This window comes from Colletotrichum spaethianum (genome assembly GCF_022836535.1).
Source record: "Colletotrichum spaethianum MAFF 239500 DNA, contig72, whole genome shotgun sequence".
NCBI classification, from domain to species: domain Eukaryota; kingdom Fungi; phylum Ascomycota; class Sordariomycetes; order Glomerellales; family Glomerellaceae; genus Colletotrichum; species Colletotrichum spaethianum.
Genome location: NW_026054842.1, coordinates 1 through 66,140, shown reverse-complemented (window position 1 = coordinate 66,140; position 66,140 = coordinate 1). Strand labels below are relative to the sequence as shown.

The window sequence follows — 66,140 nt, the reverse complement described above, 5'->3', positions numbered from 1 at the left end:
AGGTCGTTGGTTCTGGTCGTGGACGAGACAGCGTCTCTTGGTTCGAACTTTTTCATTGGCACGCGCCCGGCCGAGGAATGCATGGCCGAACGGTTCGCAGTATTGTCAATGGCCGTGTGCTTGTCTTCACCCAAAGACGCGTTGACCTGGATAGGAACGTGACCATGGCCTCCAGTACGACTATTCAAAGAGCGACTTTCGACCTTGGCCGGCTTTGCGCTGTTGGATCCCATATTGCTCTCCCTCCTAGAAAACCGCCCAATGAGACTGGGAGCGCTCGCCTTTCTCTTCGGCACGTTCTGCGGAACGGGGGCCGGCTCGGGGGGCGGTGTATAGTTCTTCAAGAAATCCGCCAGGCTCTCCTCCTTCTTGGGAGCAGGTCGAACCGCTTGCGCATACTCCTCCTCGTCTTCATCACTCAAGTCGATGGCGTACGGGTCGCGCACGCGACGTCTGGTGCGCTTAGGCATAATGTCGTCCTCATCAATGGCATTGCTGTTGGAGCGATTCTGCAGGAGGGCACTCTGCGAGTTGATCGATGACTGAACAGAAGGCTGAGTGATGTCTGTAACGTTGGTCGACGCTTGGCTGTATCGAATATCAGGCAAACTGGCATCAACGGCCTTGCCGCCAACAGCAGTTGACATCTGATCAGAATCCATGGTGGTTCGGAAAGGGGCGACTGTACGAGGAATCCGAGGATTGCTCGCGTTTGGCGGCCCTCGCCGTATGAAGTCGATTAGGTCAGAATTGTCCTCGCGATTGTCAACGGCAGCATCCCGCGCCTGAAGACGGGGCCGATTCGAGGACGATACACGTTTCGAATCCAAATTGCTCCTCGCCGGAGGCATGGAGCCGCTCACGTTGCGTAGCGGTGCGGGGCCGTTGTCAGCTGTCGGTCCAGTCGACCTAATGAAATCGGCAAAATCGTTTAGAGCAGTGTCACGAGGTACACGGGCGTCTCGCGCCTGTGGACCACCAATTTTTGATCGGGTTAAAGTGGTGCTGGGAGGTGCTCTCGGGACGAAACCCTTGGGCTTGGCCTCAGGCGGATGCGAGCTCAATCCTGTTGCGCGACTGACAGACACGGTCCTTCTAATGTCCATGCTGGAGACAGGTCTATTTCGGTCACCATTCATGACGGTGCGAGCATCCTCACTCTTTCTCGATTTATGTGCTGCAGGACTCGCGCTCTGCGCTCGGTTTCCCTGGATGTTTGTTAGCGGTGAATGGGCAGAACGATGTTGGCCATGGCTTACATCAAGGTCACGCATGTTCTCGGGAGTGAGCGTGTACTGGATGGTCTGATCACTCTGGATGAGTTCCTCAAAGTTCCGAGGAAGGTTGTCGGCGCGACCGGAGGCCTTGCTATCCTCTGAATTTCTAACGGCCCTGATTTTGCCAGTGCTCGAAGAGCCAGAGGAGCCAGATGTCCGAAGATGTCGAGTGCGGTCGGGGGAATCTTGACCTGCGGCAGGCCGCTCGACTGTCACCACCCCAATGCTTGCGGCCGGCGAATGGGTCCCGTGTGCTTGCCGACCTGTGTTGCGTTCAGGCACGCTCGGGGTGACCTGAGGCCGGTTGCGTGGCGAGGACAGACGGTCTTCGACAGTGTGACCGTTGGGATGAGTGTCGCTCAGGATGGTTACCTTGGTCACTGATGAAGTGTGATCATGGCGAGGGGACCCTAACTGCCGGGCAGAGCTGGATGGCGCCTGAGAAAATCTGCTATTGGGAGTTGGGGATGACGCAGCCGCCGCCGTCCTCGCCTTGTCCTGGCGAGTAGGCCGTACCTCAGCATCTTCGTCGACTTCCGAGATTGACTCGTTTGTGTTTTGTCTACGAGACGATTTCTCAACCGGTGACCGGGTACGAGGAGTGGAAGAGGATGAGCGAATGATGATGTCAATCTCAGCTGGCTTCGGTTTCTGCGTCTCTTCAATAATCGGGGGTGTTGTGCGGGAAACGCTGCTCGCGCGAGAGAGGTTGACTGGCTGGGAACGATCGGACGCATCCACCGACGATGTCCTTGATCCAGTCACAGGACTCTTAGGCCCATGGACGTCAACAACGCGGGCCGAGTGGACACTGGGCGTTCGCTGGAGTAGCTTGGGGGCAACCACGACAGCCTTTCCGGATTCCGAAAAGCTCGGCGAGCTGCGACCAGCAATCGAGACCCTGGAGGAAGTGCAAATCTCGGGTTCCTCAGTGAAGTCATCAATGTCGCCGCTCTCTTCCTCGACTGGCTTGGGCTTAGATCCCAATGCTACTGTCGCAACGGATGCAATACCAGCCACAGCTGCCGCACCCACCGCCGCAGCAGAGATACCGATCTGCGAGAGCCGATTTGGATTGCGAGGCTTGGGTTCCGGAGCCCTCTCAGTCTCTGCCCAAGATTCCACCTCGACTGACTCCTGCACGGGCTCGAGTACGCCAGGCGAGGATTGCGGCTTGTCGGACGATTGCGGCTCCGTAGGGATTGCCTCCGTCGCAATTTCTTTCTCGTCAGAACCAGCCTGTTGATCGGGCAGCTTCGTCTGGATCGCGTCAATCTTGGCGCGTTTGAGAATTGGCGAAGTGTAGGGCGAAGGCGAAGGAGTGGGCAAGGAATTGGAGCGCTTGCGGCCGCAGGTAGCGGTTGGAGTATGAGGTTGAGACATTGTGGGTGTAGGTATGTCATCGCCAGGCTGGGAGGTGAAGATCATCAGACTCTTCGGCCGTTGTGCTACCGGCTCCTCTTCCTCACGATCCGACTCCCCTCGTCGCTGTATGAGGCAAGACCCGGCACTTCAATCTCGTCAATATCGCGATCCCCAATCGGTAGCGGGATGGCCGATGCTTCGATGGGGTTCCCGACTTGGTCAACCTCGGGCTCCTCCCGCGGTGCTTCTTGGATGCCAAGGCCCTGCGCAGGGAGCGGGCTCTCGTGGCTCTCGCGGCTCTCGGGAGTGTTGCTCTGTTTGTGGCGAATGGACGAGGTGCGCGAAAAGGGGCGCGCGTCCAGGTTGGGAGAACGAAGCCTCTTCTTCCACGCCCGCCAGAGTCTGCCCAGAGTCCTGTCAAGAGCGACCCGTTCCATGTCCAGCTCCTCGACCACGATTCTGTCGGCGATGTCGGCAACGCTCCTCGCGCCGTCCTTGGGCTCCTTTTCGAACTTCGCGCGTAGACGGTGATATGCGGCTTGGCCTGCGACGACCAAAGCCTGTTCGCCCATGTATTCGAGAATCGATGTCAAGAAGATGGCGACTGCGGGGGAGATGACCTCGGGGCCGCGCTCGTCAATGCCAGGCTTGAGGTTCTCTTGATCCATGTGGTAGTCTTCGTCCTCCTCTTCCATGTCACCCAGCGAAGAGTACACCATACACCTCAACCGTGTCCGCTTCCAGACGAGTTCGAGGTCCCAGTCCTTGGACTCTGTGCCTTGGGGTTGAACGAAATCGTCTTCGTCGGCTCCACCAAGGTACTCTCGCAGCTCCTCGTCTGCCTGGTTGATGGCATCTTTGGCGAGTTTCGGCTTCAGGACTTCGGTCACGGCAGGCCTCAGTGCGGCGAGGGTCGTTGCGCGCGACGCGGACAGGAAGTTGAAGAGGAGCTGGTCGAGGAAGCTGTTTACCAATTGCAAGGCGGCTGCCGAGACCATGGCCGTCTCGCCAGCAGGTTCGATTCCATGCTGGTCATACCAAGTGTCGGCGTGGCTGTCGTGGTCGTTGGTGACAATCTGCGAAGCGGCCGAGGCGGCAATGAAGGCGGCCTCCGGTGTGACGGAGAGGGGAGGAGACATGAGGCCGAAACTCATGATGGTGGAAGGGCGATCGCTCGACATGCTCTGGGTGCGCGACCTCGTCTGGAACTGGGGTGTAGAGATACCAGAGGTCGGCTGCGACACGGCGGCCGAGCCAGCACTTGTGTTGGCCATGTTTGCTGTACGTTCGTGTCTACAAGTCGAGGAAACCAGCACGGCAGGTCCCCTGGGCCCCCGTGAGACCACAGGAGATTGGATTGAGGCGACACAAGTCTTGGCGATGGGCGCTGTCTCGCAAGCGGAACGAGTGGAAGGTCCTATCAGTGACTGGGCTAAGGCGGCGCTGGCGGAAGGTGATTGCGAATATCACAGAGTTGCTTATGCGGGAGGGAGGGATCGGGGGTATGACGGATGGCTGCGTGATGGGGAATTGTTAGCGGAATTGTATTTTATTAATCGAACAGGCGGCGGTGATTGACGAGGTGAAACACCTGGTCCAGGGCCGCATGGCAGTGAAGGACCTGTGTGTGATCCACTTGGGGGTAGAGGCAGAGAGATTCATGCGCAGTAACCACGTCTTGCAGCAGAGAATGGAACGTGTGGTACTGCGGGGAGCCTAGGCCTGGACTGGAGAGCGGACGAAGTAGCTGGAGGACGAAAAACGGACGATCAAGCTGTATAAGAAAGCTGGGTGATGGACTGCGGTTGCGGTCCGAAAGACAGATACGAAGAGGCGGTCTCTGACGGGGGTCTCAACGAACGGCTAAACTGAGTTTCGGCACAGATGGGCGAACATGGGGGGTGTTGAGTTTGGGGAGGCAGTACAGTATCCGCCGATCGCAACTCTCACATTCTCTTTCTCTTGCGCCGACCAGGAGATGGTGGCGAGTCGCGCGCGCGCGGCCGGGCGGATGGGCCGAGAGTACGGACGGAAAGGATTCGTAACAACAACAAACGTACCTGCAAATGATAATGTGGGTGATGTCGATGGGCGGCTGGTATGCGGACGAGCGATGGCAATGCAAGTCGTGGCAGGAGAAGGTCGAATGGCTTGGGGCGACGGTGATACGGAGCTGAGAGGTAACAAAAGTTGGAATAGCAGTAGTGGTAGTGGTGATAGCAGTAGTCGGCCAGCGGAGGGAAGAGAAATTGTGTGAAGAGAAGAAGTCCGGCGGACGAGTAAGCTGGGAAATGGCGATGAGGAGAGAAGAAGGAGAACAAGGTATGATGAATGGGGTCGGTAGGATGGCGGAGGAGGAGAAAGAGAGCTCAGAGAGCGAGCGCCAGAACAAAAGAGTAAGAGTAGGTAAGTTGAAGAAGAAGTCGATGCGCAGGAGCCACCATGAGGAAAAGAGACCAGTCGAGCCCAGGAGGAAACGAACGAGTCGACGACAGGAAGACCGGCAGCGGCCAGGACGAAAGAGGAAGTCTCGGGGGGTGCTTAGTGCAAAGGGTATTTTTTTTGTGTTGCGCGCCGCCTTTGAAATGGTGGTGTTAGTGCAGGTGGGTGAGGAGCATTGGAGGTGACATAGCCAGACAAGGTTACGATTTGGTGCTAGGCGGCATTTGGATGTGCTTTCTCCCTCTCTCTCGTCCTCCTCGGGGCCCGGGCCAAGGTGGTAGTGTAGGTAGGTACCTAGTCGCGGTGCGCCAATGTGGTGGGTGGTGGGTGGGTGTGTGTGCGTTCCTGGAGGGAACCCGAGGTGGTGGGAAAAGAAGGGCAAAAGGTCGTGGTCGCTGGTGTGCAGTACGCGCGTGGGGAGCGAGCTCGTTGAATGGGATAAGTCTTGGATGTGGTTCCGGTCCCTGGAGATGTGGATGATGGTGGTGCATCGAAAGCTCTTGGATATCCACCATTCAGGTACCAAGCATGGGAGTGGAGGGAGGGGAGTGCTAAGGGAGGTAGTGCAGTACCATGGTACATGCATGCACGCGGCGGAGCTCACGGGGCATGCAAAATCGTAGGGACAAGAACGTGTTGTCTTTTGCTTTTTTTTTTTTTTTTTGCTTTTTTGGCTTGCATCCGGACGACGTTTGGGATGCGTGGCGGGACAGCAGCAAAGCTCTCTGAGAGAAGAATTCACTCGTGGCCTGCTTTCGGATATTATACCGTGGTTTATACCCAGCTAGCGACCCCGACCGCAATATGAAATGGAATGCAGAGAGTCTGAGGGACAGTCCCATCCTCACTGTGCTCGGGAGGTGCTGTAGAGAACGCGAAGGAGCTACCTATGCAAATTACACTACGTACGGAAAGACTTCTGTGGGTGTTGGGAGCTGGGGCCATCCTCTCTCTCTCTCTCTCTCTCTCTCTACTATGTATGCCACACCTCAGCTCTGGGGAGGTGGTGGGTGTGGAGGCGAGAGAAAGAGAAAGAGAGAGAGAGAGAGAATCTGGCACCAAGGACGGCTAGCGCCGCCGCGTGTGTTCCGAAGAGTCTCGTCGTGGCCATTCAAGTCTCCCAATTGCGTACAGGTACAAGACAACTTCTCCAGCACGGTGGGTTGGTTTCGGCGACCACATATCTGCCCATTGCCCACTGTACTATCGACCCCCCTTGCAGTGTGGAGGAAGCAGTGGAAGCCATGGTTGACAGGAGCAAGAGAGTGAGTCGCGACGAAAAAGAGGACTCTTACAGAGTAGACGAGACCGGGGAGCCACGGAGTCAGTGGGAGAGGCAAAACGACGGGAAGTCTAGAAGAGCCTCTCTCTTGCTTCGGCACCAGCGAGTGAGTGACTGACCAACTGTGCTGCAATGGCAGTCGGCCTGCTGCCCTGCCCTGCCCTGCACTACACTGCACAGCATTCGTTTGTGCCTCGCCACTCTGCTTCGGGTCGACGTTATGGCCATGTTGAGCCTGGCCTAACGAAACTCGATAGATTCACCGATCCTAGGTAGAGCCCTGCTCAAGGAACCAAAGCGTCTGGCCCCCTTTTTTTGACGTACCTGGTAGATGAGATGGGGGTCAATGACCCGTCGGCGACGAAACAACGGCTTCCAGACGGCTATCCGGTATTCCTGTCTCGAGATGCTACAGTACGCAATGCCCTGTGCCTTGATTCGATACAAGCCTCGCAGTTGCTGGGTTCACCCGTCCACGGTGGCCGCGATCGTCGTGCCATCGGGGAAAGGAGCGAGTAGCAGAGGGGTGAGCCCACGTTGCCCTGAACGACCTGGAGGCAGACTGCAGAGAAGGAAAGGGGATTAAAAGTCTCCGATCCTGAAGAGCCGGACGAATCGGCAGAAAGTGAGCTCACTTCGTCTGGTTCGTGGCCTCCAGGATGTAGTGCACCCTGCCGTACATATGTAGACCACCGTCCATACACTACTACAGTATGGTACAGAGTGACAGTACCTAGATGCGGAGTCGCAAACGGGGTGGACTCATGGTTAATTAAACCGAAGGGAACCCTGACCCTGACCCTGGCTCCTTGGTCCTTCATCCCCACCCGCCGCCTGCCGCCTGCCACCCTCGTCTTCCGTCCACCTAGCGCGTAGGCCGCCAGGGTCCTCCTTTGCCTGTGGGCGGCGCGGATTGACGGGGTATGTATGGGATATGGGATACGGGAGATTCTCGGTCGGGAGAGTGACCGGTCTAGTGAAAAAGCATTGTTCTAATTACTCCAACACTGTACTCTGTACTAGTTAGTAGTCTCCTCCCAGCCTGGTCTCGTCTGGCCCGTGATCCAGCTCGACGTTGCACAGTAGACGGGGTTTCAAACAAACCCAACGTTGGCAGGTAGCATCACGAGCAGAGATTCCCCATCTCGGACGAGAAAGGGGGAAACCGCAAAACAACGCAGGAAAATCAAACCCACTTCTTGCCTTCCCACACACGCGACGCTTCCTGGCGCAACACAGTGCCACGTGCACAACTGTATCTCCTCATTAGCACTGTATACTTGACGGAAAGTCTCTCGTCCATCGCACCTTCCCCGCCATGTCGAACAAAGAAAGGGAAGGGACGAAGCCATCGCCAGAAACCTAAACATAGGGTGCCTACGTAGTAGTAGCCTACCCGTCCATCGGGTGCTGTTTCCGCCGACTGCCTAAACTTAGCAAAGAAGGCAGACGGCCCCGTCCCTTTCCAGTCCCCGGCGCGGCTAGGTGTGTCCAGCCCGTCGTTCAAGGCTCTCTTGCCTACCCTCTCAGCAGATGTTCCTTTCAACGTCCCAAGACACCCAGCTTCATATCTACCAACACGAACAATGGTGCAGACAGAGTATACAATGACGTGTGCCAGCTCAACTTGCTGCGGCTCCCTCCTGGCTTTCTTCGCGCCCTCCGGCCTCAGTCATGCCACCGGATGGGCCCGTTTCTTTCTTCTTCTTCCTTTCTTGACACTGCAAAAGCAAAAACGCATTGTTGCGCTTTGCTCCCACGGCCGGCCGGCCCGCCGTGGGAGCCTTGCCGTTATGAAGGAATAGAAAAAGAAACAACGAATCTAAACCTCAGATGCGCTACCGCACGCAATCATCCTTGGTTTCCACCAGGCCGGTCTCACTTGGGCTGGCGCTGGAGCGGGAACGCAGACTCGGTCAGCCCAAGCCCAGATCTCGGGTCGCTCATGTACACAACGTTTGACACATACAGTGCAACCGTCACATCGTCTCGCAGCCCGCGACGTCCCATCGTCCTTCTGCTGGGTGGTCGTGTAGCGTTGGATGAACCTCCTCGCCATATTCTCCAGTTGCTCACTTCGGCCCTTTCTCCGTCCACTTCTGGACTTCCCAACCGGGAATCCTCGCTTCGAGCCTGTCACGATCGCTCGCATCGTCACCAGCCCCGCCAGCCTGCAGTCGACCAGATTAACTTGCCGGAGCAACGAAACGAAACGAGCGGCCAGGGCCAGTGTTTTGCGCGTTCCAAACGGGGTCACAGTCCTCAGACCTCTCAAATTAAGATCGGGTGGAGGCCAAGGATGACAACTTCCCGCAACTGTCGCATCCGAGACGACGAGGGGACCGTTTCTCTGAGCGTATCCCCACTTTCCGCTGTCGTTGGCTGCTTGCAAGCCGCGTGCACCAACGTTTGTTTTACCTTCACACGATGCTAGATGATGATGGGACGGACAGCCTGGCGCCCAAGGACCTTCGATGTCATCGCGTCCGAGCTGCGTTACCGGCCTCGGGGTTCGATCGTCAAAACCCCAACTCAATCTTTGGCGCACCGACAAGCTAGCTTTCACTCTGCTGCTGCCAATCACCACTCTGGCGGATGCACCATCGTTGGCTCGCACAGACAAGTGGCTCCAACACAAAACGGGAAGAGACGCCAACACAGCTCGTTAATCTGGGTTGTCAACGGTTACGCCGATGGAGTGAACTGTTGGCCATCGTTGAGCTGCAACTCGACGGGAAACAACACTTCAATTCCCCACGGCGCGCGAGCTTCCAAAACAGCGCACGTACACACAAATGGCTACATGTTCCATTCTTCTCAACCAGTTACAGCACTCCCCACCAACTGGAGCTGAAGCAATCAATTTGCTGTCCTAGTCTAAACCCCCAAATCTCCACCAGTTGCGTCTGATCCAATGGTCTGGCGGGGCAGAAGGCGCAGCTGGCTGGACCCCCGGACTCTCCAGAAAATCGATGTCATTAAACTTGGGGTTTGTCACCACCAAACACCCCGTCGATGAGATGATGATATGCCACCGTCGTACCAACTGTGCTCCCCTGAGTGAACACTATGAGTCTAGTCTAGATATGGCTTGCTGGCTTGCTAGCTTCCATCCGAGGGATCACCTACTACAAAGCAGCCCGGTCTCGACCGGCATGCTAGATCGCGCCAGGGCCACAAAGAGGCGCACAGTCCGCATTGCTATTCGGCGATCAATCTCCAATGTTCGTCCTTGCCAGAGACGGTGCCTGGCTATTTGTGACGGAGGCTCAGAGATGTGCGGTCCAAGTGCCAGCACCCGAAAGCCGATTGCGCGCTACGCACTAGTATTCCTGCTGCTGCCAAAGAGATAACGATTGCCTCTTCTCCATTTCTCCATCTTGCCTCCAGGCGGTACATGGTGGAAGGATCAGGGCAGCCTCAGGTGTTCCAAACAGAGACCGCTGTCTTGTCCGTAAGCCGCCTGCTTCATGTTCAAGTCTCAACGCTGAGGCTGACACAATCTAGGACGCAGTCGACGTTTTGCAAAGTTGGTCGTTCATCTGTATGCCTTCCTATTGATGATCTTGCATCTCGAGCTCCATATAAGCAGCTGTAGAATGTCTTGCTGGCAGCTCCAGCAGCAAAAAGGATCGCGTCCGACGGCAAGGCATTACACTGTGGGTGCTTCTATCTGCCCACCCTACCGCGAATCGCGGACCTTAACCCCTCGGGATGCGATAGGGCTGTCTGTGTGACCTAAGACCTCAAACCCGGGCGCTTTCATCTAGCCAGCTAGCTTGCAGAAAGCTCACTGTTTGTTTGCGACAAACTTCCTTAGTGGCTTCGGGCCAAGCGCCGTGCGGAAGGCTGACAGAAGATCGGCTCGATGCTAGGTAGATGGATGGATGGGGAATGTCTCATGCTAGCCAGTATCTATGGGCTCTGGTCACGGTAGTGTTTTCCTTCCGCTCCAGGGTGGCCTGCAGTGGGACAGAGCCACTTGAGTGTCGCCGAGATCATAGTCTCACAAAGCCACGGGCCAAATACTGGCGTTTATTCCCAGGAATCCGCGGTTGGTGAGCTCGAGAGGCCTGAGAAGAGTTGTTTGCTGCGGCGCATCCGGGCACCAGCAGAGGCAAACATGCCTACATCCACCTGACCAGGACTTCAGCCTGACCCATGTCTCGTCTCGGCGTTGAACCCGGCTAGACGCGCAAGTGATTCTTCAATGCCACAGTTGTGAGAGCGTAGCTTTTGTCACGGAATGTCTTGCGGGCAACCGGCGATCACTCCGTATCCATTTCCTCGCCTGCCAACGGTGTGATCTCCGCAAACGGCGGTAAATCCACCGGATTCTCGGCTGGTTCGGCTGCAAACATCCTCTGTCTGGACTCAGAGGTATTGAGATCTTGATGCTTATCAAGAGCCACGTTGCCATGCATGTCGGTGAGAGACAAGTATATCACGCCGTCAATGTTTCTCGTCTAGACGTTCGACGTCTATCTAAGTCTACGACCCAAAGATCCGAACAAAGTAGGATAGTCGGATACGAGAGAGAACCTAAGTTTGGCAACCGTGCCGTAGGTGGCAAAGACAGTCATCGCTGAGGGCGTCGTTGCCATCTCTCCATCGCAGCCAGAGCTTCGTCTGCGGGGTTATATGTACAGCATCATAAAAGACTGTTCCTCCCAAGGCATTGTCTTCGCAATGATTGCATTCATTTTCGGACTGGGTATGTTTTACGCACCCAATCGCACGAGGTTACCACCAACCGTTGAAACGCCGCCAAACTTCAAGTCAATAGCTCTGCTAATAGTGAGCACTGCGTTCAACAACGTTCCAAACCACGTTGATGAGCCAACAAACAAGAAGGCCGTTGTGTTTTGTCGAGCTTTGAAGAACAGCACGAGCAAACCCTGTGACTCATGCCTACACCAGAGACATCATATTCCACATCCATTTCGCGACTTCACGTAATCAGGTAAATTACACTGGCCATAAGTTGGGCAGTCCCGCCTCGTTCATCCGACGTGAGTTGCGGAATGATTCTGTACTTGGCATATCTCACAAAAAAAAACACATGCCGCCAACTGCCCAATGTTATAGAAACAAACTCGAGGGCACATACAAACCTCTAACCGAAGGGTCCCCAACCGTACGCAGCCAAAGACGTTGAACTTGCAAGACTGGAGAATATGCTCCGACAGGTTGCTAACACTGAGCTCTCGAGCACGTCTGTGTAAAGCCCCTGCCGCACCGCGCTTCCCCGAGTTTACGTCCCCCGGATATGTCTACTGCCTATTGCCCCAGACGATGTGTGCGGCATTGGAAGCTGGTAGGTGCCGGACCCTCTAATTTGCACATTTAGAGAAACTAGTAGCGAGCTGCATCGTCGGCTTGTGCTTCACTGTTGGTGGCGGCCAAATGAGTCTGCCAAGTAAGAGCCGTAGGTAAACATGCGCTCCTTTTGGCATCCTGCATCAATAATTGCAGGTCTTGGCTTCTGCTTCTCTCGGTCAACCTTGTCCCCGGCGGTGTCACCAACCCTTTCAGAAGCAAAAGCCTCGGAAGCCTCCTCCCCTGTGCATACATACTGTCCAGCCGACATCGCCCGAAAGAATGAGCAGCGACCCGTCTTGTGTTCTGACTTGGCCCTTGTAGCCACTGCTCGGAGGAGAGACGAGAGACGACGGTATGTGGACAGGAGTCGCTGCGTTTGCATTACGCAATGCGATGCTGCCAGCGGCTGGCTGCAAGGTTGCGGCGTGTCGTTGGTTTTGGCTCCTGAAAAAGTGAGTTTCGTAAAACACAGGAGCTTTTGGGAACGGCTGCTACTCTGTCGGTGGTGGTGGGAAAGCACTGTTGACCTGAGGAGGACGACTTACGTCCATCCGATGCAGGTGGGCGGGCGTCCCGGCTTCGGATAGACATGCCGATTATTGCCACAAAGTCCTTCATCGCTTTGTTCTTTGACGCTCTCTTTGCGTTCCGTTTGCATCCCGGGAGGGACGCCTCTCCCGCAAGGGTTTCCTTCATTGCTGATGCTGCTTCGGGGAAAGGCACTGCGCTCCTTTGTTCACTTACCAGTCACTTGGCTTGGGTGTTGCGCGTGACATGCCTCACAGTTTCGGTGGCTCCGACCGCGCGTCTTCTCGTGGAGGGCTGCGTCCTCATTGTCACAATGTTCGAGGCCCCCGGCTCGAGGTTGGCAAAGGCTCCGGCCGAGGGCCCACCTCTCCGGTCTCGGTACTGCCTCGCCGGTGCTGCGTGTCCCGGGGGCTTCTCCGTGGTGGCATGTGTCGTTCTCGGATGCGCAGGCGTCACATCGCCGACAGCACGCGGCGCCATCGTTCCGTTCGGCGCCCTGCGAGGAAACCAACTCACGGTCAGCTCTTCTCCTCGTGTGTCCATTTCCGAGTACGACTATGGTCTGGCTAGACTGCGAGTCATCACCCGGTCCGCCCAGGGCCTGCCGTAGCGCCTCATACAGAAGCCTTACCTTGACATCGTGGCCCTCGTCATCGCCAACAAGGACCTGACGCTGCTGCCGCTGTTGGGTATGGCGCCGTTCGCAGGCGAGGCAGCGACCCCATTTGCGAAATACGCCGGCGCACTCGACGTCTGGGCAGGCGCCGCCTCGTGGCCCGCCGCGAGGGCATACCCAGCGGATGTGCTGACCCTCCCAGCAGCCGCAGTTGATGTAGTAGATGTTCTCTGCGAGGCACATTGGGACCGGGGGGGCTTACCTTGGTGCTCCGGTGTTCGCGGAAACAAGGGGTGAATGGGTGATGGGTAGGTTCTGCGATGGTGGATGGCAGCGTCGAGGGATTTGCTGCTTGGGCTCGATGGTTGGCGTCTTTGGAGGGCTGGGGTTACTTTTGTTTGTCGCCATCTTCTAGAACTTAGGGAACAGCTGTTGATATAAACTAGACACAATGACAAGACGTTGTTGAGCAGAGAAGCTGTGGGAATGTCCATTGTCAAGTAGTGGCCCCTTGTTCGGGACGCAATATCGTTGTGTTGGCCATTGGTAAAGGAGTATCGCTATTGTCCCGAGACAAGGGGCGACAAGGCTCTTTGGTGGAATAAGATGAATGAAAGGCTGTTGTTGGGCGGAGCATGTATGAGAAGTTTGGGGCTGTAACTATGTCCTAGATGAAAATCCTTACGAGGCGTTGCTCATGATTGAGAGCCCTTCCTTGGTAATCGTGATGGGCGACTCCGGACGGCCCGGCCTCTCACGAGTGGTCAGGGGCTTTGTTCGGAAACAGACGAGTTGTCCTGTGTTGACGGTGTTTGATAATGTTGAGGGGTGTTGGTTATCACACTCGGCGATTCGATAACTACGTTGAACGATGCTGGGATTCTTCCATGGTTGCTTTCAGTTACTCACTCTTTTCTCGGAATTTCTCCAGGACGTCTGCAAGACCGTATATATTTCATCACTCATAGCTTAGCAAAAAAGTGTCTAGAAAACATCTATGTATCCTCTCCTTCGCACGCTTGATTCCGTATATGCCGCGCCTCCCCTAACCGCAGTCCCCTCAAGTCCCCGGTCCGACCTCGCAACCCGGCAGACAACCCATCGCCTGCACCTCCTCTAGTCGACCAACCGCGCGAGGTGGACGCCGTCATACAGCGGCATTAGCCACGAATCCAGCCGCGGCTCGTCGTGCACGGCGTCGTTGAACTCGCGCAGCTTGTCGACGTCCTCGGAGCGCCAGTAGGCCGCGCGCTGGGCCTTCTCCTTGACGACCCACGGGTTCTCGTCCGAGTCGTCGGCGACGATGCCGCGGCGCAGGACGTTGTCTGCGACGATAAGGCCGCCGGGGCGCAGGAGGCGGTTCTTGGAGGCCGGGGAAGAGGCGGAGAGGATGGTGGAGAGGTAGGCTGGGTAGCCCGACTTCTGAGCGTCGATGAAGATTAGGTCGTAAGGCTCAGAGGGGGTGAGAGTGGGTAGGCTAGAGTTATGTTAGTGTTTTTTTTCTGGGATTGGTTTTGTCTCATCCGGCCTGAGTAGCAATGAACGAGGGAAACGGGAGAGAGACGTACGTCTCGAGGGCGTCGCCGACGATGACGGACGCGTTCTTGATGCCGTTGGCAGCCCACGCGGCCTCGGCCTGCTTCGCGTAGTCGGCGTTGAACTCGAGGCCGGTGACTGTGCCGTCGGACCCGACGGCATGGGACCAAATCATGCCGGAGTAGCCGACGTAGACGCCGATTTCGAGGACTGTCGGATTGTGTTAGTGGAGTTGATCTTTTTGTATGATAAGGGATTCCTAGGTTGCTCGGATATGCGCAGCTTAGCTCAATGTGACCTCCCTGGTGTGATCTTATAGGAGATCATGACCCGTGAAGCAAAGGCGAGCAAGTGAAGGAAATGCAGATGCAGTCCGAGTCCTCTGGGCCCTTGAAGAGGACTCGCAACCGAACAACAAGGTACAACCGGTCAGATAAGTACAGTCAACTCACCTCTCTTAGCTCCGATGAGCTTGGCCAGCCAAATATGGTTCTGGGCCTGGAAGTTGCTGATCATGAGCATCGACGTCTCGGGCTGCGTCGTGTCGATATGCTCATGGTAGGCGACGATGTGCGCCGGGAGGTCCGTCGAGTGAGACTCGGAGTAGGTCGTCACGTTGCGTGAGACAGACTCGTTGGGGTAGAGGACCGAGACGGAGGACTTCATTTTGTGTGGTTGTGTGTGTTTGTTGTGAGTAAAGGTTGTGAGACTGGGGGATGTAGAGAGTTCTGGTTGTAAGAAATGTAAAGGTGAGGGTGAAAGTGTGAGGAAGCGAGTTGACGGGATCGAGTTACGGTGTTTAGACTCGGGTCTCTGTCTCGGCAGTTATTAGACTCAGAGAAGTTTAGTCCTCATGGAAAGTCGTGAATGGGTTCGCAAGTCGAGTCTCTTGCAACAATACGAGAGAGGACGAGTGTATGTATGCCAAGTATCAAAGGACCCGGAAATGCTGTGTCGTGAGTCGTGGTTTATAAGTCTTGCAACTCTGCTGGCACAATGACAAGTATCGTGTTACAAACTCAACCGGAACATGGATCGACGTTTACCAGTTCCGAAAGCTGGAAGAAGTAACCCCTCCATCGCCGCCCATCCCCCCCACGTCTCCCCGCTCGGAGCAAGATGCCGGCTCCTCTCTCCTTCGCCCCCCGCCATCGACTGGTTGCGCCATCGCACACGCTACCCGCAAAGCACACGATCAAGGAACCCCGCCAAAGCTCCAATGGAAACGTCCAATTCGTGCCCATCTCCATGTTGCTGATAAACCATTGACGAGTAGGATCTTCGGCCGAAGGGCCAATACCCAGCTCGGCTCGGCGTTTAGCCACGATACCACCATGGGGCATGGATCTATCTTTACCCACGGCGTGAACTGAGGCCAATCCAGCAACCGCCATTCTTATCCTGAACCTCCGGTCAGATACACGCCAATTTTTCTTTTGGCCTCATTGACTTTATGAGAACGCGCGCTTCGGCGGCGCACGCATGTACGCGGAAAGTCAATCTTGCAGCGCCGCCCGAGGCATTCGACTTCGGATACCGAAGTTGGGACGGGACGCATGTTTGGTGCCGCCGCCGCGGACCATCATTTCATGGACGTTTGTCTGTTTCAGGAAAGAGGGGCGGTTCCGAGAGAGCTTGCGTCCGGCGTTGCTGTACAGAAGACGCAACGGGTAAAGATCAACTAAAGCTTCGATAAGCGACCACGGCCCGATTCTACAGCACCTCGAGATTGGGAGCACAACACATCTTGCTCAAAGGAAACAAATCAAAATGATTCTTTATTAAAGCGGATGTTAAGTCTAGTGACTACAATCATTACAACAACCAGGAATAGACTGGCGATGAGACGACCGAACGAGAGAGGCGAGGGTTGTCGAGAGAATTGGATCGCTTGACACAATTAGTCTCCCCTCTCTATCCAATAATAGCCTCATTTCGAGCTATTCGTACATGGCAGTCCCCAATACATTTTTCTTCAAAACTTCCTTTGAGCGTCTTTATGGTAAAGGTGCTTAGAGGAAGGCGATGGCAACGAGTAGGGCACCGGCGAGGGTCAAAGGGGCCTTGGCGCTGTTGCCGGCTGCGGTGGGAACGGTGTTAGGCTTCCTCGAAGTGGTCGGCGGGGGCTGGACGGGAGGCTGCGCAGGAGGCTGCGAGGGAGGTTGGACAGGAGGCTGCGCAGGGGATTGAGCATTGGGCTGAGCAGGTGGCTGAGCATTGGCTTGAGCAGGAGGCTGAACCGGGGTAGCCTTTGGACGGGCAGCAGTCACCGTGGCATTGGAATACCGAGTGACCGTAGGGCATGGGGAACCTATAGGGACGGCACGCCGAGTAGAGACGGTGACGGGCTTTGAGGCGGTGGAGGTTCTGCGAACGAAAGTGGTGGTGGTGTTTGTACGACGAGTCGAAACAACGATCTTGCGGGAGGAGGTCAACTTCTTGGGAGTGACGCAGGGGGTTGTGGTGGGTTTCTTTGTAGAAGAAGTCTTGCAAGGCGTTGTGGTAGGTTTCTTGGTAGAAGTCTTGCAAGGAGTGGTGGTGGGCTTCTTGGTAGAAGAGGACTTGCACGGGGTCGTTGTAGGCTTCTTAGTGGAAGAAGTCTTGCAGGGGGTCGTTGTAGGCCTCTTGGTAGAAGAAGAAGACTTGCAAGGGGTTGTGGTAGGTTTCTTGGTAGAAGTCTTGCAAGGAGTGGTGGTGGGCTTCTTGGTAGAAGAGGACTTGCACGGGGTAGTCGTAGGCTTCTTGGTAGAAGAAGTCTTGCAAGGAGTGGTCGTGGGCTTCTTAGAAGTAGAGCAAGGGGTAGTGGTGATCTTTTTTGAGGTAGAGCAAGGAGTAGTGATCGCCTTTTTGGAAGTCGTGCTAATCTTCTTGGACGTGGTGCTAATCTTCTTCGAAGTCGGGCCCGCCTTCTTGGATGTGGTAGGCGTGGTGGTGGTCTTCTTCAAAGTAGAAGACGCCGCCGTGGCCTTCTTGGTCGAAGTCGCGCTAGGCTTTGTCACGGTGACGAGCTTGGTCGACCTGGTCCCCGTCGGACTGGGCAGCGGGACGGATACCTGAGACACCTGGGTCCGGACGGAGGTCGTCGGGACCGCGACTGCGTCCCTAGGCGGCGCGGGGAAGTCGTATTTGGGCGGCGCCCAGCCGTCCGGGCGAGCGGTAGCGGCCGGGGCTTGGCCCGCGGCGTCATCAACGGCAATCCGAGGGCTAGCCTTGACGAGTCCGGCGAGGACCGCCATGGCGACGATAGTGACCTTCATATCGTAGGTAGTGGTGAGTGGCAAACGATTGGAAAGGGGCAGATTATCAAACGATTGACTGAGGAGCGAAAGGTTCCCGCCTTCCCTACACTGTGAGCGAGCGACTGATGAATGGGATAGTCGGGAGAGAAGACATTTGGACTTTGCTTTCTGGTCCGTTATACTTATAATCATCTTACTGGGGAAGATCTGACGGATATGTGCCCTTGATGGCCTGGCTAACCATCTCCTGAATGGTTTCCATCCCGGATGGCTTGTTGAGCCTCGTGTCCCTTACGGCTTGGGGGGAAAGTCCAAGATTGGACAGCATTTGGATACAATCCGGGTCCAGATCGAGCAAAACAGAAACCACAGGGTTGTGGAAGCAGCAAAGCTTATGCAGAAAGCTCCTGATTCTTCAGCCACCTGGGAGACGGGCTCCCCCAAAATCGATGGCTGCAGGTCAAGGTTTGCAAGCCAGCAGGAACTTCCGAGAAAAGTCACGTCGGGTTGTATAAGCTCGGGACAGCCGGGTCCTGATACTTTGTTGGCTGTAGTCTGAGATATATGGTGTTCTCGACCGAACCTGAACTTGGGTTGGCGTACGTAATGCCAAAGCTTTTCATGCAGCGGTCGTTGATATCCACGTTCACTGCACGGATGAGCAAACAAATACTTGAATCTGTGCTTGGGAATTGATGAAAACGCTTGGGTACATATCGTGGCGGGACCTCTATCCGACCTCTTCCACTGTCGGCTGCCCGCCACTCGCTTTTTGGATTCGATGAAATGACTCTGCAGCGCCAATATACCGTTGGTCAAGATTTTCGACACCAAAAGTTTTTCTCGGCTCCGGCGAGCCGCGTCCCGCTATCTGGACTCGAAGACGGAAGAATGGCGGTTTGGACACCTTGACGGATCTCTCGACACAGTCGAAATGTCTTGTGCCCGTTGCTTCCAAGCTCCTCTCGCATCCTCGTAACCTGCAACGCTTAATCTTGTGTGTTCCGAGTCGGACCATGCTCGCTATGTATGCCTTCTTTCGACTCCATTCTTTTTGTTCTCGACAAATCCGCAACCTAGCCCCTAACGCCTTCTTGTCATGCAGCTCAATAGTCAGTATCGGAGAAAAGGCCGAATCGCATCCGGTGGCTCTGCGTCTGATGTCAGCTCTCGAACACCTGGGCGTGTCAGTAGGGGGAACGTACAAAAGGCAGCTTGGGGATGACAACTGCTAGCACGGCCAGGAAGTTGATGATGAAGTAGGCCAGGTCGTAGTGCGTGTAATGTGTGCTGAGGAGAAACAGAACGATTGGCACGCTGAGCAAGAACTTCTTGGCCGGCGTGTATTGGGCCCCATCGTCAATCTGCTCCCACATGTTCAGGTTATCAAATGCGCCGCCATTGAACTCGAACGGCACGCCGCGGACGTAATGGAACATGATGTAGGATCCAAACATGTACGAGATGTTGGTCAGAGTCCAGGATGTCTCCTGCGACACGCCCGGCATGACATCGTAGAATATCTTTAGGCAAAGGATGAGGACGAAATGGATTGTCCAGGCGCCTGGTGATGGTGGCGGTCAGCTCCGGGTGTTTCTTCCGCCCATTGGATGCAACGGACTGTCACGCGACTCGAAAAGGGGAAGCTTTGCGCGGGGCTCACCTTTGGCATTGACCCAGTTCGCATTGAGGTTGGGCACGACGGCCTGGTCACTTATCTGCTCGAGAGTCTCTTGGGGCTCGTAGTGGACCTGAAGGATGCTGCTAGATCTCCTTCTGCGGGCACCGGGTTCCGCCATGGCTCTGTACGATCCGCTGCCACTTCGCGGAGGATTGGTGGCCGCGTCGTACGAGACGGTGCGAGAGAGGAGGATTGGGGAAGACAGTTTGGCGGTGTTGAAGGGGGCGTTGGGGGGATGCGAGTTTTGTGTGTGGAATGGAGGAGGGGGAGGGTTCTGCAGGCTCTCGGGATCGTCGTCGGTGCCCTCGTGATGCTGGGGTTCGGCGGAGCGATTGATCTGTTGTGTGCTGGCGGCCCCCTGATGATGTCACGAGGGGAGCGAGCAGTTCGCGTCGATGTGGGCGTTGGACTAGCTGATGTTTGGCACAGAAATGCTGGCGAATTGATGGGAGCGAGAGTAGAGAAACTGAGTGTCGTCGAGACGGTCGAAGAGAAGCGAGAGCGAGGTTTTCTGGATGTGAATGTTGGGGATGCGGTTGTCGTAATAGTCTAGTTGACAATGGGATGAAGGAGAAGACTGGACATTTCCTATTAGATATTCATTGCACGAGACACTGAGGTGGACTGGAGCCCCGAGCAGAACCAGCAATCGGGGCAGGAAACAGCGGACGGGGGGGTCGCAGGTGGGAGGGGACAGAAACACTGGGGCCCACGTCCTGCGGACAATGGAATGGAAGGCTACCCGGCACAGGGTCACAGGTGCAGGTGCCAGGTCACTCACTGCAGGCACAGTGAACACTCCACTCTCCCTCACAATGTTCTCACCTCTCCCCCTCCCCCCCCCCCAGCCAAGACACGACACGACAAGATTGGGATCCGAGCCGACAGCTGGGGACGGCACCCGTTTCCTCCACCTTTGCAGCATTGACAGCCAGTGCCAGGCCAGTGCCAGTGCCAGCCGACACGAGGGGACACATTGATGCGGACGTGGAGCCCCCCGTCAGGGTCGTTCAGGTTCAGGGGACCACCCCAATTCGACGAGAGGACCGAAAGGAAGGATACAGTACAAGCACTGGCAGGACCCGAGAGCACACCTCAGACCTTGGGCCTCAAAGGAGACCAGCAGAGCCAGCCAAAGAGACTGGACGGACGGGAGTCGGGAGGGGAGCCCGGGACGAAACACCTGGAACAAGAGACAAGTACACAAATCCAGAACAGCGAAGACAAGGGAGCGGGAAGCAGGGCCAGGGCGGGTGATGAGCAAGCATGTCTCGAGGGAAGGTACCTGCGGCAGGCGGGAGGTTCTCTCGTACCTTGTCTTTTCCTGGCCTGTCTACCTTATCTTCCTTTTCGCCCTGGAAACTTTCCACACTTGCGACGCCCAGCCGGTGCACACACACCCGATAAGACGTCTTCGATGTGACAAGCTCTCCACTATCGAAGAAGAAAAGATGGCACTTTCATCGTTGCATACAGATTCTCCAGCTCCAGCATCGTTCGCATATACAACGCGCACCCCGTCCGGCAACACACACGGCACGCAGATCGACCAGCCTCTGCCACGCCAGCACGGGCGAGGACCGCGTCCTGCGGGAAGGGCACTGATGGCCGACAAGAGCACAGCCAGCCAGCCAGATGGACAGACCTGATAGATATGCCACCGTCCCGCCGCACAGATATCCGTACTGTAAGCTACCCTGCGTCTCTTTCCCAACCAATCGTGCTGTAGGACGGAGGCCGGAGCAGCTTGCGGCGTAGGTTCACAGTCGCGCCGCTAGCGAGCTGGGGAGAGGAAGGGCTCCCCTGGCAGACCTTTACTGGGAAGATGCCCCTATTTTTGACGTTCAGTGACGAGAAAGTGATGGCGGTTTCGGGGTGAGGAAAAAAGCTGACTGGCTGACTGGCCAGAACTGGACGCACAGTCACACATTTCCGGCTACAACCGTCGGATCGGTCCTATCACGAACGCCATTCAATACGCGGCATGAACATACAATCAGCTACCAAATAAGCTGAGACCAAGCTGCCTTGAGCCAAGCTGGGAGCAACTTTGAAGCAGAACAACATGATCAGATACCTCTCCGTCTTCCTCGTCGCCCTGCATCACGTCATGAATCACATCACATCGGAGCTCCTGGCCTCTAGCCATGCCGCCTGGACACGACGGCGAACAGTACGTTATTGGGAGGAATGACACGCCAAATTGCGAGGCGTCTTTCCACCCCCAAAAGTACTTACTACCATCAGGGCATCGTACTCCGTACACCTATTTCCCAAGACATACGGTGTTGCCCGTTCTTCACACCTTTCCGCACCTTAAATTGACGAAAGTACATACACAGTAGGTTCTACAATCTGAGCTAAATTCGTCACCCTTGTTCTCCACTAGGAGGGCTGTGCGATGACTTATTGATTAGAGTGGTTCGTTGCGTTGTGCGGGATGGACGGATGGACAAGTGATGGGGACCTGGAATTCCAGGATATCCGGGATATCTCACCGAAAGATAGACTGCATCGCTGGCGAACTGTCAAGGTTGCTGTCCACATTCGTCTCAAGCCCCATCGCGGTCGGCAGTTGTCCAGCATTCGTGACTTGGCGATTCCAATCAGCGACTGCACAACATGAGAGAAGAGACCAACCGCAGCTGCAACGCCTGGGAGAGAACATGGCATGTCACGTACACAAAGATCGCGAGATCCGACATGCAATGCTGTGGTCACACGCTAGAAGCAGCAGTCTGTGAGACCATGCTGTGCCTGTCAAAGCCGCCGCATAACTTTTCCCGGCTCCCCTGCCCTCAACCTCCAGACCTGAATTACTGTTCTGTTACTCGCCTGCTGCTGGACGCTTGGTCCAGGTAGCAGGTGAGAAAAAATCTAGCCTCATCTCCGGGATGCCAGGGTGCAGATTCGACTCTGTGGATTGCACAATGGTGGTCTGTAATTAGATCTCTCTCGATAGACCCGAAAATGCCCTTTCCAGAAGCACTTTCACTCTCGCTTCCGCTCGCAAGTCGCTACGGCATCGACACCGCCTCAGGTGGGCTCTGGCCTGTAATTAGTGAAAGGTTCCAGGGCAATGGGCCCCCCCCGGCTAACCGAAATGCACCTATTGGCACTGTGACAAGTGGAGGCCCGCACCTCTGAAAAATCGAACCCAGCACTGAACCTAAGCAAGCAGACATGGACAAGCCGCTATTGACAGCCGGGGCCAGGTGGTAGCCGGCACTGACGAACCGACGGTCGTGTCACGAAACACAACGGCTAATCTTCGGCCACCAACGGGCTGATTTGTGACGTCTACCTCAAGCGGATACCCTGCATACAATTTTTTGAGGGAGAAACGAAGCATTTGGATGAAGCCCGACGACCTTGGGCCCGCGATATTGACGGTCTCAGTATTCCTTGCGCAAGTCTTTGCCGATTTTGGTCGACGAGTCTCTTCCGCAGGAAATTCTGCATTAGGTCAGGCCTTTCGACGCGCTCGAGCATCAATCTCATCCATTGACGCTAGGTCTGTTTTCTTCACGTTCACTCTCACAAGAAATCTGGTTGGGATATCAGATATCCGACCCGGATAGCAACCAAAGCGAGAAAATAATCTCCTATCCTTCAGCAGGCTTTCAGGTCCTTTGATTGTCTCACAGGAATCTCACAAGGTCATTGGAACTGTCAGCACTGGGTCTTTCATCCTTTACCGCGCATCGTTCACCCCACAACTCACCACAGTCGCCAAGTTCTCAGTGCACACCTTTTGCGTTATGGAGGCATCAGAACAGACAGAGGCTGCACCGTCGTTATCTGGCGCAGGGAAGGACACGCAGCAGGCATCAAAGAAGCGTACATTGGAGGACACTGAGCAAGTAGACACACAACCCAACGGATCGCCACAATCTCATCGGGCCGTATCATCCGAGCCCGAAGCCAAGAGAGCAAAGACAGAAGCCGTCGACCAACAGCCCAAGGAAACCGAGACAAAAGCTTCGGAGAGCGCTGAAGAGGGGGAGCTAGAGGAGGACGGAGAGGTTCAGTCATCCGAATCCGAATCCGAGGAGATGGCGGGCGCGCAAAGTGACGGAAGTCGCGCTTCACGAACCCGCTCGAAAGCCTCAGCTGCGAGTGGAGAGTCGGATGCTGGCATCAAGCGGACGACACGGTCCATGTCGGCGGCCGCCAGTGGCCCTGCCCACGTTGGATGGAATCAAGGCATAACGTCCCAGATCCGAACATCGTTGGGCGGGTCGAAGACCAAGGCGGTACCGGCGCCAGCCAAAGCAGCGGCCACAACGGAGGAAGCGACTCCTGCATCTGCACCTGCTGCCGCTCCCGAGTCTGAGCCGGCCCCTTCTGAAGGTGCCCAGCCAGCGCAACCGGCGCAGAAGGAGGGTAAGCTCACACGGAAAGAGCAACAGCAACAACGGGCCGAAGCTGCTACCTTGGAAAAGCAGAAGGCCCAAGAACAGCAGAAAAACCCCTTCGTCTATGCGCCTGGCCTCACATTTCATCAACCCAACAAGAAGACGATCCTGCAGCCCAAGGGTAACAATTTAGGCAAAGCCGTCTGGAAGTCCAAGTTCAAGAGCTGGTGCCAGTCGTTTGTCAGTCGCAACACCGAGCAAATCAGCCTCCTTACACCCGACATTGTCGTGGCTGCTCTGCAGGACTACATTACGACGCGGGCGCATTGGTCCAAGAAGAAGTACTCCACAGCCGCGACCGCCGAGGCTCGCAAGCCGGAGACAAAGCACGACATTGCAGTCAACCTGGCGACCATTCTGAAGGACGACAGCTTTTTGCCGGGCTCCGAAGAGTCACCCATGGTCATCGACGATAACGACGACGAGGCCGACAACGGTGTTCAGGAGATTCCACGCCCTACTGGCGAGAACGCATCTGCTGCGCCAGAAGCACAAGGCGAGCAGAACCCGGCCGCTGAAGATCCAGACCAGTCTCAGAACGACGTCAAGGGCGACGCGACGGAACACGAGCAGACTGAGCCAGGACCGCCCGTCATGACGGAGGAGGAGGATCTGGCGCAGCAGCGCAAGTACTTCCCAGGTCTGCCGGATTCTGTCCAGATTTGCGTCTACTGCGCTTCCGTTGGCCACAACTCGACTGCTTGCCCCAAGACGGCCTGCAAGTTCTGCCCAAACCCCGACCACTTCTCCTGGAACTGTCCGACGCGCGAGAGGTGCACCAAATGTCGCCAACTGGGCCACGCCAAGGCGCAATGCACCGAGAAGCTCGTCCATTTGGACGAAGAGGGCATGGAGTGTGCCATGTGTGGCTCCCAGGATCATCTTGAAGACGACTGCGAGACACTCTGGCGGTCCTACAAACCCCAAAAGGAGTGGATCAAGAAGGTCAAGGTCTTCCCTGCCTTCTGCGCCTCTTGCGGCTCCGAGGGCCACTACTCTTCTGACTGCGCCCTTCGTGGCGACAGGCCTCGCAACCAGACGTGGTCACTCAAGAACCGGGACCTCTACGTCGACAAGAACGCGACCGACGAGCCGATCAGTGACTTCGCTAGTCAGCCCCAGAACCCCAAGTTCCCCCTCCAAATCAAGGGTTCTGCAGCCAAGCGCAACCACATCTTCTACCCCGATAGCGACGGGTCGGAAGAGGGCGAGTTCATCGGTCAGAAGGTGAAGCCGCGAGCACCACTCGGCAATATTCAGTTGTCGACCAATCTTCAGATCAACGCGGGCAACTTTGGACCGCCACCGCAGACGCAGCAGAACGGGCGTGGCCAGCAGCGTGGTGGGTGGTCAGCGCAGCCTCCCCTACCTCCTGGACCTCCACCTTCTGGCCCGCCACCCGGCTCGTACTCGCGTATGTCGAGGAGCTTCAACAACCAGTCGCGCCCGCCCCCTCAGAGCAACGGTGCTGGTCGTGGCGGGTTACCTCCAAAGCCCCCAGCGCCGCAGTCGCAGCAGCACGGCTACCACAACTCGGGCCCACCATCTAACGGACGGGGACCGAATCCGCCGAAGAAGCAGAGGACGAGGAACCAGTCCGGTAGCTCACATGCGGGATCCTCGCAGCAGCAGCAGCAGCAGAACGGTGGAGGCTCGGGATCGCGCCGCAGGGGTAAGGCCAGACGCGGTGGGAAGCAAGGATGAGCATGGCGAACGATTGGCTAGCGCGCAACGACGACTACGCCGGCGCGCATCGTACGCTGCGCGAGCGACGGGGCGGGATAGCTGCTGGGAAGTCACGGGAGGAAATGCGAAGTCTGAAGGCGAGGTCAGCATGTGTGACGACTGTACGAGATTGAGACAGATTGCGTGCGAGATCGGAAAGCAAGACGGGGCGCGACGACGCGCGACGACAGCCTTGCCTCTTCGGTTGGGTGAACGACATGGACGAACTGCGCGCGAGAGGCTAGCTGTACATTTTGCATTGGAGGTGGTTTGCGTCGGCCAATCGCCGTGCATGCGCAAGGCGACGTGGACCACGCGCACACAAACCACCTCAGTGGATCAGATCATGACCGGAGCAGACGGGCGGAAGAGGAACGAGACAAGTCTGGGCTCTAGTGGTAGTTTTGATACCCCGGCATTTCCGCACAGAATACAATGGGCACACTTATTTCTACATTTTGCGAAAAAAAAAAAAGGACACCTCTAACAAATGATGCAATGTCTTGGTTTCAGCGACAAGGGCTCCTCGGTCGCGTTGCGAGAACAGACAAGGACCATGTTCATAGTTTGACTCATTGCCACGACATCAAAATGCCCGGGCCGGTGATTGTCGTCAAGAAGCTGAATCATTGACGGTGAAGGCCCAACGGTGAAGACGATCCTGGCAATTTTAATCTACCATCGGAGGAGTTTTACCAAGTTGGAGGATGAAGTCAACGGGGTTAGTTCGTCAAGGTTCCCTGGGTCCAGGAGGGGGGGGTTAAGGAAAATATAGACATCACGGGCGTGTAAGAGGACCGACTCTTTGATATTCAACGGCGCTTAGGCTGGGTGCGTGTTAGTCACAAACCCGACGATCTAGCCCGGGGGGGGATGTTCAACGGCCACGTTGGAACTTTTTTGTATGTGCTTTGCCCTGCTTTTTTTGCAGGCTAGGATCGCAAAAATGGGTATTTGTGTGGACGCGACGAGGGTTGGGTTGATTTGACGATATGTCGGTGTGTGTGCGGTAGGTATGGCGGTGTTGAGCTTTGGGTCATTTTGCGATCCCACGCCCCGGGGAACCAGCCGGGCGGGCTGGTGGTTCACGATCCTTGAATGAGGCAGCGGTTTGGTGGAGTCTTTTTTTCTTGGGCGCGAGCTTTGGAAAGTTGGGAAGCTGGAGCGGCCGGGGGGGGGGGAGGGGGCCTTTGGGAAAACGTGGGTTGTGGGTTTTTGTTTGGCGGTTCACCTTGTTTTTGGGTCTCTGAGACCAGGGTTGACGATCATGGGAAAGGGTTTGTGGGATGCGTGTCTGGCTGATGGGCGACCGCCTAGGTAGGCCGTCTGATGTGATGGCGAGGCAGGGGGATAGACCGACGACGTGGCCCCCATGGGTCCGTCTCTCTTTACCGCTTCGGCAACCCCCCGGTTCGACGATGTTTGCTGAGGGATACGAGGGGGCTCGAAGTTTTGCGAGGGCAGAGGAGCTGGTTGTCGGTAGGACACGACCTTCCGGGCGCCTTGGAGGTTGACGACATGGACGGTGACGGTGACGGGGGCCCTGGGGCTTTAGGACTTTGCAGCTGCGGTTGTGGACACGGCGGCGATCAACCGGGGAGGGGGCAGGGCGTGTGTCGTGATTGTCGGTCTGTCGTCTTTTGCTTGTCGAGCCCATGGACGTCTGTGTGGTTGCGGGATGTCGTGGGGACGGAGGGCGTGGACGACGGTGTGTGGTAATGCGATGTGGTGCGGTGCGGTGCGATGCATGGGAGTTGCGAAGCGGAAGGAACAGACGGTCGTAGTCTCTCCAAGTATCGTAACTTGGTAGAGTTTGGTCCCTAGGGCTTAGAGTCGCTGCGTACGGGTTGGACTTGGACTCGAGTTGACGGGAAGAGATCATGGGATGATTATATGCAGGACGTCAACTGCTTGGTTGCTTTCTGAGGCGGGAATGTCTGAGAGGTGCAGACGGGGACTGGACCCTTGTTGCTCAGACCCCTTTTGACGCGGGTTTGGGATGATGAGGTAGTTGGTTCCGAAGACTGGGAAAGTCTTTTGAGGTTTGGTCGTAAGTAGGTAGGTAGTTGTGGGCGGTCATGTAAGTTACTGTACTGTCAGCCCCGTTTTGTCCGGTGGTGGATTTCGCAGTCTGGGCCATGTGGTTGTGTGTGTGTGTGTGTCGGTGTCGGTGTCTCTTGGTCTGAGTTGGTGGGGACTGGGACCGCACTGGACTGGAATTGTGGGCTGCGCAGCGTTGCGCTACCCTCTCAACCTGGACGACGTGCATTGGATGGGAATAGAGATGCGCCGGTTGATGTTATGGATAACCCATACGCAAATGCGCAAGGAAAAAAAGAAGGTGTGGGGGGTTCGCATGATTCGTTCGGTTGATGTTCCCAGACCTTTTCCCCCAAAAGTCCCAGGCTGGACGTGGTAGGTTGGCGACTTGGACTCGCGGACGATTCGCGCGGGTTCGTCGAGTCCACGACGGGTTGCGCGACTGACCTTACTGGTCAATGGAGGCAGACACCAACGATGCGCAATGCAGGATGGAGAATGCAACCCGTTGTGGATCTTGCCCGAGGACGAAAAAAGAGTCATCATCGCACCGGCTGGTGGACGACATGGGGAGGGGGGACAAGACACTACTGCAATGGACCATGCGCGGCAAGTCAACACCCTTGGCCTGCGCTTCCTCTGCCTCCTCTGCTTTTTGCCTTGCTGACCTTTTTTTTTTTTTACCGGACCCCGTCCACGCACCCGCTGTGCTCCGTACGTTCGCCAAAGTGAGGTGTACGTCTACGCGAGGGGGATTCCTGGCCACACAGCCCTAGCCTCGCACATTGTAGCCCTTGTTTCTGCGAAAATGGATGGATGAAGGGGATGCGTTGCGGGTTCCAGGTTGAATGGGGGGGTGCTGTCCGACTGCGTCGTGACCAGACGGAGAGGCGAGAAGTGACGGTGAGAGGGGATTGGCGCAAACGCCCAGCTCCATCATAAACAGCCTTCACAGGCCGGACGGCGGCGTTTCTGTCTGCGAGTGTCACTGTCAATGCCGAGCAGCTTGGGTGTCCCCAAAGAGAACGAGGGATTTCCAAAAAAGCCAAGTCCAGGACAACCAACGAACCATATCGGTGGATCCCCTTGGCCGAGTTGCTTGAACTTCATGCTACCTAGTGGGTTCCCTCCGGCTCAACAAAGCACGACTAGGCTCTGGCGAGAAATCCACGCGGCATGTAAAAAAAAGAAAAAAGAAAATAAAAAAAAAGACACCAGCGAGACTGGAGCCGAGCTCGTCTTCCACCTAAGCCATGATCATCAACCCTGTTCAGCAGGCGGATCGGTCGTCCCTCGTCCCCCCATCATGGCAGCGCTTAGACTTGGGAAACGCTGGACCACGAAACGACTGGTCGTCGACGATAGACGCGCTCCCGTCGGCACCCGGAGCCCATGTCGCGTAGATTTCGCGTCGCGGGCGAATCAGGTGCGCCGCCGGCGTCCAAGGCGACCAGCCTTTGGGATTTTGGCCCAATGAGGGCCCGTGTTTACTGACGTTTGACGTTTTGACGGGGGGTCTCTCTCTTCGACGACGTGCAAGGCCCCGCGCGCGCGCGCCGGTGGAGATCTTTGTGGGGAAACCGATACCTAGATGCTGGACCGGCTGGGTATGCTTATCGATAGCGCTTCTCCCGCACAAGCTTACTCTTAGGCTTTTTTTTCCCTTGCAGATCCCAGGAAGAGAGAGAGAGAGAAAAAAAGCCACAGCCCACCCACCCCTCGTCTTTTCGATGCCGGGGATGGCTCAGACGATGGGGCCGGGACTCGTGGGCGGACAGAAGGACAGGGCAGACTGCCACTTCTTCCTGCACAGTCCCGCAGCAGACAGAACAAAACGGTCTCACCCACGGGAGGCCCTCGACCACTGGGACGACTTGAAACAAAGCTCTTGGCGGCCGGGGAGAGGGGTGGTGGTGAAGGGCATGGCATGGCCTTCTGCGGAGCTACTGCATCTCCCACGACCTTGGTCTCTTCCTCGTTGAGTCTCCATCTCGAGTCCCTCTCTCTCTAGTCTCGTCGCCCGTCGCGCGCGTTGGACCAACCACAGCCCCCGACACGTCGCCAGCTCGCCCGTTCCGTACACGCCATGAACGCATCGGGGGTGTGGTATGGCGGCTCGACGTGTATGGGCGTGCGAGGCTCGCGTGGTCAACAACACTCTCCGTCCAGTCTTCTTGCTCGGTTGCCCGTCCTGGGACGTGTTCCCAGCAAAAAAAAAAAAGGAGCCAGAATGGCATCCCGCGCTCGCGCAAGGGTGTCATTCCCCCCCCCCCCCTTCCCTTGCCTTTTTTGTAAACCACAGAGTCCGTCCCCATAGAACCCGTGGACTTACACTTCCACACTAGTCTTGCATATGCAGGTCTCGACAGAGGTGACTCACCCGCCAGTCGTTCCCACGGAGGGGCGACGGGACGATGCGGGTAAGGGGGGGCTGGTCGCTCAACTCTCGGTCGCTCTCACTCTCTCACCTCCAGTCTTGAGTCTGTCTGTATCCGTTTCGCGCAAAAGCAGGAAGAGGAGGAGAGAAAAAAAGAGTTTGAGCCTTGTCCGTAGTCCCATGCCGAATCAGTCCCCCATCCAAGGCTCTAAGAGGGAGGGATATATATCAGCCACCTCTCCTCTGCCCTCCCTTTTCAGTTGGCCTGATTTTCAAGACCTGCTTACTTATATTCCCATCTTCAACTGTATCTATTTTACAAGGAGGCAACTTCACCCCCTTGTTGTATCAAGGCTCTTTTCGACTGGTATCTCATCCCAGTCTTACATTGTGATCGAATCTGGTTGAGAGCTGTGAACACTCTCGCACGCTCAGTTGACGGAGGAACCTGTCACATAAGAAAGAAAGAAAGAAAGAAAGCAAGAAAGAAAACATCTGCATAGTGTTCCTCTATCCCGGGGACTCCATCATTCTTCGTCTCTGAACTCGAGCCTTCAAGCTCTCTCTGATACCACTTACAACACCTGAACTATACACCAAGTCCTGCAGCCGTCCGACTTGAAGACAACATACCCCCCCAACCCCGACGACAACCACCAAAGCCTGCGTCCCGCAACGACATGAGAAAGCTATGGCAGCGCTCCCAACCCCGTTCTACTGCCTCTGGCAGAAGGAACACTCGTCCCTAGGCGCCAAGGTCCTCGACCTCCTCCCGAAGCGCGACCTCGCGTCCCTCCGCCTCGCCAGCTCCGCCTGCTGCAACATCGCCACCAAGCCCCTCTTCAAGCGCATCCGCGTCACCTTCTCGGCAAACACCTTCACCAAGCAGTCCCGCATCCAGGCCCTCGCCCGCGTCGGCCACCACGTCGAGCACCTGCACTTCCACTTTGCCCACTCCGACGCCACCTTCCTGCCGCCCCTCGTCCACCCGACCACCGGCCGCGAGATCTGCTTCCTGTACACGCCGCACACGAGCATGGCCTCGGTGCTCGCCCGCCCAAAGTACGCAAACACGGAGCTCGGCGAGATCCTGACGCAGCAGTACCCGCCCCTCTTCCACGCCGCCACCAACGTCCCCAGCTTCATCAACGCCATGCGCTACCTCGTCAACATCCGCCACCTGACCATCCGCTGCCCGGGCCAGGACCCGCAGGAGCGCTACCGCCGCGACACCGTCGACTACGCCATCATGAGCCTGCGCATCGCCGTCGAGCGCGCGCCCCTCGAGCGCCTCGAGAAGCTCTCCCTGTCCGGCATGCACCCCTCGTCCTTCAACTACCTCCGCCACGTCCCCGGCTTCGGCGCCGTGCCCTCGGCGGGGCGCCGGTGGAAGCAGATCCGCAAGCTCAACATCTCGGTCGAGGCCTGGGACTTTTACGGGCCCTCGCCGGGGCTCGACCACCTCAAGATCCTCGACGACTACATCCGCCAGTTCTCCGGCACGCTCGAGAAGTTCCACTTCACCTGGCTCGGGCCCAAGGGGCCCTGCCCCATCGCCCTCTCGGCGGACCCGCTGTTCGCGCCGCCGAGGCACAGCAGGAAGCTCTTCAACGAGGTGACGTCGCCCATGTCGCCGCTGCCGCCGGCGCCGGGCCGCAAGCCGATGCACTTCCCGCGCCTGCGGTACATGCAGGTGCGCAACGCCACCATGACGGCCGGCCAGCTCTCGGACCTGGTCAACGCGCACCAGAAGACGGTCAAGGAGTACGACTTTGACAACGTCGTGCTCATCAACGGCGGCGACTGGGACGAGGCCCTCGCCCCGCTCATGGAGTCCGCCAGCAGCAGCGACATCTGGTCCCAGCACTCGCGGAGCAACTCCGAGGCAGACAGCCTCCACTCGGCCGAGGCGTCCCACGACGACGACCTGCCCTCGCCGTCCGCCGCGGCGGCCGCTGCCACTCGAGAACTACTCGACTTCGACCTCGGCAGCGAACTATACGTTGACGATGAATACGACCCATACGACGGCCTGGACGAGGATCTGGCTTCAGACCTCGCGGCCGCCAAGGAGGCCAGCACGTCCTTCAGCACGATACTAAAGAAGAAGCGCGTCCACCGGCGCAGGAAGCACCGCAAGGACGACGGCGGTAGCAGCGGCAACGGCAACGGCCACGGGAAGGAGAGCTCCTCGTCGAGGCATCACAGGAGCAGGAGTCACAGCCGCCACCGCAAGCACAGGCACCACAGGGAACAGCCCCCCGTACCTGAGGAGGACGACGTTTTCCGCCCGTCGACCCCTGTACCCATCATCACGGCACCCATCCAGGACACATCCCCACATCCCGTCCTGCTACAACCGGCCGTGTACGACCCCAACGCGAACCGGCACTCTGGCCCCGAGGACGGGATATCCTCGGTGCAACGGAACATCGAGCAGGAGGAGGCACACCGCATGCTGGCCGAGGATGCGGCCATGCGGGTCAGCGCGCTGCGCAAGGCCAAGGCGGCGGTGTTGATGAAGCTCTCCAAGGAATTCACACGCAAGGGCACCCCGGCGCCCGTGGCGGGCAGGGACAACTGCGGGCTGCAGATGCGGCTGAGGGAGGGGCTCTTTGGAAAGAGCTTTGTGAGCGTATTACCGGACGACAGGACCATGTCGAGTCAGTCGGCACTGGTTCCACTGATGGTGATGCGGTAGACGACGACGACGACGACTGTGATGCTCTAACGACTCTGTATATCTGGTTTGTAAGTCGGAAACATGACGGCGCTGTGGATCCTCTGTACGGGACCTGGCAGGTCGGAAAGGAAAGGCAAAGGCAAAGGCAGGAAACAGACCGGGAAAGGTCTGCCGGGAACGGCCTTGGTATTAGGGCCGGCGGCAAGGAACCGGAGGGCATTATGACTTTGTAATGACTTGACGATATGATACTTTCCTTTTTCAATGTGAAAATTTTCTTGGAGTGTTTTGAAGAGGCCGGGCCCCCGTGAGTGATCCGAGTGCCAGGGGAAATAACCGTTTCTTCCCGATGGCCTTCGCCGAGAAAATTTTCTTTGATGCCGTGAAACGCAAATGAGGCGTGTGGGAGAAGTGCCGAGGACGGGGACCGAGTTGCGGAGGTGTCCAACGAGGAGCGCTCCGTGGCGCGGCGAGACTGGCTAGTGGTTCGGCGGTTCGGTGAGGTTTGCGCGGGCGGGGTGACCGGGAAAGCCTGGGTAGAAAGCGTGCAGCGTTTCGTGGCACGGCCGGGTGGAGCCAGCAGCGGGAAACACGCGCCTGGAGGGGGTGGTAGGTGATGGTGGGCTGGGGTTGAGACGCGAGATCTCAGAGTTGTGCTGCTTTCAGAGAGCGGCGAAGAGGGCAATAGCGATTTCGACGTACCCCACGGTGGACAGCGGCGGCGGCGGTGGCAGGCCTGGCCAGGCCTCTCAGATGAGCTGACGCCTCCGAAATCAAGCAAAAGAAGCAAAGTGCAGCCAGCGGCGAGTATTTAGGGTTAGGCAAGGCCGTCAGCCCAATCAAGCCATGAGAACCGCTTTCATCCGAGGCGTCCGTGTTCAGCATCTTTTACGCATTGTAGCCTCATCTCCGGGCCATCTCTCTCTGGCATCTGGCATCTGGCATCGTGCCAGAGGGGGGGGGCGAATCCTAAGGCAGCACCGGGAGTGGAATAACTGGCTCGTGTCGCGGTGGATGATGGACAGTGGATGAGTGATGGTTGCATCGTCAAGGGAGCCCGGGGAACCAGGGGGTGGGAACGCTGGACGGGGGTGGACGGGGCAGGGGGTGAAGGGGCGAGGAGGGAGGAGATTGGAACATGGGATTTCTCTGGATGGACGTTTTGGGGGGGCAGAGGACGAGTGTGGAAAAGAGAGATGGGAAACGGCACAGACAGCCGGAGACTTGGAGGCGAGAGGTTTGAACAAGCACACCCTGCGGCCTGCGACCTCAGGTTGGGGAAGAAAAAGAAATGGTCGATGACCCGCCGAAACGAGATCGCTGGCGGGCTCCCCAGTGTGCACTGCAGGCTGCGATGGGGGATGAAAATTGCCTTGGCTGCATCCAGTGTTATACGTGGAGTATACAGAGTACCTAGGTATAGTGTAGTGTAGAGCACGGGAATGAGGGGAGGAGGAGAACAGGACGTCCCCTCCCATGACAGCATGCAATCCCTCGTGTTCCGCACCGTGGTTCGAGAGCAACGGGGAGAATGTGAGTGATGCGTGAGTGAGCGATGCATCCGCCCTCCATGGATGATGATGGGCCGCGAGGGGCGAAGGGGAGAGAAAGACGGCCTGGGAGAGACGAAGCATCGCCCCGTGTCGCAAAATACACACTGCAAATGCTGCAAGAGCCGCGAATGGCATAGTCAGGGTCTAGACTGTTCGTGGACCGCTCGACTTTACCGGTCGGGACTGCCATTCCTCGTTCCTTCCTTGTGGCTCTTTGGGACGGGGGGGGCCCTGTCAGAGGTCGGCGGTTGGGCGAATTGAATTCGCGGCTGCGCTGATCGCTCATCTATGCGGGCCACGGGCGAGGGACTTGGGAGCGACTTGGGGTGGCCTTTGCACCTCGTCCCCATCAAACCATCGCGTCCCTTCTGCCCACTCAGAAAGGCCCAGAGACAGCGAAGAGACCACTTTTCTGGGCCAAACCACGCACGCATCGCGTCTTACCCAATCCGCACACCAAACGGCTCCGGCTCTCCGACTTCCCAAGCCCTCCCAAGCCTCCGAAAAAGCTGTCCCAAGCTGGTCCCCCTCCCCCAAGCATCTGTCGACCACTTTTTCTCAGTCTGGGCGATTGACTTGACGATCTCGCGGGGAACCACGCGGAATGGGGTGCTTCTCTGCTTTCCCTCGTCCAAGTCACCTACCGGCCTGCCTGTGCACCATTCCACGACGTTTGTGCGCCTATACCCTTTCCATCGTCCCGCCCGCCCTCCAATTTTTTTTTTTTTTTTCTTCAACGACTCGCTTTACGGGCCTTGGCTGAGACGAGCGATGGCGAGGCAGTCCCTAGGGCGACTAAGCCCAAGATACCCTCGCCTGCTCAAGCCGTGTTGGTACTCAGTTGCCGCAAATAGCAGGCGCGGGCCCGAATAGTCCCGTTTCGCCTGCGGCCACCCACGTATGGCCTGGGGAAGTCAGCAAACATTAGCTTCACATTCCCCCACCATATCATCTCTCCGACCGCCCGCACCAGCGACATAGGTTGCCAACTGCTGGAAGGCTTAGCAAGCCCGTTTATTCCTCAAGCTTCGCCCTTGCGAGACGCTACCGAGACAGCGTCTTCCACACGTGTGATACTTGGCGCTAACGTAGAAAACCAAGAAACCGGCGACCTCTGGGAGCGTCCTTGCGTACGCATGTCCCTGGGATACGGGAGGATAGCCTCGGAGTGACAGCCCTGCTAAGGTACTAGGTAAGGCAACGCGAGCTCGAGAGATGCCGTACCTTGGCTAGCTATTCTCGTAGTTGGCAAAGGGGTTGAATTGTCACAGTGCCGGAAATCCCAGGGTCGCTCGTTACGCAAAACCCTTCAGCCGTCATGACAGCATCCCTCCAGACCTCCAGACCCCTTCCTCTCTCCGGCCCGTGCAGCTGGGCCTCGACTGTCTCGTTTCGACTCTGGCGTTGGATGGTGGTGGTGGTGGTGTCTTGGTAATCTCGCGAAGCCTTTTCGTCCATCCCGTTCGTGGACGAATCCCGCCGAGGCAGAGGGTAATAGTACCTCGCCCGCCGTGTTCGAGGTACCTTGCACCATTTTCTTTTCCCTTCGGCGCTAGACCAGAGCGAGGTAAATGCTGCGTACCTCGCAAGTACTGCATTCGCAACCCGCAGCTGCGCTCTCCACTACACCTCCAGTCCACCTACCCTGGTCCTGGTCCTAGAGGCCCAGCATCCCAGCTCCTCCCGCGACTCCACCCTCAGCGGCCGGTCATCTTCTTTCTGCTCGCCCTTCTCAGCCCATCCCATTCCACTCAGTCACCCTCCGCTTCAACCGACACCAAGACAATCCCTCGTCCGCCGGTCAAGCCCTTTCTCTTGTGACGAATTTGCCGAACGACTCTCTTGCTCTGTCATCCACCTTCATTTCGACTGTTGGCGCATTTTGGCTCCTCTTCGTCGGCTATTACACTAGCCAAAACACCAATAGAGAAAGGGGAAAAAAAAAACATCGTCCTTCTACCCCCCTGCTGCTTACTGCTCCTGCGAGTGAAGAGGGAAAAAAAAAGAAGAAGAAACGGGTTCTTTGGGGAAATTGCGGATACTACCTCGACGAAAACCGCTGCGACCGTCGTTCTCTTGGGCAACTGCGGGCCAACCGATTCAAGACTTCTGTTTGGCAACTCTCTCACGCGACAACATCACCCTTCGGCTATTGAACAGGAATCCCCGGGACACGCCGTTGCAGACGATGAATCTCGCCCAGACACTGCCAGACTCGCCGTTATAGTCTGTTCACCATGGGCGTCAGGGTCGCCATTCGGGAACAGCTCGCCTTCCTCGTGGTGTTTGCTGTTCTCGTTGGCCTGATGATCTTGTCCGTCCCCGTCTGGGTCTACGTCAATCAGTTTGTCGCCCAGGTCGAAGGACGTGAACTCGCCCTCACTGCCTCGCTCAAGGCCTCGCGCATCTCCGCCGAGCTCGAACTCGTTCAGACCAGCATCATCACCATCTCCTCTCGAATTCTGATCCAAAACTCTCTGTTCACCTTCTACGACGGGAACGACACCGACGAGAATTGGGTTCAGGCCAGGGGTGATCTCAACAGTGCCTTGAGTGTTGGCGCTCTCACGGGGCTGCTACAAGGGAGGATTTACTCGAGAAACACCACTGGCAACGTCCATGGTCTGCTCAACGTCACTGGGGAGAAGATCCCCCAGATCCCATTGCCGTATGGTGGCCCCGATGGACAGCAGGTCTACCTCTCCGACACACCCGAGGGCTACCCGCCAGATCTCTACCCAAACATCACTTACGAGGACCTTGGACGTCCGAACCAGTACAGGAACAACACACAGGCATTTGCTGCCAATGCCTTTCCTGGGGTTCGCATTTCGACGAATGGCGGCTTGTTGCTTGGTCCCATGATAATCAACGGCACAACCGCCCTCATGTCGATAACGGTCCCGATCCGTTACAACCAGCAGCAAGAATTCATACTCGGATACATGACACTCGTCGCCACGGCAAACTCGCTGATCGCCATTCGAAACTCCCGCGAAGGTCTGGGGGATACGGGTATAGTGTTGCTCGCTGGGCCCACGGAACAATCCAACAGGTTTTCTGCCTCGAACCCAGCCAGCAATTCTACGTATCTGCCAGACAGGAATATTGCGGCAAACGTGCCAGTCAAGTTCGTGCTCCCGCCCAACCCCATAGACGGTCAAGGCGACCGACACAATGAACGAAGCTGGGCGAACAATAAAGACGACGAACCCTTTCCCATGAAGGACTACCCGGCAATTTTTGATTCTTTCACCAAAAGATTTATCAGCCCTAACAACTCGAGCTCCACACTCTCAACGAATAACGAGCAGGGCCTTCCAGTCGCCGTGGGTTTCGCAAGAACCAATACTGCCCTCGTTAACTGGACAGTCGTGGTAGAGCAGGCCAAGTCAGAGGCTGACGCGCCCATCGACACGTTACGGACCATCATTTTGGGTTGTGTCTTCGGTACTGCGGGTCTCGTCATCATACTAATATTCCCATGTGCGCACCTTAGTGTAATGCCCATCAGGAGACTCAAGACGGCGACGGAGAAGTCTGTCCAGCCTCCAGGCTACGAGGATGGCTATTATTCTGATTTTGACGACGGCGAATCCCCCGGCTCAGGCGGCATATCGTCCCGGTCAAAGCGGTCAAGAACGGACGGGTTCATCGCGAGCATCTACAAGTTGGTCGGTTACAAGCCCAAGGAGAAGCCGGCTTCCGAACATGACCGCGAATCAACCCGCCGCATCTTCAAAATTCCCGGAAAGGTTGAAAATCGAAAGCACTTCATCACCGACGAACTCACCGAATTGACAGAAACCTTCAACGACATGAGTGATGAGCTGGTTAAGCAATACACGTCATTGGATCAGAAAGTCTTGGAACGCACGAGAGAGCTCGAGATCAGCAAGAAAGCAGCCGAAGCCGCCAACGAAAGCAAAACCCTCTTCATTGCCAACATCTCTCACGAGCTCAAGACGCCGCTGAATGGCATTCTTGGAATGTGCGCTGTTTGTATGGAGGAAACTGATGTTCTGAGGATCAAGCAGTCTCTTAAGACGCTTTACAAATCAGGTAAGTCGAGCTCGCTCTACCGTTCTATTCTCAGCTAACATGATTTTAGGCGACCTGCTACTTCACCTGCTTGAAGACCTCCTCAGCTTCTCTAAGAACCAAATCGGTCAACAACTTAACCTGGAGGAGAAGGAATTCCGCTTGGCCGACATCAAGTCGCAGATTCTTACCATCTTTGACAAGCAAGTTAAAGAGGGACGGATCACACTGACTGTCAACTTCCTCGGTTCCGAGGCCATCGAACTCAGCAGTAGCCCTGAGAGGACAAGCACAGACAACAGGCTGCCTGCCCTTGGCCCACATGGTACCGGCAGACTGAAGGACATGTGCCTCTGGGGTGACCAGCATCGCATTCTCCAGGTTATTATCAACCTGGTGAGTAACAGTGTCAAGTTCACTCCGGCAGGCGGCAGGGTCGACGTTCGCATCAAGTGCATTGGTGAGGTGGAAACCCCGCCGCCGAATGACGGAAGCCGCTCTTCATCGTTTTCCAGAGATTCCAGACGACACGGCAGGCCCCGGCACCGGCTTGGTTCCAGCTCAACCCAGTCTGTGAGCTCCAAGGGAGGTTCGACTTCCGAGCCTGTAAAGGGTACCGCCCTGGTCATCAACCCGATGGAGCCCAAATCGACACCGCATATCCACGTTCGAGAGCGGTCTCCCACGCCACCGCCTCCTGGAGCAAAGGCCTATATTTTCGAGTTTGAAGTCGAAGATACTGGCCCGGGTATTGCGGAACACATGCAACAGAAGGTGTTCGAACCTTTTGTGCAAGGTGACTTGGGATTGAGCAAGAAATTTGGCGGCACGGGTCTCGGCCTGAGTATCTGTCATCAGCTCGCAAGCCTCATGGGAGGCTCGATATCCCTGAAGAGCACCGTCGGGGTCGGCACGACCTTCACCATGCAGATTCCCTTGAAATACGTCAAGGACAGGTACGTCTCCCCACCGGCAGGATAGGAGATAAAGTTGCTAACGTGAGCACATGACAGGGCATCAAGCACGGCCTCCAGCAGTGTCAAATCTCGACCGCCAAGCGTTGATACCATCGACGCAATTGAGGGCGCCCAGAACCCGAAACGTAACTCTGGCGGAACACCCGTCAAACCGTCCATCAAGCCTGCAAACGAGACCAACGCGAAGAACCTTTTGGATCAACAACCAAGGCTGGTCGGTCTCAGTCAACCGTTTTTCGCGTCCAACCCAGCACCGAAGGCAAAGCGAAGCACAAGGGACCAGATGGCAGCGATCGACCAGGCAATGGCTACCAAGGCCAACCAGGAGGGGAAGCTGCGAGTGCTTGTCGCTGATGACAACTCGACAAACATCGAGGTTGTCAGCAAGATGCTTAAGCTTGAGGACGTCTACGACGTTACCATAGCCAAGGACGGCCAGGAGGCATACGACCTTGTCAAGGCAAACATGGACAACAACAAAGGCTTCGACGTCATCTTTATGGACATTCAGATGCCGAATCTCGATGGCCTGCAGTCCACGAAGCTCATTCGCAAGATGGGCTACACGGCTCCCATCGTAGCATTGACAGCCTTCTCGGAAGAGAGCAACGTGAAGGAGTGCATGGAGAGCGGCATGGACGAGTTCCTCAGCAAGCCTATTCGACGCCCTGCATTGAAGCAGGTCCTCAAGAAGTTTGCCACGATCCCAGAAGAGCCCGAAACGACGAGTTTAACAAGAAAGACGACGCCAGAGCGAGCCACTCCCGAGAAACCCAAAGCCGCCAACGGCACCACCACCGCTCCGCTGTTGAGCGAGAAGGGAGACGCGATCCACCCGATGGGGAACGGGAACGGGAACGCAACCGCCCCGGCATCCGAGCAACCTTTGTCAGAGAAGGGGGGGTATAACTGACGTTTGATGACTTTTTAGAAGCGGGCAGAACACTTTTTTTTTTTCGTTTTGAGATGCATTACTACACTTGGCAGAGGATTCCCCCTTTTCTTTCGTTTGGAAGCGGCGAAAAAGTTGGCGCAAAGGCGTATCCGTGTTTTGATTCTTCTTTTTCTTCTTTTCTTTTCGTAATTTCCCTTTTATTCTACTGTATTCGTAATGAATCTTGCTCAGCCTGGGAACGGGCTGATGCAGTCTTTCTCGAGAGTCGAGCTTGGGCACATGGCAATATTCTCTTATTCCTGGGAGCGAAAACGGATTGGTGTGGCACATTTATAGCGAAGTAAGCAGTACGATGGATGAGGACGAGCCACGTAGGTGGTAGGGTGCCTTGCGGTTTGATGTTGAGCAGTAAGGACATGGAGCCCAAAGCTGGGCTGCCCTGTGTTGACATAGCGGGCAACGCGGAGTGTTCCTCGAGGACGGGGACGAACGAAGGAGACGAGAGTGCAACAATGCATGAACGTGGTTGAATTTTGGATCTTGCTATATATGGCAGGCGGGCGGCGTTCCGGGCGTACACGAAGATACCTGGACACGCATTGACAGCTCCCTCTCTCGATCATTCACACGAGATCGGGACGGGGAGGAATTGAGAATTGGGAAACGATAAATGGGATACAAGGGCATAGCATGAAACGACAGAGGCTGGACCCGGGATGGAGAACCAGGCCACAGGAGAGAGAGAGAGAGAGAGAGAGAGAGAGAGAGAGAGAGAGAGAGAGAGTCTGAGGGAGAATTCTTGGACATATATATCGTAATGCCGAGTACCGATGACCTACCTACTTACTATGATTTCTTCGATGCCCCACGCTCTTCGCATCATGTGCCCCTTCTCGCGCCCATCTGTCCCGCTTCCTGCTGGCGACTTGGGTTTGCCCCCGACGGTCGATACCGCTCCCCGAGTGTAGTCTTCGTCGTCGTCGTCGTCGTCGTCGTCGTCGTCGGGGGGAATGGGAGCCGGGCTTCGGAATCGACCCCCGGCATGAGCGGGTAGCGGCGGAGTTGCTCCTCCCCCACACGCCTCCAGGTCAGTCGAACCCCGCTCGCAGGTCAGCGCCCTCTCTCCGCACTTTGGCAGTCGGGTAAAGCGGAGGAGGGGCGAGGAACGCAGTGCGGCCGCCGCGATCGCGAAGGTGCAGAGCGGATCGTGGTGCCTCAGTGCGTGGAGAGAGGCGGCGAAATCGCTTTGGCCGACGTCGACGGCCAGGCGACGACCCGGAAGCTGTGCGGGCATGGCAAAACCGGATACTCGAACGTCAAGACCAGACTGTCCGCGCCGGTCTCACTGCAAACACCTCACACGGTGGACATGGGTGGATGGGATGGCATGATGATGATGATGATGATGGGAAATAAGCCGTGGGAATTCGTCATTCAGCGTGGTACTCATCCAGAACGAGGCTGAAGGTACGAGTTTGCTCATTTCATCACTGCGTACAGACCGGCAAAGGAAAACAGGAAAACCAAAAAAAAAAACATCACAAAACAATCCCTTTGGCGTGTGTACCCCCGGAAAACCCAACTCCAGCATATGTCCAAGTCCAGACGCGTCGCTGCCAAACGACTGACGATGGACTCTTGGGAACCCAAGAAAAAAAAAACTCCCGACTTTGTTCTGTTTGATAACCACACCCGCCCCAGCCCTTTCAATCCCGTTTGCCATCCAGGACCAATGGGTCGCATGCACCGTACCCTAAAACCCCTCCCTTGGTTCCGTTTCCCTACCAGCGCCACCTGGCGAGAAAGCATAAGGGTATCGCCGCCGTCGATCGAACCGATAGGAAAGAAAACTCGAAACATGCAGGCAAAAAGCTCGTCGCCAGCGTACAGATTTGAACGACAAGAAAAATGAGAAGGAAACGAAACTCATCAATACTCAATAAAACTGAAGTAATTACTCGAACAGAAACAAAAAAAGAATTCATTGACAGTGAGCCGTTGAATGGTGCCCATGTCGCGAGCTGGCCGTGACAACTTCACCTGTGTGGGGTTGTTGTGACTCAGCGGGTGTAGAGAGCAATCCTTGCAGGCTCTGATAAGTGGTGTTGAATCAATGACTCCGTTTCGTCATAATGGCTCTGATAACATGAGAGAAACGAGAGACCCATCCGCTCCTCACGGTGATGAAACGGGGAAGCGAGAACAAGTCATGCGCCAGTGTGGAGTGGTCCTCTTTAGATCTCCATGTGGGCCACGACGTCCTCGCTCATGCGCCGTACCGGACTCTTCGGGTCGGAATCGGTCTCGTCGTCTTCTTCTTCGTCGTAGAAGAAGCGCTCTTCAGTGTAGTCATCGTCAGAAAACGGGACCAAGTCACCGTCGGCACCCCGATTCCAGAGGAAGCCGTCGCTTTGCTCGTCGTCTTCGTCGGGCGCCACGAGCTCAGCGTCACGGTTACCGAGCCAGTACTTCGCGCGCTTGTTTGCACCCGATGCATCAAAATGGGTACTCCGCGTCCGCTTTACAGAACCGGAAAGCGTCGGTTGCAGGCGCGGTGATTGTGAGGAAACGACAGGGACGACTCGCACGTAGAGATAGGCGACTCGCTTCAATGCGCGGTTGAAGAAGAAGTAATGAGCGGCCCAGATTGCAGACTCGTCCTCCTCAAATGGGTCGACATCAGGGTTGTAGCTGAAGACGGTACACTCATTCAGGCGCATCTCCTTATCGATCTTGGACCAGCAGTGTGGGCCCCACACCGGCTTGGTCTCCGAAGATGTGGCCTGCTCGATTGGGCGAGCCTCGACATGCGGTCTGACATTCTGCAGGATCGAGTCCAGGTTTCCCATCACCCGCCGCAAATTCCTCTCCTTCTTGAAGTCGCCGGGTCTCAAGACGTGCGAGAAGTCGTAGTGCTGATGACTCGCGTTCAGCGTCGCGATCAGATAGGCAAACGTGCGGCGACTTGAGAGCTCCGACAGGGGACCAAACGCGCTCGAGTGCGAGAACATTTGCATATTGGGGGACGTTGCCAGCATGGCTTCGCGGTCTGGCGGGGACAAGCTGGCGCCCAGTTTCAGCAGCGCAGCATGTTGTGAGCTTAGGTCCTTGTCGATGTTCTTGTATAGTTTTTTGTCGGAACCGGTCGACTTCGTTGTATACAGATCGCATCCACCAGTGACATTGCAATCAGGGGTGTTGAAGTTGAGAGCGCCAGTGACGGCATCGAAATCTTGCAGCGGTAAATACTGCGAGCTGGGTTAGCAGGGTGCCGCGGGATTGAATGCGACGCATTGCTGCCTGCTGTCAACAGCAGAAGAAGCGCACCTTCATCTTGAATGACCTGGACCAGGCTATAGTGACGGGGATGAGGTGAAGGTTGGGGATGCAGGCATTCGTAGACCGCCGGGAAATTGGTGTCCAAATCAAGGGCGCTCTAGCTGATGATCTAGGGGTTGCAGCGAGCTTATCGCCGGTATCGCGCTGCGATTAAGTTGTTGTGATGGAGCTGTCGGGTTCCGGAGTGCGAACGTGTCGAATGATGTCACGGGAGTTGGTAGTCGCGCCAGATTGGGATAGGGGTGACTAGGGGTATTGGAAAGGCGGTGACTCGGGGTCAGAGGCGTGGTAAAGCGAAACCAGAGACGCGATAAGGCGCAGGTGATGTGTCGCGAGAAATGATGGATGGGCTGGTGATGGAGAGAGAGTTGCTGTCTGTGTTTCGATGGAAGCCGGAGCCTGTGCCTGCTCTAGATAAGGCAAGGAGCGACTCGACCCTGTAGATCAGTTCGGTTCGGATGGATGAACGGAGACTAGACGCGATGCGCCTAGTAGGTGATCTGGTCGACAGACATTACTAAACGACGGATGTTCTGATGGGGCGTGTTGGGAAGTTGGACGACGATATGGATACGGGAGAGACGGAGGGGTAGAAGGAGAGAGGAATGGGGTGACGCCGTGAGTTTAAAGCGCGAAGAAGCGGGAGCGAGCGGGAAGGGAGTTGGCAGCCGGGTGCTGCTGTCGCAGCTCTCGGCAGGTGTGCGGTGTGTCTCGCTGCTGGGTGCTGGCATGAGGTGACGCCTTCCCTGGGGTGCGTGGTCTGTGGTGCGTGGTCCGTTGGCTGCTGGCTGGGTGCTGCTACCTACATCACTTAGTGCTGTCGCTGCTGGCTGATGGGTCCCTGGGTCTGCCGGTGCGTTCCCCGTGTCCGTATGACAAGGTCCCCGCCCCAGTCCCACGTAAAAGCTGCAGCAGCTGCCGTAAGGCAATCTTGAGGGCGGTCCAGTCTCAAGATAGCAACCGATAGTGGATGGGGCCGCCGGGGAGCCTGTGACAAAGCGTATCTTGCTCGACAGTCTGCGTCGTCCTTGGCACCGGATTCGCGGGGGGCCGCTTGGGAAGTCGGGGTCCAGTCCCTGTCAGTTTCCTTGCTTGTTGGAGGGGCCCCCTTTCGTCCCGACTCCTTTGGAGGACGAGTGGGCCGCTCGTCAACTCTGTCGAATCCACGCCGCACACGGGGGGGCACGCAGACGGTAATCTCCAAGCGAATGAGATGCCGTCAAGGGGCCACGAGCGGGCTTGGAGTACGCAGTATGGTAGCCCGTATCGCGACATGACTTCATACTGTCTCTGGCAACATGAAGAATTGGAGGTCCCTCTTTGTAGTCGTAAATTTCGTCTATTAGTTCATTGTTACGGCTTTGGGTGTGGAGCGCAGTGCTTCTCGAGTGCCGTCGCCCACCTTGGCCCGTGTCTGGCTTCTACGCCGTCTCTGGACGGAGGGAAACTCAGAGCCGACGGGCCTCGTGGATGCGACTGCGCAACCCGCACCGCTCTATGTTCTTCTCTTGATATGGGAGAGGGTGGTTTTCCACCTTCCAAGATCTATGCACACAAAAGGCCACCTGGGCCACTCCATCCATATCCGCGCAGGCGCCGCGTCTCGTCTTCGTCGCGTGTCGGCCTCCTCTTCTCCTGGCATGCCATGCATCTGTCTGGCACCCGTCACCGGTCGGTTGTGCCTTTTCAGAGAATGCCGACCTTCTTGAGAGACGACGTGATCTGTTCCGTTTCCTGCGTACGTGGTAGAGCGCCCATTAGCCAAAAGACTCGCCAAAGCCATGCCATGCACATCCAGTGCAACACGTATAAACATGTCGTAGATTGAGTCCGAGGCTCGTTGGTTTCGGGCATCGCGTCGCAATCTAATGGGTAGGTACACATTGGAGGAGGGTTACATAATCTTCGTAACCTCGTCCTCGACCTGGAGCAGGGAAGGAAATACGGTCAGCTCAAGACTTCGCCAATGGCGCAGCCGCAATTCATCGTCTTGAAGACAGGTAGATCGAAAAGGAATCAAGCATTAGCTAAACGTACCTCCATATCCTCGAGCGAGTCCTGCTGAGATATACATCGCAGCACGTTCTTTTTACTGCTTTCTTGCAGTTCTCCGGCCAACAACAGCTCGTCCAAGATGTAATAGGCTTTGGTGAAAGAGAAGATGATATCCAGCTCGCACACGTTGCCGTAGTACTTGTCCATCTGCTCGACGTATCGGTGGATGATTTCGAGGGTGATCAGCTCATTGTCGTCCGAGGCGGCGCCGGCGATGAAGAACAGCGAGGCATATCTGCGGTAAACGATCTTGGAATCTGCATGGAAAAATGTCAGGCGATGCTCGGCTATGATGATGCCGGGCTTCATTGGTAACTGACCCTTGTACTCGAGGAAGTTGCACATGCGGGTTCTACGGGCGAGAACCAACTGAGAGACGTCCTTGACGATCTTGGCTTTTTCCTTCGGCGACAGGGTGGTGAACCACTTTGCGAGGCGCTGCAAAAGAGATGCTGTTAACAAGGGAATGCTCGCGGAGGAGTTTCTTGGATGACGGGGGATGATGCGTACCACTTTGCCCTGGCGAGAGAGAAGAATGAGGTAGCTATATCATCGTTTAGCTTTCTTGCTTGTATGCACCGACAAAGATGGTGATGAGGGAGCGTACTGGATAGCCATGATGATGCTTTCACATCACCACAACGAGGTGGACGAGAGGAGAGATTGACGGTTTGGACCGGATAAGTGTTGTGGACCTCAGACCGATGCTGTGGGATGCGTTCGCTGCGGTAGTGTAGCAGAGCAGACCGAGCTGTGGACTGCGGTTGGCGACGAACTATGGGATGTCGTGTGTGGTGATGCCCCTTGGTCACGTCAGGCTGGCAAGCTCAAGGTGTCCAGATTTGGTGGCAGGTGCGCTTTGCCGCAGTGGTGTCCTCAGGCAACTCACCTCACCTCACCTCACCATACAGTCGTGACTACCTCAACATCAGAAGCCGGGCACCTGTCAACAGCGGGCTTTGGGAGCTTGATGGGGCCCTCTAGGGCGTTTCGACACGCTGACACACTATGGGGATTGGCTCCCTTCGCCAACCAAAGGTCTTGTGCACACGCCCCTGGTTGCAGAACAAAGCTTGTGCTTCGGTGGCTGCTTGTCTTTGTGTGCCTCACATCGGTCCCCTCGACGTGCCGACGGCGCTGTTGGGCCTGAGTCGAGCAGCCGAGCAGAGGCATCCAGCGATTCATGCCGACAACGGCATCTCATAGGTTGCAGACAGTGGGGGCTTCGGCGAGGCGCTCTGCGAGATGCGCAGACAAATCCCCTTCAGGCCGCTGACGCGATGGGCGACACCCCACCATGCACCATTGACCTTCCCCTCGGAATCGCGCTCCTGCCGAGTTTACAGCGGGAATGGAGGGGTGGAAGGTGGGATGATGGCCAAGTGAATGCCGCTACGACGAGGAAAAGCGACGAATATGCTGGTGCCGACTCGATTCAGTCATGCATTTTGTCACTCAGACGGGTTCGAGTCGATTTTCTCGGGCAGTTCCAACTTCTTGAAAAAGGGACCAAGTCCAGCCTTCCGCAACCTTTCCGCCTTTCTCTCCGTTTCCCTCTTCCGCTGTCCTTGTTCATCTTGACCAACAAAACGAAACAAACACCATTATCGATCCACCTCCGAATCCCGGAACATTTCTCGTCCTTCCAGAACTCGAACCCCCTCCTCGCCTGCACCTCACCGTTGCATGTTACGACTCTCCCACGCCCTTTAACTCCGGTTTAGACTTTTCGGCACACAAGCTGACATCCCGCATGCTGTGCGCCGGCCATTATTAATTACCCTGTCTCATCTGTGAATCCCGAGCGGACCGTACCTATCCTTATCGGCGCCGCCCAGACTCGGATTGTTAATCAACCCCTCCAAACGGCATAAAAAAAATAACCAGCGCCAAACAGAAAAAAAGTGCTGAAGAAGACGGGGACAGCCTCACCAGCTTTGCGCAATCAGGACCCTTTACAACGTAATCACAGTCTACTGGGCTATCACGTCTGATCTTCGGCCAAACTCACCAAACTTCTTCTACCACTACCACAACCATCGTCATGACGAAACTCATCCTTTCCACCGGGTTTGTGTCGCCTCCCATTCTCATTTTTCGCACAAGACTCGTTTTCGCGCTCTGATGCTGATTGGTGACCCCCACCACCTACAGAAATATTGTCTCCGGCGGCCCCTCCATTATCCGTAAACCGGGTGCCTATAGATCGAACCTCGAACTTACCAACTCGTTGCGAAGCAACTTCCTTGCTGCCCAGCAGGACTACTCGCCCGTCGAGGAGTCCTCGCCTATTGACGACGAGCCCGTTAACGGGAATGGCGCCCTGAACGGACACTCGAATGGCTTTTCCCGTAATTCTTCAGGCCGGCCTCGCATCGACGTGTGGACTGCCCGTGAAAACGACGCCCTATACATCCCGCGCATAGATTGGTCCTACTCTGGCCTGCAAGAAGAGCCCGATAACTACGATATTACCGTCAAGCTGTTTTTTCTGCCCAACGCCCCTGCACACGACCGTGCCCAGTATGTGCAGGATGCTCTGAGCCTCGTGCGAAAGGAGCTGGGCGTCACGACGATAGATCTGCTTATCGCGTCCTTCCCCGGTATGTCCTTCGAGGGCGACTGCGAATGGGAGGCCGACAAGCGCAACGCCTCCCAAGGCAACATCGAAGAGGAGGTCGCGACGTGGACGGTGCTGGAGAATTTGTACAACCGGGGCGAGGTCAAGGCCCTCGGCATTTCCGAGTTTGGCACGGAGAAGCTGGCTAAGTTTATCAAAAAGGTCAGCGTCCGCCCGGCCGTCGACCAGATCAACATCAAGGACTGCTGCAGCGTGCCGCCCACGCTGGTCACGCTGGCCAAGACGGAGGGTGTCGAGCTGCTCGTTCACACCGACTGTACCGATATCCTCCCCCGCGGCACCCTCCGCGACCTCCTTGGCCATGGTCTGCAGGGCGCCGGCGTCCTCGCCGACCCCGTCGAGGGCGAAGACGGTCTCGAGGGTGACCTTACTCCGGAGTGGGTGGTCAAGTACACTGCGTTTGTCAAAGACCGGGGCGTCATCGAGAATAAGGGCTACTTTGCTGGCGCGGAGCTGGTCGAGACCTCGTAGGAGCGGATATCCCATGCTGTTGGACAAATTTTTTCCTTGATACCATGGCTGCATCACACGGCCTGTAGATACACATTGCATAGCGTTTCTAATGTCTGGCGATTCAGGGTCTCTTTTGACGGGTTGATACGAAGCCCCTCCCCTTTTTGGTATCTATTAGAGTCTTATCTATCAAAGGCGTCTTATTTTCACAAACATGTCCTTTTGACCTTCGACTTCTACGGTGACGCAGCTACTACTCCCTCAGCAGAGCCTCGGCAAGTCGCTTCCCCCTCTCGCCGCCAAGGTAAATGTCGTCGTCAACACTCTCCAGCCCCATCTCGACCGCCTCCTTGTACCCCCTGACAACCATGTCCTCCTCGACCCTCAGCCCGTTCTCCACCAGTGCCAGGATGACGCTGCGTATCCGCGCGATCTCGCGCATCGTCTCGTTGTCGATCCGGTCGTTCTGGCTCGAGTAGACGTTGGCGCTGACGCTCTCCTCCATGCGGTTGAGCCCCACGCTCTCGGGCACGTCGCTCTCGACGTGCTTGCTGATCCAGATGAAGCCGTTGACGCCCAGCGTGACGTGCACCTTACTCGCGCCCCGCGCCGCATCCATGACCCACTGCTGCCTCTTGGCCCGCACGACGCCGCCGCCGCCGCCGGTGCCCGTGACGGCGACGAAGACGCCGTTGCGCAGCTTGCCGTACTTGAGGGAGCGCGTGTGCAGGCTGGCGGCGCCGTCCTGGTGCAGCTGCTGGACCTCGGCCACCACCAGGTCGCCCTCCGCGAAGAAGGACCGGATCTGCAACTCGTCCGTGTCGGTGCGCTTGCGGAGGATGCCGCCGGGGAGGTTGATGGCGGAAATCTGGAGGATGGCGAGCTGCGAGGAGCCGACGTCGACGCGCCAGCGCTTCGCCTGGACCTCGACGATGCGGCCGACGACCAGGTCGCCGATCTCGGGGGTGTAGCGGGCGCGGAGGGGGCGGACGGAGAGGAGCTTGTTGGTGCGGGTTACGGTGCCGGCGACGGAGGAGACGATTTCTGTCGTCGTGGGGGTAATGTAGGTTCCGTGGCCTCTGGTTCGTTTGTTAGTCTCCGTGGTTCGGTTGTAGAGCACATGCATGGGAGGAGAAATGGCGAAAGTAGAAGGGGGGTCGGTCGAGAGGAGGGCGGACGAACCTCATCCACTGGGGGTCGTCAGTGATGATCTCACCCGGTGTGACGATCTCGTAGTTGTCGCCGCGGGCGCGCTTCGCCGGGCGCATGGGGATATCTCCCTCGATATCGGCGCCGCCATCAGAATCCGAATCCGAGTCGGCGGCAGCGGTAAAGCGTGCGGGCTTGTGGTGTGACGGTGTGCCCCTCGGGGCGAGGATTGTGATGGGCATTTTTTTGTAGTAAAGACGGCGACGAGGCCGCGGGGTGGTGCGTCGGTGATGCCTTGGAGGTTGATTTCACGGGTTCAGGTTTACTCGGTATATTCGATAGACTCGGTTCAGCGGTTTCGGGGTTTCAATCGCAGTGGTTGGGGTGTTGCGTGGTGGTTTAGTGGTTTGGTGAGGTCAAGATTGGCTGGGTGCAAAGAATTTTTGGTGAAGCTTTGGAGGGGCAGATTGGAGCTTGTGGTTCATGGATAACAACACCAGCATCTACGAATTTGCAAACTTCACAATACTCCGAGTTTCAATACACACTAATTTGGATAGACGTTTGAGTCTTGAACAAACATTCCTTCAATGGTATTTTCGCTTTTAAGGTGACAGTATTGTACAGTATTATTCCAGCCTCTTTTGAGCCGAAGCCGAATGCTCGGTTGAGCCACCACGTTGACGGGTAACAGCGCGAGCATCCTGTCTGAAGTGATCCCAGTTTCGTCACCCAAACTCGACAGAACCATTTTCCAAAACGTGTCCTTCAGATCTTTCCTACGACCGGAATCTGACGGGCTAGCAGGCCTCGTTCGCTCCGCAGCGAGTTCTCTGAGGCGGTCGGCAGCCGTGTTGACAGCTCATTGCATGGCTCTACGGTTTCAGCGGCGGCAACGGTATAATCGTTTGAGTGGTGTTTTTTTTGTTGATTGGGCTCGTTCTCCCTTCCCTGCGGTCCCTTTACCGGAACAACCTCCACAGTCCGAGGTAGGCCAGGCCCATCGAGATGCTGGCAACGCCCAGCTTGCGGCTTCTCATGCCGAACATTGAGCCGGATTTGAGGATCGCCGCACGTTGCCGTTCGAGGTGGCCCATGCCTGTGAGGTAGTTGTATGCTGCAAGACCGAGGAATGCGCCGCCTCCTGTTCGTGGGAGCATCGCATTAGTATCGTGACAGCCTTCGATCGCAGCAGGCTTGGGGGTCCTTACCAACTACTCTGCACGATGTGCAATCATCGCCACGGTCCTCGCGCAGGAGCTGGTCGAGGTTCTCGGGCTTGTCGAGGGTGCCCACACTCGGGATCTTGTCACCTCCTCCGAGCATGATGACGGCTTCTAAATGTTGGACTCTCAGTTATTGTAGATTGAACGTCAGGTACTTTTGCGACAGGTTGCTTGCGACATTCGACTGGTGTATGGTCTGGAAGCTTTGCACAACGGCAGGGCTGTGGTGCACCTGATTGGCTGGGCTGAGCCGTCCCCCCTGCAATAACATTTCATACCATCATCGGGTGGGCATGAGCGGCGCGCCCTTTCGGGGCGGGCGGGTTGTGTGGTCCCTCAAATGGCTCGGGAGCTCAAGCACCGACACTGACGTGCTGTCACCGGCAGGAACCTCTCCCCCACCACCTCCGACAACCACGGCGCAGCCTCCGATGCCGACTTGAACAATGAACGGCGTTATTGAGGCGCTACACATTTACGATGAGCACAAGTCAGTTACATGCATTACAAGAATCCTACACTCTCATGACTGACACCGCGCAGCCATGCCATCCTGTCACATACGTACACCTCTCGCCCGCTGTCGGCGCAGCACCTCCTACCCCTCTACCTAGAACACCCCGCGCCGCGACCGAACCTGATCTACCTGCCCAACACGAACCCGCCGACGCTCGTCTTCAGCCTCAAACACGCCAACCTCCTGTTCCTGGCGACCTCGTCGTCCGAGATCGAGCCCCTCCTCGTCCTCGAGTTCATCCACCGCATCATCGACGTCTTCGAGGAGTTCCTCGGCGCCCCCTTGCTGGCGCACAAGATCGAGAGCAACTACGATGTTGTCGCGCAGCTACTCAATGAGATGTGCGACGCCGGAACCATCAGCACGACGGAACCGAACGCGCTAAGGGACTTGGTGGATGTGGAGGGCTGGGTGGGCAAGCTGCTAGGTAGCATCAATTTGCCGGGGTGAGGGACACCGTGCCACCAGAAGAAAGACAGGACTGACGAACGACTGTAGGAAACCCGGTAACTTTGGCCCGGGTTTCGCCAACTCGAGCACGCCGTCGCTGATCGCCCAAAATACCCCAGCGTTACCCTGGCGCAGAGCCAACGTGCGGCATACGTCCAACGAGATGTACGCAGACATCGTCGAGACCTTAACAGTCACGCTCGCGCCCTCAGGGAGACCTCTGGCTGCATTCGCAAACGGAACGATAGCCTTCACGTGCAAAGTGTCTGGCATGCCCGACATTGTCATGACCTTGACGAGTCCATCTGGAAAGCACAACTTGGCGGGCTTCATGGACCTGCCTGTATTTCACCCGTGTGTACGTTTGGCACGGTGGAAAGAGCGGCCGGGCGAGCTCAGCTTTATACCGCCAGACGGCCGGTTCATCTTGGCCAGCTACGAGGTCGACCTACTGCCGTTCACCAACGGTAAGAGCGGTAGCTTGAGCTCGAACAACCTCAAACTGCCAGTCAACATCGAAATGAAGACAGGCCTCGGCGCTCTGGGCTCCGACTTTGAGGTTCGACTGCATGTGAACAGGGTATTGGGAGCAAGTGGCCCCTCAGCAGCAAGCCAGTACGGACGAGGTGGCGGCGGAGCAGGACGAGGGTTCGGAGGACCCCATCCCGGTACCCCGTCATCACCACTCATGGAGGATCTTGTGGTTACGGTACCGCTACCGGCCGAGGTTAGGAACCTGTCAGAGGTACGGCCCAGCAAAGGAGACGCTAGCTTCAATCCCAGTGAAAGGGTTCTTGAGTGGCACATCCCTACGAAGGAGCTATCTTCCGGTACGTCCTACTTCGGTCTTAGGTGTACCGTAGTGGGACAGCTGGTGGACGACGACGAGGACGAACTTGATCCGAATGGATTCGGGTTCGGGAAGGCATATGGCTACGACGAGCCGTACCAGAGCAGCCCGGTCCAAGCAAAGAAGACGACCGAGGGCGCGGACGACGAGAAGGATGCGAAGAAGGTGGCGCAGAACAAGATGCTGATGCCAAGTTCAGCGTCGGTCAGCTTCTCGGTCAAGGGGTGGCTGCCGAGCGGACTCAAGGTGGAAAGCATCATGATCGACCCACGCAAGAGCAAAGGCCTGGGAGAGGGTGTGAAGCCATACAAGGGTGTCAAATACCTAACAGTGAGCAAGGGCGGTGTAGAGACGCGGTGTTAGACAAAACATGGTGCAGCAGATATAAAATAATGAGCATCGTCTAAGCTGTCCAAAGACGTTGTTTGAGGGATTCACATGCTCACGGGAGTCTAGTTTCAACGGCTAGCGGGAGACTAGCGATGCCAGTCTTTTGCGGTCTGCACAGGCTAGCGGACATTTACGAAGCATACGTCAAGAACGTGACAGGCAAGCCACAGAGGCAGATAGCGGTATTGCAGGAAGCCGTGCCCCGTTGAAGATGGATGAGCCGAGGTGGCATTCAATGTCCAGCACGCATGTCGGCGACTCAGCGGCAATTGGCCCCTGGTCCCTGAGGGAGATCCAATCCATCGCCGCCCCCAACGTCCCCACTCCCGGCGCAGCGGAACCAGAAACTCACCTGTGAAGAGCGCTGGAGAGCAGTTTGCCAATCGCGGGGTTACTCCATGCCCCCAGCGATTCGAGTGTTCAATCTCCCGGCCTCGGGATACTCGGCTAGGCGCGGCCACTAAAGTGCAACCGCCATTGATTGGCGTCACCAGACGGGCCTGGGCGTCATGGTTCGACTTGCATACCTACCGCTCCTCCAACAGTGCGCACCACGTTCTCTTTTCCCCCTCCTAAAAAAGGCATAAGACATTGCCGCGCGCGGGCGGTGCATGAACTCTCGTGTGTGACGCATTTCACACCCTCGAACCGGGCGCAAACCTGCAGACTCCTCCTGCCTTTAATTCTCTTCCATACCTGCTTCTAGAACGCTTGCGATTTCTTGCCTTCCCTACGTCAAGAGGACAACCTCCATGATTGCGATCATCTAGCTGCCCCAGCTCGCAATTGGCTGGCGCTTCTCTCCCCTTGGGCCATGACTGCAGCTCCCGGAGCCCACCACGCCATCCGCCGAGGGGCGGCCGCGTGGGCCGATGGGCTCGTCTGCCTCGGCCGCACGCGCGCTGCAACGAGCAACATAGGTTTCGCATCGGGTCGACGATATGCTTCCTCCTCGTCAACAGGGAAGCGGCCGCGGACGGCGCTCTTCTTCCCAGGTTCGTGAAATCCGCAGCGCCGGCTTGAACGGCGGACGAGTAGTGAAATGCGGAGAGCTGACATGTGTGTACCACCCGCCGCAGGCCAAGGAGTGCAAAAGGTTGGCATGATAACGCCATGGCTCGAGGCCTTCCCGCGGACGGCGAAGCCCATCATCGAGGAGATCGACCATTACATGGGCTACAAGCTCTCCGATATCATCGCCGAGGGCCCCAGCAAGCTGCTGACTAGGACGCCCAACGCGCAGCCGGCCATCATGGCGACCTCGATTCTTATCCTCCGCATCCTCGAGCGCGAGTTCAACTTCGACGTCTCCCAGCGAGTCGACGTCACGCTGGGTCACTCGCTCGGCGAGTTCGCCGCGCTGGTGGCCGGCGGCTACCTCGAGTTCGAGGACAGCCTGTACCTGGTGCGGAAGCGGGCCGAGGCAATGGCGGAAGCGACGCGGCGCGCTGTCGAGGAGTACGGCGGCGAGTACGGCATGGTGGCCATCGTTACGGAACCCGAGTACCTAGGCCCGCTGATCGCGGCGATCCACGACTTTGTGGGCCACTCAAGCGCCGGGTCCAAGAGCGAAAGCTCCGAGGATGTGCCGCCCATTGAGCAAGTGCTGATCGCTAATATCAACAGCAAGAACCAAATCGTGTTGAGCGGCAACATTGAGCGCATCAAGACCCTCTCGGCGCACGTGCGGCAGTTCCTCGGCCACGACCCCCGCGCCGTGAGGCTAAACAGCGACAGCCCGTTCCACAGCCCGCTCATGAAGCCCGCCGTCGGGGTGATGAAGAATATTTTGTCGAAAAAGAGCCGCGTCAAGGGGCGTGAAGGGGAAGACATTATCACATTCCCCGGGAGGTTACCGTGCGTGAGCAACGTGAGCGCGCGGCCGTTCGAGAGTAAAGCGGATGTCAAGGACCTCCTGGCGCGGCAGTGTCTGGAGACGGTGCGGTGGTGGGATAGCATCAAGTACCTCGACCAAGAAGAGAAGGTGAGACGGTGGATTGGCATCGGGCCCGGCAAGGTCGGGCGGAATCTGGTCGGCAAAGAGGTGGGAATGAGGGGCAAGGACTCAGTCAAGGGCGGCGGCGTCTGGGGCATCACGGACCCGAGCGAGATCGAGGAGATGCTAAGGGGGTTGGAGGACACGGAGAGGGTGACAGAGGAGGAGATTGCCTGAGGCGGGCCGCCATGCTGCTGAGGGGCTACTAATGTGTTTCCATGTGTATTCTTGGGGCTTTTGCAAGGCGCTTCTTTTTTACTGCGATGGGCTTGGAAGCTCTGCAGAGGGTCTGGCTTCGATGCTTTCTCAAATGAAAGCTGGAGTAACGGTTTGGTTTGCGTGTAACACCACTTCTTATATGGAGGTCCGATTCGTACAAAATACATTATTGAAGACAGGATTTACATTTTCAGAGAGCGTCTGACACAAATGAAATATCTTGATTTACAGGTCAACAAGCAATCACGTTCAAACATTGTCATCGGTTGTAGATGGCTTTGGCGAGCTGACCGTTGACCCCTGATTTCGATGCGGGGCACTCGAGAGCGAAGCAAGGGGACCCAGAAAAACAATTAAGCTCCCGCCCACACCAGCTAAAGGTACCTTAACCCCAGCTCTCTCCAATCTCCAACCTGCCACGAAACGAACGACATCCGGCCAGCCTCGAAACGCTCATTCTACAATCGCATTGCGCCCTCCTCCACCGCGAGCCCAGCAAGAGACAAGCCACGCCCTGGGCGACCACTTCATACACCAAGGTGCACAAATGGCGGCCGCGATCCCCTCGATCGCCTGCATAGGCATCATCGGCCGCAACGTACGTCCCGTCCCTCCGTCACCGACCTCACGCCGCCTGCCTCTGCCCGCGCTCGCAGCTTCGGGCTACATCCCCCTTCCCTCCACCCACTCTACTCCTCCCTTCTCGCGTCCCCATGTCTTTTGTAGTCCCCCTCAAGCTAACCGACACATCGCAGAACAACCCTCTCCACATCCAAATCTTCCCCTCCCACAACCCCGCCACAAACACCTTCGCGCCGATCCGCACGCCCCTCCAGTTCTCCCTCCTCCTCTCCTCGACCCTCGACGTCTTCGAGCTCCGCCACGGCAGCGGCGCCTCGGGCAACACCGGCGCCATCGCGGGATCCGGCGTGACGGGCCTCTCGGGCGAGGTCGGCATGCTGCACGCCGTCGACGAGCGCCTCGCCGCGTACGGGTGGGAGACGAACACGGGCGTCAAGATTGTCGTCGTCGTGGACATGCGCGGGCGCCGGGTCGCAGGCGGCGGGAGCGCGGCGGCCGAGGCGGCGGCCAAGGGCCGGGGCTCCGTCGGGTTGCGGGAGCAGGAGCTGCGGGTCGTGTTCCGGGCCGTGCAGAGCGCGTACGTGCGGCTGCTGCAGAACCCGTTCTACGAGCCCGACGAGCATTCCCCCGTGTCGGGACGCGGCGGGAGGGTGATCAAGAGCAAGAAGTTTGAGGGGGAGATCAGGAGGATCGGCGAGGCGTGGACGCCTGGTGTCACGGCTCTCTAAGCAGCGGTCCCGAGGGGGAGTAGTTTTGTCTTGAGCATTCTGGAGTTCTGGGCGTTTCACAGTGATATATGGGAGGTTGATTGTTACTTCGTGATGTCAATTGCGGCTTTTTCATTCATGGCCAGGTGAGACTGGTCCTGTAAAGATATCTATCATGCAAAGACTCAAAGGTCTCGTCGACGTCGTTCCATGCGACGTATGCTCAGATGTTCCAGCACCGCCAAAATGCTATGCTATGCGCTGTGATGTATGTTTCAACCGAACTTGAGGAAATCCAACATGGCAGAAAATATAATAGTGGTCAAAAATCTCCGGCAGCGGTCCCTGGTGAGAGATTTGGTGCCAACGGTTAGCTGCTGAGGCTTCCAGCTGGTGAGCCAAGCTACTACTCCCCTAGACCGACTCTGGGGTTCATAATATGGAAGAGTCTCCAAGAGTCTCGGTTCTCCCTTTTTGTGTTTTTCTTTCCAGCAATCTCATCTCCCCTGAGACGACTCCTCGCGCCGCCGCTCCGCCTCCTCCAAGGCCCGCCACCTTTCAATGACGAGCTTATCCGTTCCGAACGGCTCGTCAACTGGTCTCGAAGGGCCCATGGAGGCATCAGTCTGCCGCCGCGGCAGGAGGGGCTCATCCTTCTTCGGCCTCGACGGCGCTGAATCCTCCCAATGCCGCGCGGTGCGCGGGACAGGCGTCCACCACTCCGCCGGCCCGCCTTCAACACCGCGGGCGTGCCACGCGGCGCTGCACAGCTCCCACAGTCGGCTCGCGGCGCGTCGGTACGCGAAGCGCTCGTCCTCGCCGATGAAGCCGGCCGTGTTGCTAAAGTTGGGACTCGAGGCCCCTGTGGCGCTGCTGACATTGCCAAGACGGCCAAAATCCGAATCCTGGTCCGGGTCGTATTTGGAGGTAGGCAACTCGGTGTCGTAGTAGGAAATGTTGGGGCGGAAGGGCGCGGCTTGGTCTTGGTAGACTTCGGCTATGGTCTCGGAGTGGATCGCATCCGAGTCTATGACTTCTTCTCCCGTCTCGGTCCTGGAGGCGGCGACCGTGGCGGCGGCAAGATCCGCCTCAGCTTGGGCGGCACGGATGTCCGGGAAGAAGAGGTCATCAGGCCCCGTCTCGGCACGGACAAAGAGCTTGCAGCGGGCCTCATATAGGGCGTCTAGGAGAGTGATGAAGCGGCGGGCCTCGTTCTTGTGCAGCGTCGTCATGGTCGGGACGTTATCGACGATGAAGGTGTGGTAGGTGGAGGCCATAGTCACGTAGTCGGCGGGACCAAAGGTCGCGACGAGGTCGTCAAAGCTCCAGTGGACGACGCCGTCGCGGTGGCGAGGGATCGCGATCGTACGGCCGTAGACTGTAAGAGTTGCCGGTGTCCAGGGTTTGGAGAGGAGGTCTGATAGCTCTGATGTCCAGGCGGAGGCCTCAGGGGTCAGGAAGTACTTGGCCGGTTTGGTTGTTTCTGGCGGTGTTAGGATATAATCTTGTTTAAGAGCCTCTCTGGAAGACAAGGGTGACTTACCCCCTTGAGACTTGTGCCCTTGAGCCTCGACTGGCGCCTCTGCAAGTCCAGTTCCCTCGATAGACGCTGCCTCGACCGCTATCTTCTCTCCAGTTTCGCGACGCCGCCAGTCAGTGGCACCGTCCATGTGCCAAAAATCACAGCGGGCTTTAAGGACTTCCAAGAACGCGGCAAAGTCGTTTTGACTATGGCGAGTGCCTCGCGATCGAGCACCGCCGAGGAAGAGGCTCTTGAGGAATCCATCTGTAGGTGCAACAGTATACTCAACGCCAATTGCCTTCTGGAGCTCCTCGGGCATTCTGTTGGAAGAAGCAATCAGAACGCCACCGAGGTGGAAGAAGGCTATGAAGAGGTGACTGAGAATCTTGCTTGCCGCGCGATCCGGCAGCTGAAACTCGTCCAGGAACAGAATCGGAGACTCCTCGACAAGCTTCTTGGCGAGCCAGAGCATAGAATACTCCTTCTCATTGCCCGATAGCTCTGGATGAGATTGACGGAACCGCTCCAGCTGAGAGAAGGTATACAGCATGAACGTGTTAAAGTGCCACCGCTTCTTCTTCTCCGTTGGCAGACCCTGTGCCAGGAGGTCGATCAACATGGATTTCCCAACGCCGACCTCGCCCGATAGAAACAGACCTCTCGGCGAGTTGATGGTGATGGCGCCCTCAAGGCTCGTCATAACGCGGACGAGAGCCATAGGACTCTGGTCTTTCGGCGTCGGCATTGCCCTGCGGGCGAGGTGCTTGAAAAGCGGATTGTCCCAGATGGGATGGCTCGGCATGGCCAATGTCGCGGCGGCCTCGTCTGGGTCGCGGGCCTCAGGGATATCGGCGACCTCTTTGAGGCGCTCGCGGTAATCGACCTCAGGAGCATAGTCCTTGAGGCGACCGTAGAGCTTGTGCAGATGAATCGCGAGTCGGTGCTGGTCCGGGTCCGGGGAGAGGACATTGGTCGAGACAAGAGTGCGGTATTTGACAAGGGGGTCGGTGATGGCCATTGCGGTCGAGTAGTACCGCGCGACAGAGGCCATCTTCCTCGCCTTAGCTGTCCGTATTGTGTGGCTCATCATCGTGTCTAGAGCTCATGGATTGGTTCTGTTCTTACGCCCACCGTAAACCCAAGCTGACTCAATATGTAGGAGGGCCGAGTCTGCCTTGAACCAAGCTACGTAGCTGTATTCGGAATGTAAGTCTCAATAAGTTGGGACACATGCAACTCAAGCATAAACTCCTTCTGCGAGGCGATAGCTGGGTGGCGAGGCCGATGTCACAGCAGCTATCATGAAGCAAGACCAACTGCAGTGAGTTGAAACCGGACCTGTAGCGCTTCGTATGCTTGCGCTTTCAATCCAGGTGGGTTGCTGGCGCCGTTATTTGAAAGCTGAAGGCGATAGGTCAGCTGCCTTCGCTCGAGATGTGTGGCCTGGTGCAGATAGATTGTGTCTCGCAGCCGAGTAGTACAACCCGAGTTGAGGAGAGAAAGATATTTGAGATGGTATAAGTGAGTTCAACGACGGTCGTTAAACTAAGTCTATTGATTGTCCAAGCTCGTCAAGCCGTGCAACCAATCATCGTTCTTATGTCTCTGAAAACGTTTCCGGGTCAGGGACTCAAAGAATCAGGGAACATGAGTGAATCGAAGCGAATGGTGCCAGAATCGGAGTCGTGTGGCACTTGATTGACTCGCGGGCTCTGGAAAGTCTTGGTTCTTTGGAGGATATGCCAAAAGGATGAAAACAAGCGCATGTCACGATGGGAAACGATTCAGGGAGAATGATTAGATGGATAGTGGATATTTCTCTCTGCATCTAGACATCACAATCGTTCTATCCATGTTCCCACCGTGAGTTCCCGAGGGCCGAGTGACGTTGTTGACTTGGGTTATTAGGCTCCACTTTCAGGGTCCTATTTCTTCCAATGCGGCGATTCAGCGGGCTCCAGCTCGATCGCGGAGTCGGCCAATCAAAGCTCTTCTCCTGTCGGCTGGGAGCAACGAACCGCCCAAAAGCAGGTACGTACCACCTCCCAGGTACCCCCGTGCTGCTGTTGCTCCTTGCGCCGCCTCAGCTGGCACGCCTGCACACCCGCACACCTGCCCTGACCTGCTGCTCACCGGCAGCCGTGGAGACTGACACAGAACTGCTAGTGGACAGACAGCCGGAAAGGAAGCTGCTGGTGTTGCTGGTCCGTGCTTGGCAGATGCAGCAACCTAGTGTTTTTTTCTACGAGACCCAATCGATTGATGCTTCGTCACTCTCACATATTTGCTAAATCCGCTCTGCCACCTGCGTCCACCTCCCCCAGGCCTCCGCTTTCCCTAACAATACCTTAGGCCACAGAATCCATCCTCGAAATGTTTTTCTGACCGACAACCACCTATCCACGAACATCACCAGCATCACGGCGACCGATCCTTTCCTCATCAACATACTCGCGCTCGGTCGCTCGACATCACCATGTTTTCTCCCTCCATGAACGAGGGCGGGCCGGCTACGGCTACGCGAAGCAGAAGAAGACAGCGACCGGCCAGCAATGAAAGTCTCGCACAGCAACCCAAGGCGAAGCGCCAACGCGTTCCCTTGACCGAGCAGACCTTCGTCAATCCTGATGTGTCCGCGCCTACGGGCCCCGAGATGTACGAGGTCAAGTCTGACAAGGTTGCGACGCTCGACGTGCGGCAAGACGGCATCGAGAACCAGAACCCCATCACACCTACCCCGAGAAAAGAGCTCAGCGTGCGCGCGAAAAAGCCTAAAGGAGGAGATAGGCCAACCAAGGGTGATGGAAGCGTTGTTTTGGTAGGTTCAAATGCGTTCGCGTTACCCCCCGCCAAGCTAACGATTATCCGCCAGACGACGAACAATGCTTACACCGTGAGCAAACTGCCCGCGCTGCCAGACCGTATCCGCGCAGATGCTTCAGGTAATTCCTCTGCTCCAATGCGCGCTTTCGTGTCTAACAATCTCGTCAAGCCCAGCAACACGGCGACATCTTCTCGAACCGCTACGCCCTCAGTCTCAGCCATACTCACGCGATTGTTTGGCCGTACACGGACCCTTCTCAATCCCCCGAGACATTCACCTTTACCCTTCCGTATCCTTCGAAACATTCATCAGAGCCTCTCCCGCTGGGTTGTCTGGTGTCGCCATCAGCTTCGTCGACCGAACCCGGCCTGGTTGTTGTTATGCCCGTCAGTGGTAAGATCGCGTACTGGGAATCCATCACAAGTGCCGCGACTTTAGACTTTATCCGTCAACAGCGACATGGCGTAGAGGGCTCAATATCGGGCATGTTCTCTGGCGAGAAGGTTATTCAAATCGCCAACGCCGAGTCCGCCGGCTTCGTTCTGGCGTTTAGCAGCGGCCGACTGGCCTACATGAGCGTCCGAGACGGCCACGGCAGACCCATGATTTCGGTTCAATTTCTCCGTACGAGCCTGGGATCTACGAATGGTGGAATTTTTGGCAGCATCCGCCATGCTTTGACACAAACTTCCGGGCGGGGAGACATCGCCGCTGTTCGAGCGGAGCGCACTTCTCGAGTCGGCGAACGGAACGTCGTGGCTGCTACCCTCAAGGGCAGGCTGCACGCCTGGAAGATTCATCGTGGAGGACATCATGAGACCATTGTGGAGGCAGACATGCAAGAAGAGATCGTCGAGGCCATCCGTGAAGTTGACCCCTCAGCAACCGACTTCCATCCCGAGACTTTCGAAGTTGTTGACTTCGCTTTCGTGCCTAAGGGTTTGGAAGAGAAGTACCGGGAGATGAGCAGGCTTAGCGACGCCATGGCTTCAGCCGACGTCAACTTGCAGCATCTACTGCTGCTCGTCAGCCTCACCAGAAAGAAGGAGTCGCATTACTCTTTGGTGGAGGTCATTATGTCGCCAGCTTCAGCGCAGGTCGGTATGGTCCGTCCTATTTCCTCCTACAAGACACGCTTCAGCCCTGCGAATCCAGTACAATCCACCCGGCCTCGTCTGCATCTTCCTCGGCCAGCTCTTGTGGCATTCCTCATCTTCGACAAGGCTGTGGTTTTGGCATCTATTGGTGTTCCTCCGGAGTCGCCAGACGCCCAACTCCAGGAGGACAACCACATCATTCCTCCTACCTACGAAGATGTGATCAACTTTTCCGACAACAACCAGTCAGAGATTCTTGGATCGGGTTTCGAGGAGCCGCAGACGGCCAGCGGCGGCCACGATGAGTCCAGAAGTCGCCAAAAGACGAAGAACCCAGCAGTCGTTTTGATGGTCCGCGGTACGGGCATTGTACGACTTACGACGACAGATATCGACAGATTTGGCAGTGACAAACCCCCCAAAGTCACACCAAAGAGCAAGCTTGAACAGGCCGTCTTTTTTGGCAACAAGCAAGATACCCCTTTGATTTTCGATGTCAGGAAAGGTGTTCAATTCTCGGACCAGGAAATGGCGGAAGCTGCGCTGCAGCTTAGCCAAGAAATCATGAGCTCCTCAACATCGCACATCTCATCACTGCCGGCATCTTTGGAAGACAACCTTAGCACTCGCTGCCTCGCTCTTGAGCGGTTGATGCTGCACCTAAAGACAACCAAGGTCAACTTGGGCCGTCGTACTCGGTGGCTATTGCTTTCCCACGCCGAGAAGATGATGGTTTCAACGGTTCTCTGGAAGCGCCACGAGGCCTTTACGAATGAACGACCTGCCAACGACAAGAAGGATCTGATTGCGGAGATTGTCGAGTTCATCCACCAGGACGAGAAGACTAACCCCAACCGTAGCGCAGGAGAAGTCGACCGTGTGAGACACTGGTTTGTTCATGACGTTGGCAGGCTCGAGATCTTCATTGCCTGGGCCTACGAAGTGATCAAGTATATTTATAAGGATCACATCATGGACGACGTTCACATTACTCGTCTCATGTACGAGGCTCAGCAGGTGAACCTAGTTGCTCTCATGACGGCTCTGGAATACCGGCAAAGGAAGCTTTCATTCTACGGACTCGAGGATGAGGAGCTGGATTTCGGCATTGTGCGCGAGAACTACGACGACCTCCCTGAACCCTGGACTGGGTGTCACTACATTGGCAACAATTTGAAGCGTCTCCTCGAGCTTTGTCACACGTGGCTCGACCAGTACTACCCCCCGAAGGAAAAGATCAAGGACAAATCGAAGCAACCGGACCCCGTGCTTCTCGAGAAGATCAACTCGGAGATCGCTAACCTCACTGACCTGTATCTTGTTTCACTTCTCGAGGCGTCTCGCTGGAACGCCGCGCAGCAGGATGCGAAGGCTCAGAAGTGGTCGGACCATCTTGCAAAGCTCTACGACACGGACCGCAACGACAAGGTTCTTGCACTTCTCCGCCTAGGCAAGTGGGACGAGAGCATTAGCATTGCCGAGAAACACCGATGCTGGAAAGCGTTGGCTCTAGCCATGATTGAGCAGATCAATAGCCTTAGGAGCGAGGCGACTGTGTCAAGATCGCAAGCCGATGCTCGTGAACTCACCAAAAAGGCCGAGGCGAAGGAGAAGCGGATTGGCGATTACTTCGACAAGTATGGCGAGGCCTTTGCCTTCCCCACGTACGACATTTTGCTAGACAACGCCGGCGTCCAGGCTGTACTGGATTTCCAATACGACAACCACGGGTTCAGGACGAAGTTCCTCAGACAAAAGCCTGAACTCGCCAAGATTTCCTGGATCAACGATATCCAAGGCGAGGACGACATGAATCACGCAGCAGAGACGCTTCTTGATCTGGGCCTCACCCGTGAGCAGCAAGTTTGGAACAAGAAGATTGAGCTGAGTCTTGGAAAGCTTACGCTCATGGCCGAATCGCAAAAGCCTCCTTCATCCGATCTCTTCGGATTCAAGCGTACCAAGACCGAGGTTGAGGAACTCTCTGAAGATCAGATTGAAGCCATCGACAACCAGCTGGGTCTCATTAAGATTCAAGACGAGCTCTATGCTCAAGTCTTCCCTTCTGTTCAAACGGCTGTGGACGAAAGCGCAGAGCTGCAACTGGCCATGGAGAACCACTGCCTGCACATCCCGAAGAAGCAGAAGGCACTGATTCAACTCTTCGAGAACAGCATGAGACGGCTCCTCAGACATGAAGCTCTGGATGTCATGTCTCTCATTGATCTGCTCACGCTCATCAGCCTCTCGCCTGAGACTGCTGCTGACATTGCCGATCCATTCTACCTTGCTCTGGTGGCAGCCTCGTACGCTCTCCAGGGTGAGGAGTTGAAGATGGCCAAGCGTCTCATCTGGAGACGCTGTTTCATTCGTGACGACTGGACAAAGCTGAACGACACTCAGTTGAAGGACGACTCTGTTGTTGAGGAAAAGCTCGCCCGCACCACGTTGTTCAGTGCCTTCATTTCCTGCTACCAATACCGTACGCTTTCACGGCCCCCAGCCTACACATGTTCATACACTGATTCTGTCACAGAGACGCTTGATGATCCCTTCCAGCCAACCCGACCATCGGACGCGCTGGGCGCTTACGTCGAGGACCTCGACAGCCGCTTCGCCTCCATGGAGAAGTCCTACAGGGACAAGCTCCTGGATGCGATGAAGTGGGAGGACTCTATCTTGCGCAAGTACATCGACAAGGCGCGTCTCGAAGAGTGGACTCGCACGACGGCCGAGACGGCCGAGGCTACCGTCGCGCAGTCGGTGGACGAGGCGACGAGGGCCGCCACGGAGGAGGCATCGGATGAGTTCACGAACGGAAAGGCAAATGGCGTGCACTAGGGGTACATGGACCACATGTTTTCCTGAGTGCGAATCCAATTGTCAGGACGAGGATGCTCTTCTGAAATGGATGAGGATAGGGATTGAGTCTGGAATAGGTGGCTTCGGATGCGTCATTCCCTCATGGTGGGCATTTTCATTGTTTGGTCTGAAGTTTCGGCGGGGTCTTCGGTGTACCTATAACGGCTCACATCGAGTTGTTGGGTTTTTTTTTTTGGGGGGGGGGGGTGTTCCCTTTTTTTTATTTTATCAACTGCCCTGAGAACAGGTGCCACGGCACAGGAGGCAGTCTTTTGCTCCTTTCCTTACTCTTATCATTAACGAATCGGGATGGATGGGACGGTAGAGAGCAAAAACAAAAAGAGAGAACTCTAAGATGCATACATACAAACATACACAACGCCACGGTCCTCGTAGCAGGAAACCACGGGAAGGGTGGCTATAGTCTTCATTAGTGTTGATAATCAATCGAACACGGACATCGCGGACATGTCTCTGGTTCTGATGTGGTTTCTTTTTGGCAAGGAGGTCAATATTGTGACGTGAAAAGCACAAACATGTCTTTCTCTTGTTTCCTTTTCTATATGATGCTATTCCCAAACTGTCGACAAGTTCCTCCACTTTTTTTTATTCCTTTCCAGGTTTGTCGTCTTGAGACCGGACGGCGTGCCGTAGCAATCGAAGAATACGCATTCCTCATCTTTGAAATGAGTTTCAGTCTCCCATCATTGCGTGTTTTTTTGACCCCCCAACGATCCACGTGTGCCATGCACTCTTCTATAAAATGGTTGTTCAGAGGCAGAATGTCACCGACGAAGTGTTTCAATAGCTCACTCAACTTAACACCTGGCTGCATGCCAAAACGGGGAATTCGCGCCCTCATCTAACGCGTGCTTTACTGACACACCTTTCCAACGCAGATCGTGTACTAAATAAATCAAGATTTCGCCACCCACGCAAAGCGGTGATCGGCCGCCCACTTCTCATCCACTCAAAATGACACTCTGACGCTTGATATCGAACAGAGAAACAAATGGAGAATGCGCGTTTCTTCCCGAGCAGAGCACTGGCCAAGTGGGGAGGAGAAGGTTCTCCAGTTTGAGGCTCGATGAGTCGCCCCCTCGGCCTTGCGTACGGTGCCCAGAAAAACCGTTGCAGCAGGGATTTGCCATTCTTGGAGTATCCGTGAGACAGGTGACCGCGGAAATACTGTACGTTGACTGGAACTTGGTCGAGTCTCTGCAAATCTACTTGTATGAGCTTTCTGGTTCTTCAACTTCTTCTT

At 56.5% G+C, this 66,140-nt stretch overlaps 21 protein-coding genes across 21 annotated transcripts in view; 8 read left to right on the top strand and 13 right to left on the bottom strand.

Annotated features, from left to right (window-relative positions):
* ColSpa_12763 (uncharacterized protein) overlaps positions 1–233 on the bottom strand; it is a gene marked incomplete at both ends in the record, with an annotated part of 372 nt that extends 139 nt beyond the window's left edge. The window contains one exon of the mRNA XM_049278975.1: positions 1–233. This exon is cut by the window's left edge and continues 139 nt beyond it. Within this exon, the coding sequence (XP_049134932.1) occupies positions 1–233 (233 nt within the window).
* Positions 234–1,095: 862 nt separating this feature from the next.
* Positions 1,096–2,660, bottom strand: ColSpa_12762 (uncharacterized protein; the record flags this gene model as incomplete). The annotated part of the gene is made up of 2 exons (XM_049278974.1): positions 1,096–1,107; positions 1,260–2,660. The coding sequence occupies 2 exons, from the start codon at positions 2,658–2,660 to the stop codon at positions 1,096–1,098; spliced, it is 1,413 nt and encodes a 470-aa protein (XP_049134931.1).
* A 65-nt stretch (positions 2,661–2,725) lies between these two features.
* Positions 2,726–3,916, bottom strand: ColSpa_12761 (uncharacterized protein; the record flags this gene model as incomplete). Its single annotated transcript, XM_049278973.1, has 1 exon — positions 2,726–3,916. The coding sequence occupies one exon, from the start codon at positions 3,914–3,916 to the stop codon at positions 2,726–2,728; it is 1,191 nt and encodes a 396-aa protein (XP_049134930.1).
* An 8,519-nt stretch (positions 3,917–12,435) lies between these two features.
* ColSpa_12760 (uncharacterized protein) lies at positions 12,436–13,075 on the bottom strand (the record flags this gene model as incomplete). Its single annotated transcript, XM_049278972.1, has 2 exons — positions 12,436–12,771; positions 12,848–13,075. 2 exons carry the CDS (start codon positions 13,073–13,075, stop codon positions 12,436–12,438), a joined length of 564 nt encoding a protein of 187 aa, XP_049134929.1.
* An 873-nt stretch (positions 13,076–13,948) lies between these two features.
* ColSpa_12759 (O-methyltransferase MdmC) lies at positions 13,949–15,034 on the bottom strand (the record flags this gene model as incomplete). Its single annotated transcript, XM_049278971.1, has 3 exons — positions 13,949–14,309; positions 14,401–14,578; positions 14,821–15,034. The coding sequence occupies 3 exons, from the start codon at positions 15,032–15,034 to the stop codon at positions 13,949–13,951; spliced, it is 753 nt and encodes a 250-aa protein (XP_049134928.1).
* Positions 15,035–16,380: 1,346 nt separating this feature from the next.
* On the bottom strand, positions 16,381–17,604 carry ColSpa_12758 (uncharacterized protein; the record flags this gene model as incomplete). The annotated part of the gene is made up of 1 exon (XM_049278970.1): positions 16,381–17,604. One exon carries the CDS (start codon positions 17,602–17,604, stop codon positions 16,381–16,383), a length of 1,224 nt encoding a protein of 407 aa, XP_049134927.1.
* Positions 17,605–18,713: 1,109 nt separating this feature from the next.
* On the bottom strand, positions 18,714–19,406 carry ColSpa_12757 (uncharacterized protein; the record flags this gene model as incomplete). The annotated part of the gene is made up of 3 exons (XM_049278969.1): positions 18,714–18,758; positions 18,813–19,171; positions 19,271–19,406. 3 exons carry the CDS (start codon positions 19,404–19,406, stop codon positions 18,714–18,716), a joined length of 540 nt encoding a protein of 179 aa, XP_049134926.1.
* A 3,643-nt stretch (positions 19,407–23,049) lies between these two features.
* ColSpa_12756 (protein AIR2) lies at positions 23,050–25,410 on the top strand (the record flags this gene model as incomplete). Its single annotated transcript, XM_049278968.1, has 1 exon — positions 23,050–25,410. The coding sequence occupies one exon, from the start codon at positions 23,050–23,052 to the stop codon at positions 25,408–25,410; it is 2,361 nt and encodes a 786-aa protein (XP_049134925.1).
* A 5,129-nt stretch (positions 25,411–30,539) lies between these two features.
* On the top strand, positions 30,540–32,549 carry ColSpa_12755 (uncharacterized protein; the record flags this gene model as incomplete). Its single annotated transcript, XM_049278967.1, has 1 exon — positions 30,540–32,549. One exon carries the CDS (start codon positions 30,540–30,542, stop codon positions 32,547–32,549), a length of 2,010 nt encoding a protein of 669 aa, XP_049134924.1.
* Positions 32,550–36,321: 3,772 nt separating this feature from the next.
* On the top strand, positions 36,322–40,015 carry ColSpa_12754 (type 1 phosphatases regulator YPI1; the record flags this gene model as incomplete). Its single annotated transcript, XM_049278966.1, has 3 exons — positions 36,322–38,146; positions 38,196–39,081; positions 39,139–40,015. The coding sequence occupies 3 exons, from the start codon at positions 36,322–36,324 to the stop codon at positions 40,013–40,015; spliced, it is 3,588 nt and encodes a 1,195-aa protein (XP_049134923.1).
* An 817-nt stretch (positions 40,016–40,832) lies between these two features.
* ColSpa_12753 (uncharacterized protein) lies at positions 40,833–41,291 on the bottom strand (the record flags this gene model as incomplete). Its single annotated transcript, XM_049278965.1, has 1 exon — positions 40,833–41,291. The coding sequence occupies one exon, from the start codon at positions 41,289–41,291 to the stop codon at positions 40,833–40,835; it is 459 nt and encodes a 152-aa protein (XP_049134922.1).
* Positions 41,292–42,231: 940 nt separating this feature from the next.
* Positions 42,232–43,330, bottom strand: ColSpa_12752 (required for respiratory growth protein 9, mitochondrial; the record flags this gene model as incomplete). Its single annotated transcript, XM_049278964.1, has 2 exons — positions 42,232–43,245; positions 43,325–43,330. 2 exons carry the CDS (start codon positions 43,328–43,330, stop codon positions 42,232–42,234), a joined length of 1,020 nt encoding a protein of 339 aa, XP_049134921.1.
* A 1,900-nt stretch (positions 43,331–45,230) lies between these two features.
* ColSpa_12751 (AP-1 complex subunit sigma-1) lies at positions 45,231–46,009 on the bottom strand (the record flags this gene model as incomplete). Its single annotated transcript, XM_049278963.1, has 4 exons — positions 45,231–45,260; positions 45,374–45,829; positions 45,902–45,935; positions 45,999–46,009. 4 exons carry the CDS (start codon positions 46,007–46,009, stop codon positions 45,231–45,233), a joined length of 531 nt encoding a protein of 176 aa, XP_049134920.1.
* A 1,426-nt stretch (positions 46,010–47,435) lies between these two features.
* On the top strand, positions 47,436–49,840 carry ColSpa_12750 (putative glutamate--tRNA ligase, cytoplasmic; the record flags this gene model as incomplete). The annotated part of the gene is made up of 4 exons (XM_049278962.1): positions 47,436–47,461; positions 47,546–48,488; positions 48,736–49,548; positions 49,601–49,840. The coding sequence occupies 4 exons, from the start codon at positions 47,436–47,438 to the stop codon at positions 49,838–49,840; spliced, it is 2,022 nt and encodes a 673-aa protein (XP_049134919.1).
* On the bottom strand, positions 48,739–49,876 carry ColSpa_12749 (exosome complex component rrp4; the record flags this gene model as incomplete). The annotated part of the gene is made up of 2 exons (XM_049278961.1): positions 48,739–49,564; positions 49,668–49,876. The coding sequence occupies 2 exons, from the start codon at positions 49,874–49,876 to the stop codon at positions 48,739–48,741; spliced, it is 1,035 nt and encodes a 344-aa protein (XP_049134918.1).
* A 720-nt stretch (positions 49,877–50,596) lies between these two features.
* ColSpa_12748 (uncharacterized protein) lies at positions 50,597–50,960 on the bottom strand (the record flags this gene model as incomplete). Its single annotated transcript, XM_049278960.1, has 2 exons — positions 50,597–50,778; positions 50,846–50,960. The coding sequence occupies 2 exons, from the start codon at positions 50,958–50,960 to the stop codon at positions 50,597–50,599; spliced, it is 297 nt and encodes a 98-aa protein (XP_049134917.1).
* Positions 50,961–51,306: 346 nt separating this feature from the next.
* ColSpa_12747 (AP-3 complex subunit mu-1) lies at positions 51,307–53,040 on the top strand (the record flags this gene model as incomplete). Its single annotated transcript, XM_049278959.1, has 3 exons — positions 51,307–51,350; positions 51,404–51,823; positions 51,876–53,040. 3 exons carry the CDS (start codon positions 51,307–51,309, stop codon positions 53,038–53,040), a joined length of 1,629 nt encoding a protein of 542 aa, XP_049134916.1.
* Positions 53,041–53,881: 841 nt separating this feature from the next.
* On the top strand, positions 53,882–55,240 carry ColSpa_12746 (malonyl CoA-acyl carrier protein transacylase; the record flags this gene model as incomplete). The annotated part of the gene is made up of 2 exons (XM_049278958.1): positions 53,882–54,062; positions 54,147–55,240. The coding sequence occupies 2 exons, from the start codon at positions 53,882–53,884 to the stop codon at positions 55,238–55,240; spliced, it is 1,275 nt and encodes a 424-aa protein (XP_049134915.1).
* A 589-nt stretch (positions 55,241–55,829) lies between these two features.
* ColSpa_12745 (trafficking protein particle complex subunit 6B) lies at positions 55,830–56,592 on the top strand (the record flags this gene model as incomplete). The annotated part of the gene is made up of 2 exons (XM_049278957.1): positions 55,830–55,880; positions 56,038–56,592. 2 exons carry the CDS (start codon positions 55,830–55,832, stop codon positions 56,590–56,592), a joined length of 606 nt encoding a protein of 201 aa, XP_049134914.1.
* Positions 56,593–57,068: 476 nt separating this feature from the next.
* Positions 57,069–59,111, bottom strand: ColSpa_12744 (AFG1-like ATPase; the record flags this gene model as incomplete). The annotated part of the gene is made up of 2 exons (XM_049278956.1): positions 57,069–58,054; positions 58,115–59,111. The coding sequence occupies 2 exons, from the start codon at positions 59,109–59,111 to the stop codon at positions 57,069–57,071; spliced, it is 1,983 nt and encodes a 660-aa protein (XP_049134913.1).
* Positions 59,112–60,569: 1,458 nt separating this feature from the next.
* Positions 60,570–64,855, top strand: ColSpa_12743 (nucleoporin NUP133; the record flags this gene model as incomplete). The annotated part of the gene is made up of 2 exons (XM_049278955.1): positions 60,570–61,035; positions 61,086–64,855. The coding sequence occupies 2 exons, from the start codon at positions 60,570–60,572 to the stop codon at positions 64,853–64,855; spliced, it is 4,236 nt and encodes a 1,411-aa protein (XP_049134912.1).
* Between the last annotated feature and the right edge of the window lie 1,285 nt (positions 64,856–66,140).